At 38.7% G+C, this 60948-nt stretch overlaps 2 protein-coding genes across 6 annotated transcripts; one reads left to right on the forward strand and one right to left on the reverse strand.

Annotated features, from left to right (window-relative positions):
• Positions 1–29107: 29107 nt before the first annotated feature.
• On the reverse strand, positions 29108–37883 carry LOC117596029 (inactive histone-lysine N-methyltransferase 2E-like). 5 transcript variants are annotated; one of them, XR_008302849.1, is made up of 14 exons: positions 37450–37883; positions 36287–36422; positions 35974–36136; positions 35656–35848; positions 35416–35517; positions 35231–35302; positions 34999–35091; positions 34148–34240; positions 33359–33451; positions 32718–32789; positions 32028–32133; positions 31720–31784; positions 30822–31003; positions 29108–30718 (listed from the first exon to the last, which is right to left on the reverse strand). XR_008302849.1 is itself a non-coding variant. In XM_053238405.1 (14 exons), the coding sequence occupies exons 2-14, from the start codon at positions 36572–36574 to the stop codon at positions 30911–30913; spliced, it is 1293 nt and encodes a 430-aa protein (XP_053094380.1). In that variant the 5' UTR covers positions 36575–36637; positions 37450–37528; the 3' UTR covers positions 29108–30910. The 5 variants fall into 5 exon arrangements, 4 of the variants coding, with proteins under 4 accessions (XP_053094380.1, XP_053094378.1, XP_053094377.1 ...); XM_053238405.1 differs by adding an exon at positions 36563–36637 and having other exon boundaries at positions 29108–31003; positions 37450–37528; XM_053238403.1 differs by lacking the exon at positions 30822–31003.
• A 9852-nt stretch (positions 37884–47735) lies between these two features.
• On the forward strand, positions 47736–60100 carry LOC113527241 (legumain-like). Its single transcript, XM_053238413.1, has 14 exons — positions 47736–47771; positions 49037–49118; positions 49260–49357; positions 51511–51592; positions 51685–51770; positions 53558–53633; positions 53875–53937; positions 55677–55740; positions 55840–55958; positions 56110–56223; positions 56506–56715; positions 57218–57373; positions 59662–59729; positions 59848–60100. The coding sequence occupies exons 2-14, from the start codon at positions 49047–49049 to the stop codon at positions 59891–59893; spliced, it is 1254 nt and encodes a 417-aa protein (XP_053094388.1). The 5' UTR covers positions 47736–47771; positions 49037–49046; the 3' UTR covers positions 59894–60100.
• Positions 60101–60948: the final 848 nt, after the last annotated feature.

Consider the following 60948-nt stretch of genomic DNA (forward strand, 5'->3'; position numbering starts at 1 on the left):
GTAATATTTTGGCACATAATGCAAAGCAAATTTTTAAAATAAATTTAAATATTAAAATAATCGTTTCAATGTCTGAATGAAATCATGAATGAACAATGTCATGCTGCTGTGACTTTCCCCTCACAGGTCAGCACTGAAGAGTCAGTAGGGCCTTTCGCACCGCTTTAGTTCCAGAGCTAAATTTACAGAACTAAAGAACTGGTCGATTTTGCGTGAACTATTTCGCAGCACCGTTTAAAGGGCTGCATTCGCACCGACAGTGGGCACTAGGAAGTGACGTAAGCCGGTCGACAGCGACGTCATTTGTGCGCAGCGTTCAACAACGGAAACAAAGAAGAACAACGTAAAGAACCGGAGGATGGAGGACGCTGTGATCGGAGCTGTGTTGCACTTCAGCGTCTGTCCATCTATCGCTGTTCTCCATACTTGTGAAATAAGTCGACACTACAGTATGTTTACACGGCGTTTTAAATCATGGCGGGTGAGGGCGTTTTCGTACGCGTTTGGCCAATCAGCGTCTACTTACGTCACGGATAGTATCAGTCGTGCTGGTTAGATAGATAGATAGATAGATAGATAGATAGCATTTATTGTCATTGTATTTCTACAACGAGATGAATGGAATGACGGGTCACATCTTCCCCCTATAAGGAGAGAAGAGGTCCTTAAAGCAGCCATGCAAGGCGCTAACGTCCTCTCTCATCCGCGATAGAAGAACATTAACAGAACAGTCAAAGCAATAAACAAAGTCACAAACACATACGACATCATACAATGGAGCAGTTACGTGAGGGGTCTTTTTTGTTGGTTACAGTACGGGAGGGTGGGGGGGGGCAAGAGATTAGAAAAAAGAAGAAAATGTGACACTGAGGCAGTCCTTGACAAGGGCAGAGTATTTACGAAAACAGTGTGTACTAGCTGAATTTGATATGGTGTGCTTTCGGGAGCTGTTGTTATCACAGCTGTGTATCTTTGGAGTGTCCGGTGCAGATCAGAGTCAAAACAAAGCATATTCTGCGATGAAGGTCCTCTGGGAGAAAGAAAAATTAGCCGGGGAGGAAAATGCACAAATATAATCAAGCAAATCTAAGAACTCAGGAGATCGTACAATTTAGTCGGGCACCTGGTTCTGCGTGGCCCCCAACTTTATGTCCCCTTGCAGGGCCGTGAGACCCCTAGTCATCTCCTCCTGGCGCGTGACCATGATTGCGGACTGGGTCGCGTTGGATTTACACAGTTCCGAAAACATATTCGTGATGGTATCCAAGCGTCGGGGGATGTCCACGGATTGTAGATGGTACAGTTCCTCAATCCGTGTCACCTTCTGATGTAATGCCCTCACCTGGTCAGCAACGGCTCCACAATGGTGTGAGATGACAGCTGACAGCTTGGGGGATTCTTTATTGGCTGCCTGCTTTCCAATTTGTCGATAGATCAGGAACATCCCCAGGCCAATCATCAGGACACCTGCTATCAAAAATCCAAATATGTAGACATCTTCGACGTCTTCTAGGGACAGAGGTGCCAGACAGACGATGTTCCACTTGTTCCAAGAGTCCATCGTGTATCCAGCAGCAAAAGTCCTGTCCGGACATGTCGGCTCTCCCGAACCAGCATTCCTTCGTGAACGATCAATTGCGTTGAGGGACCAGCTTATCAATTCCATAATTTAGGATTCGAGAAGCTTCACCAGCAGAAGGAAAAATAGAGACGAGACGGGAGAGGCACACAGACACAGCAGAGAGAGGAAAAAATGCGACCGCCTCCAGCGAGAGTCAGAGAGAGAATTAGGTTAGACCCTGCTCCGGAGTAGGAGCTAATTTGGTTCTCGAAAAAGGCAGTCCGGTACTAAAATCACACCCAGTTCCGGAGGTGCGAAAACGCCAAGAAGTGGGTAGTTCCACAATTAGTTCAGGTACTATGAAAAGGTTCCCGCAGTGCAAAAAGCCCTAGTCTTAGACTTTGCTGAAAGTTGCTTTTAGCTTCTTTATAAAAAGCTCCTACTTTTTACTAAAAAAATTTTTTACACTGAAGTCAAAGCTTAAAACTGTTCCTAAGAGCATTTCTGAGAAGTTTTATACTTACAGCCCCAGGTCTGAACATTTTCTCTCATCCTCCTCCTCTAACTCAGTGCCTTAAGGCCTCAACATACTTCTTGCAAAGACAATGTTCAGCTCACATAATTGCAGAGCAAATGGATAATAATTGCGCTGAGGTTTCGCTCGCTGTGTCACGCACATGGCAGCTGGGTGCACTCTGTCTACACTACCTGACCTAGCCTGTGATTGTTTATCATCATTCCATGATGGATGAGCAGTGATCTTCTTCCTGTAGTTATGGAAATTTAATAGCGCCACCTGCAGTACTGGAGAACTCATACACGATGGCCAATACAAAACCAGAGAGATTATGTGACCTTGTAAAAACTACAGCATTCTTCATGTGGAGATGATGTCTGCGAGGGGTGTGTGAAGACCAAACCACCATCACATGCTTACAAGCTTGCGTGCTTCAGTGCTGCAGGTGTCGCTATCAAGTTTTCATAACAGTGTCCACGACTACAGGATGAAGTCATCCATCTTGGAATGAAGGGCTTAGACAAGCATTGTTTATAATGACTAATCACACACTTGGTCACGCAGCGTGTTCGTATACAGAGTTCGTCCAGCTGCCTCTACATTTACTCTGTTACATTTACTTTTTTAAAAAGAAGCTTGGCCAGGGTGTACCTTTTACTCTGTCCACTCTTATTTATGGATATCAGATCTGTCAGGTGAGCTTACAGTATGTTAGCTATATCAGCTATCTATCTAATTAACAGTGAAGATTGCAAACATATTGTATCTTAGACAGAATCTTCTTCCACAGCATGATGTATTTCCAGGTAAATACGAGATATCTGGGTGGATGTGCTTGACTTATGAAACGTGGTTCTTTCCAAAACAAACATGAATCCAATCTAGATGCTATCCTGCAGTTAGTTATAGTAAACTGCTCACTTGCGGTAACACAACTGATGGGAAAAAAATCCCTGCACTTTTTACAGACAAAGTGTCGTTGGAGTGATTAGTACAGCGAAATCGTGCTTAAGGACAGAAGCTAAAAAACATCGAGCTAGTCAAATTTCAAAGCTCATGAAAGTGGTTTCATCTTCCCCCAACACTCGCTGAGTTCTTTAGTCCCTTTTCTATCTCGAAAGTTTGCACCCCCTGTGAGAAGCCTCCACTGGTGGTCTTTCTTCTCCACTCCCACAGACTCTACTTTAAATAAAACACATACTTTTGGCCCTTGTCGAGCTCTCTGACCCCTTCTCTCATAATCACCTCTCTCCTGCTTTCTTTATGCATTTCTCTCTCCATCCTTTGTGCTGTGTTAATGAAGCCTCTCCTGAAGCACTCGAGTGTTTACCACAGCCACGGCTTTGCTATTTGCAGCAGCTGACACTACACCAAGTCAGTAATTTACCCAGAGCTCCCTCTCATATGCGGTGTGGAAGCGTTAACCTCAGCCGACCACACCCAAACACACAGGCACAAACATACAAGCACACACAAACACACACACACACACACACACACATACAGGGGCATCATGAATCTGGGAACAAACGCACTCATTCACCTTTTCAGACTCATACACAGTCACCTTTTCTGTATCTCTTCTTCAAAAGACCTTGGAGTGGCATGAACCTCACCTTAAAACACTTTTAATCAGTAATCTGTGGGCAGGACTGCAGAATATAGACAAATAATTCACTATTAGAAATCTTACTGGTGAAGTGCCAGCCATTTTTAAAAGGACACACACACACACTATTAGCTTCCAAGCCTAAATTCATCTAACAAGCGACGACGCAGCAGGTGATCATTCGTTTTCTACATTCCTCCGTGACACAGATCCATGATTTCAAAGTGACATTTTAATCAAGATTTTCTAAACTATATGGAAATTAGGTTTGATGCTGTAAATAAACGACAAATCCAAACGTTTGGTTCAAACGATTCCTCGGACCAGTCCTGTAGCGTGTGTATTTCGACGTGTCTTCAGTTCCCCGCTCACAACTTTAGTTCTACAATTAGTTCCTGAAAAATTCCTCTTCATTGAAATCTGATTAAATGTGTATAGAGACATTGCGAAGAAAAGTAACACTTGGAATGAAGTAGTAGAGATCGTTGGTGGCTCTGGTGAGTGTATGTAGCTAGTACAGTAATCTTTCTTTGCAAATCTAATCTGAGAATGAAGCTAGTACAAAGCCGAGCACGTAACGTGACAGTAGTCGTTAAGCTATAAGTGACACGAGCGACTTGTCGCATATTAGAATGAATGTAGGGTCAGTTGTGGACTAAAATTAGCTCAGCTGTACACAGCTACACATTGTTCATATTCTGGGCTTAAAATGGCTCTAATATAACTAGCCACTTCTCATATCTACAGTTCTGCTCCATATCCTGCCTGAGATATGGCCTCATTAAGGTGGAGTCGTGATGACGGTGTTTCTGGCAGCCAGATTCGAATGAGTTCATCGTCGTCATTCCACAGCGATATGTCGACCAGATGAAAAAGTTTAGAGTGGGCCTGCAGTGAGACGTCACGGCTATCTGGAGAATATTACAGTGATGATTACAGGACACGTAATGATTACAGAAATTCTTAGACATCTGGAAAGTCTGTATAAAAAGATTAAATTAGAAAGCATTAGAAAGCTGTATTCAGAGTTGAGTTAAGCATGCAGTGGGGATGTAATACTGAAATCACACACATCAGTGTTCAGACTTAAGCGCTATTTATGTCGAGTTATGTGAAAGTTACACGTGAGGGGGCGGAGTTTGTTTACAGCAGAGGCGTGTCTCAGTTACGCTCGATTCTGATCTTGAATTTAAGCGCGTGTTTCTTGCGTGATATCGGCTCGAGTGAGGATAACTACAATATCCCACACTGAAATGTATGTTTTGACTGTAAATACACTCACACACACTGTGGTATTTCACTCGAGGACAAAATTTAAAGTGCATTAATATGACACTAAAAATGTATCAATAATATTATCCATGAAAAGATTTTTTTATTTGGACTGAAGACATCAGAGGAGATGAATATTAATCAGACATCGCTTATGTCGAGGAGTGAATTTTTTTATTGATAAAATGATGAATGAACTTAAAGTTTCTCTGTAAGAGTAGCAGATGAGCGCATATTATGTTTGACAGCAAAGGAAAAAATACATTTCCTTCTTCAATCCTCATTTTCTATCTCCAGTTTAAAGGTGAGTGATTGTGCTTTAGACGCTCGTGAAAAACTCTTGATAGATGTTTCTACTCAAGACAAATCTGGAGGTGATTTTAATTTAATCTGAATGTGGAGCTCAGAAAATCCTCTTAAGCAGCTGCGTAACATGACTCTGAATACCAGGAACTTTCCCCGCATTATTACTGACATAGCTTTTGGACTTTGAACAAGTGGAGATCATGCTAACTAGCCTGAGTATTTTTAGCCATCGCATAGTCATGTTGTTTTAGTAACTTACTCGACATCGGAAAATCACAACATATTGTCTCATATGAAAATTATTATATATATTTAATTAGATAAATCCTCATTTACATAAATGAATGTCAATTTCTGAAGATTACATGATATAACCTGGCAAAGATTAATTTTCATATTTATTGCTTTAAAAAAAATATGCATGAGTTTAAATGCAATAAAAAAAATCACCTATAGTGTTATAAGTGTTCTTAGCTTCCTAAAACATTACATAAAACCTTTTAGAGTCTAGAACCCAGGTTCTAGATTTGACGTTTTTTTTTTTTTTCTCTAATACTGTGTGTGTGTGTGTGTGTGTGTGTGTTTGTGTGTGTATGGTCTACTGCAAATATAGAACATGCTAACCACCTTCTGCAGAGTTTAAACCTCCTTTTTCTTCTCTCGCCAGAGCGCTCGTCTCCACCCGTCCACACTCCACACTGCCACATCATATCATTATACACGCCTACACACACACACAGACACACACAAACACCATTTATTCACTGAGCTTTCATTTCTTTTTATTTCTTTCTTTTTTTTTTTTTTTACAACACACACAGCAGCTTTCTGGTTAATTTTGTGAGCTCTAATTGTTTGTGTGTGTGTGTGTGTGTGTGTGTGTGTGTGTGTGTGGTGGTTTATTTTCCTCGGTATCTGTATGAAGAGTCTGTTGAAGTGTTTTAATGGGATTTGTTAAAGGAGCTGTAAAATGTTCGTCTGAAGTATGTGTGTGTGTGTGTGTGTGTGTGTGTGAATATTGTGGGTTTTTCAGTCCTACACAAAATATAAAATCATTTTTAAAGCAATAGTCTGGGGGTGTACTGTAACTTTTACAGTATTAATAAATAAACACACAAGCTGGTGGTGAAAATTAAAGGAAATTTTATTACAAAATATTTGTGCAAGAGTCTTTTTGTACGTCCTTGTATTTCCCTAATTGGTCTTTCTGCGGGATTAGTTTTCCTGACATGTGTGTGTTCAGTAATGTTAGTAATGGAGGACGTGTGCAGTAATTCTGATCGATTCACACAGGATAAGTGATCTGTGTATAAACCCCATGTGTACTACACACACCTCATTCTAATACACACTGATTGTTCTGATCTTTATTATAAGCGCTTGTTGTAGGGGGCGTGGCCACGCTTTATTATCAGTAGGTCACATGACCATAACATGTCTGTAGGAACTCAGTAACTTCACTAAACCCTCGGAAGCGTCGCTTCTCTGACCTTGTCTATATTTTATTGTTCTCCTTTTTTTAAACTTCTGGTTTCAGATGAAAGAAAAGAGAAAAATAGAGAGCACTTCCTGGAGCGTCTTTATACCGAAGAAAAAACACACAATCTCTTTTCCCACAGGATTTAACACAATCTTTACCCACATGTCCATTCACACGGGATTTATATTCCTCTGGAGTTATTCCTACTGCTCAGTTTATAGAAGGGAAAATAAATCAAATCTTTCCAGCCTCTTACACACACAGTCTGTAGAAAATCCCAGAGATACTCCTGGAATAATTACATTACACAGCTCCACACTGAAAACAAATCCCGTCTGAATAGAGCTCTAGAAAGATATTTTATAAAAGAGATAAAGATATAAAATCTCGTATGTTGTCAGTGTTTATTACATTGTCTTTATAAGCTTGAGGAGAGAGAGTGATAGTGAGGAAAGGCTATGAAAAAAAAACTTTGTAAAGTTATAGTTATTTTGAAAAAGTCACAGTGAGGTAGCTGTATGCTTATACGCCGTGACTAACTCATGACACCTCCATAACGTGTCCCGATAAAATCATCCAAGACATGCTTGGTGTGGGAAATCTGTTTACGCTAATGTATCGAACACGTCAGAAAAGCTTAAAGCCACCAGTTTAGCATCATACAAACTGTTTATGTGCCGTTTACATGCTACAGTGTTTTTTAATCAACTGTTTTATTTTCTCCTTTTTTTCCATTAAACTGGTGGCTATACGTTTCAGTAATCTGTTAGCTACATTAGCCTCTACATTAGCAAAACGTTCTTTTTTTCTATTTTGTTATTCAGTATCTTCCTCAGAGTCACTCTGGTTGCACCAGTGCATGCTGGGTAATCTGGATGACTCCAGAGCTTTAAATAATGGTGCAGTCATAACCACGGTGCGGAAATGTTAAACATATCATTAATTTAAAAAAAAAAAACATCAAAGCAAACAGCTGCTTCAGTGGCGACTTCAAGTGTCTAATTTTCTGTGTTTAGTCTGTGAGCAGGAATATTCCTGATATCTCAGAGCTTAGTCTACGGTGTTATTAACACAGGTGCCAATATTTACGGTACCTTTTATGATTTTTGGCCCCTTGCTATGGTGATATGGGAGATGCTGAAATCTACGCTCAAGTCGAGTTTACGCTGTACGATTTTTATTCCAGATGTTGCTTCGTAAATGACAGTCGCACATCACAAAATCATTCTTTGCTAATAACTAGCGGAGTCAGTTAGCACTGTGAAAATGAGATCATGCTAACTAGCCTAATTTTTTTCTTTTTTACTGATATGTGTTGCTTTAGTAATTTAATTGATGTCATGACATATCTAACCGTGACTCAAATGAGAGATGGAAAAATGTATTATTATAGATTGACTGTAGCATAGATTTTATTGCATGACTGTAAACATTGTTGGGAGAATTGAATTTAACTTTGGCGTCTCATCACAGTTCAGAAAAGGAGGCAGCACAGAAAGAAGTAGAAGAATTACAGCTAATTAGCAAAGCAAGCCTCTGTTTAAAAACATCGCGTTTATTTAGCATGATGACAACGTGAAACTATTTCATGCTTCACACTTCCTAAAATTTGGAGCAAATGACACCAAATGGACATTAGAAACTTTCTGAGATGCTAATCCTTGCCTAGCCAACACTTTTTATATTACAAATCTGGAATTTAAAAAGTGTTGGCTAGGCAAGGATTAGCATCTCAGAAAGTTTCTAATGTCCATTTCTAATGTACACTATATGGCCAAAAGTATGTGCACCCCTGACCGTCACAGCCATATGTGCTTGTTGAACATCTCATTCCAGATTTATTTCCCCTGTGTTTGCTGTTATAATGAGCTCCACTCTTCTGCGAAGTCTTTCCACTAGATGTTGGAGCGTGGTTGTCTGGATTTGTGTTCATTCAGCTACAAGAGCATTAGTGAGATCAGGCGCTGATGTTGGGTAAGGAGTCTCCAGTTCCAGTTCATCCCAACGGTGTTCAGTGGGGTTGAGGTCAGGGCTCTGTGCAGGACACTCGAGTTCTTCCACTCCAACCTTCACACACCATGTCTTCATGGAGCTCGCTTTGTGCACAGGGGCATTGTCATGCTGGAACAGGTTTGAGTCTCTTAGTTCCAGTGAAGGGAAACTGTAATGCTACAGCACACAGAGACATTCTATACAATTGTGTGCTTCTAACTTTGTGGCAACAGTTTGGAGAAGAACCGCATATGGGTGTGATGGTCAGGGGTGCACATACTTTCAGCCATTTTTTTTTTTTGTAGTCTTTATGTAGTCTTCCATGCTGTTCTGTGTTGCACCATGGTTGACTTACTGGTCTAACTGGTCTAAGTGATGTGTTTGAAAGGGCGAGTCTCTTCCCACTCTTAAAGGAATAAGGAATAAAACATGTTGTTATAGGTAAGTAATTCATGCTGGCGAAGCAGAGGGGTCCGGTTTATACTGACCCATGATGAAAAGCGGCGTTATTCACACACTCACTGCGTATTTTATGATGCACATGTGGAGGATTAAAAGCGACATTCAATAGATGGTACGATGGAGTCAAAACACCCCTGTGCTTTAGTGATCTCGTACACAGAGACGTTAAACACACTGTCGAGCTCTGTTTCTCTTTATAACATTCTGCTCTCGTCGTGATTGTTGTCATGAACCACGTCTCAAACAAGCAAAAGTATTTACTAATCTAGAAAATACAGAAGGCTGCTACACAAAACAGAGCTTTCTGTAGGTTTGAAAGTGATGTGAAAGGTTTTTAAAATTCGGCTCACATTAGTACTCAATAGCAGTTTAGAAAAATAGACAAATATGCGATTTGAGACGTAAAAGTAGTTTGTTTATTGGAGGTACATGGAAATTTTTATTGCTGAACTCCTTCACTAGTGTGGCATGTCAGGATAATGAACAGACTAAAAGAACTTGTTTATTTAAATATACTTTGTGTGAACATGTTTGAAGTAACATTTCAAAATATTAGCATATAAAATCATAGTTAGAGTGATATTTCTAATAGTAATATAAAAAATGAATAAAACTAAAGAAGTGATTGTGGGTTTCTCTCTCGACCGCATTTGTAAATCAAGCGACCCATCATGGGGTCATGACCCCTAGATTGAGAGCCTTTGCATTACGTTAAAGGATCTTCATCGTATAATCGGACGTGAAAAACACGTTATCACGCAGTCTGTTACAGAATTCACCCAAGGAGTCGCATATGGGAGCTGTTTTTCTTTCTTTTTTTGGTAAACTCATTTTTGGTTACTCATTCATTCGTCTATCTTCAGTCACCGCTTAAATGTTTCCATGGAAACCTCTGATATCCCAGCTGTTTGTTTGTGTGAATAAGGAGTGACGTGGTTGACTCTCAGCTTGTGTTATGGAGTTATCAGAGTGTGTTATGGAAGTTATCAGGATCAGAGGAAAAAAATATTGCAAAAAATAACAATGAGTCATTTGGGATTCAAAAGAGTCGACTCTTATCAATGAGCTGAGTCACACGATCTGCATCACTGAAAAGAGACGCAATTCCCATCATGAGTAGCGGTTACTTTCACGTCACGCTTTAACTCGGTTTAATTCCTGAGCCTTGAACTTGTGAGCCAATAGAAATCAAGTGGGCGGGACTGCAGACTCCTTGTTTCATAAAAAAAATGGAAGAGTTGCTTATTATTTAGTCGCATCACACTGAACATTTGTTTCATTGTCTTTCTTACTGATGCTTGGTGTGAATCTGGAAACCTCACAGGTTAGCTAATAGCAGGCTTGTGAAAATCAACAGCTAAGTTTATTAGCATGTGTTAGCTCTCACGGTCAGAGATGACAACATGTGCAAATAGTAAAGATTTTTATTTTATCCACCATTTAATAGAAAGGAACAGGAACAACTGAGGAACAAAAAATATACACAGATTGTCCCTTTATCACTGGAGCTCTAAAGCTAATGTAGCTAACAGTCATGGAAGTGTGTAGCCTCCATTTTAGCATCTAACAGTAACTGCAAATAAATTTGTCATGTTTAGATTTGCAGCAGATAATGGACTGAAGTGTGACATAAACATCAGCAGATGTTGGGGATTTTCGCTGTGATGCTGTGCCAGGTCTATAACTCAGCCAGGTCCACTTCCTGTTCCAGAGCTTTTCATTTCCTGTCTCAGTAAGGGAAACTCAGCTCAGTTTAGTGACAGACTTGTGCAATAACAAATTTTCTCGTGTCTGAAGAAATTATACTTGGGAATGTTTTCCTGTTACAGATTGATCTGTAATAACGTTTACATTTACACGTCTCCTCTGAGAGCAAACTCTCGTATCCGGACGGATACAACATCTTCCCGAAGTGTTTCCTTCCTCTAATCCCACAGCAATATTCTAATGATTATTAGTTTTTATTTATTAAAGAACAACGTATGCTTTTTATCCATTTATCGTTACTGTTAATGTTGTGGAACGTCGGTGAAACCAATAATAAGCTTAAAAAAACAGGAAAAACTGCCTTCATACCCTGAGCTGAGTGTGTGTAATGTACACGGGTTAGTGGTGTGTGTGTGTGTGTGTGTGTGTGTGTGTGTGTGTGTGTGCGCGCACTTAGTAAGACTGAGAGAACAAATTGCTTTCATATATTTTTTCCTTCTTGTAAAATGTTTTTTTTTCGATTCTAGATCACTTATTTTGTTTTTATTTATTTTTAAATCAAGACTAAAACATAATTTTACAAATTCATATTTTTAATAATATTATTTAAAAAATATTAATAATTAATTATATGTCATGTATCAGTGTCATATATATTCTTTGTTTTTGTTTATTTATTTTTCTTTTTTCCTGTGTTTTATATGATCGTTTAGCACTTTAGTTAACTTTCTTTGTCTTAAGTGTGCTTAATAAATAAAATTTACTTTCTTACTTACTTTTATTATTGTTTAATCTTTTTTTCTTTTTGTTTTTTCATCATCTTTGTTCTTACCTTATTTTATTTTGTATTATTTTTATTCTCATTCTTATTTTATGTGCTTTTTTTGTCTATGTTCCTTTGTGCAGCTGCCTTGTGACAATTTTAAATTGCACAAAAAAAAAAATTCTATAAAATACTAAAAAAAAAAAAAAATAATAATTTTCCATGCTGGATTTCAAAGCAGTACTCTGTGTTCCAGTGCAATAATTAATTAATAATAATTCTTATACAATCAATATTTCAATATATCTATATATATATATATACTATATTACCAAAAGTATTCGGTCACCTGCCTTGACTCACATATGAACTTAAGTGCCATCCCATTCCTAACCCATAGTGTTCAATATGATGTCGGTCCACCTTTTGCAGCTATTACAGCTTCAACTCTTCTGGGAAGGCTGTCCACAAGGTTGAGGAGTGTGTTTATAGGAATTTTTGACCATTCTTCCAAAAGCGCATTGGTGAGGTCACACACTGATGTTGGTCGAGAAGGCCTGGCTCTCAGTCTCCGCTCTAATTCATCCCAAAGGTGTTCTATCGGGTTCAGGTCAGGACTCTGTGCAGGCCAGTCAAGTTCATCCACACCAGACTCTGTCATCCATGTCTTTATGGACCTTGCTTTGTGCACTGGTGCACAGTCATGTTGGAAGAGGAAGGGGCCCGCTCCAAACTGTTCCCACAAGGTTGGGAGCATGGAATTGTCCAAAATGTTTTGGTATCCTGAAGCATTCAAAGTTCCTTTCACTGGAACTAAGGGGCCCAACTCCTGAAAAACAACCCCATACCATAATTCCTCCTCCACCAAATTTCACACTCGGCACAATGCAGTCCGAAATGTACCGTTCTCCTGGCAACCTCCAAACCCAGATTCGTCCATCAGATTGCCAGATGGAAAAGCGTGATTCATCACTCCAGAGAACGCGTCTCCACTGCTCTAGAGTCCAGTGGCGGCGCTTTACACCACTGCATCCGACGCTTTGCATTGCACTTGGTGATGTGTGGCTTGGATGCAGCTGCTCGGCCATGGAAACCCATTCCATGAAGCTCTCTGCGTACTGTACTTGGACTAATCTGAAGGTCACATGAAGTTTGGAGCTCTGTAGCAATTGACTGTGAAGAAAGTCGACGACCTCTTTGCACTATGCGCTTCAGCATCCGCTGACCCTCTCCGTCAGTTTACGTGGCCTACCACTTCGTGGCTGAGTTGCTGTTGTTCCCAAACTCTTCCATTTTGTTATGATAAAGCTGACAGTTGACTGTGGAATATTTAGGAGTGAGGAAATTTCACGACTGGATTTGTTGCACAGGAGGCATCCTATGACAGTTCCACGCTGGAATTCACTGAGCTCCTGAGAGCGGCCCATTCTTTCACAAATGTTTGTAAAAACAGTCTGCATGCCTAAGTGCTTGATTTTATACACCTGTGGCCAGGCCAAGTGATTAGGACACCTGATTCTGATCATTTGGATGAGTGACCGAATACTTTTGGTAATATAGTGTATATATATATGTATGTATAAATAACAAATAATGTGAAAAATAGCGAGTATGTTTCAGTGATTGTTTGCAATATTATATTTATTTCATACGCAGCACTGTTGAATTCTGGATTGTGATTGGTCAGAAGGTGTTGATTAATTTTCTATAACAGCAGCTCTGACAGTAGTGCAGCTGCACATCACAGGTTTATATTAATGCCCTTGTTCTAATACGTTACGGTTTCTATAGCAACAGCTCATGCACAGCACCATGTATGTTGAACGCTACGCTAATACTAAACAGATTAAATAATAATTGTTATGGTGAAGTTTTCTGTTTTCTGTAACATTGATGGAAGGAGTCTCCAGTGTCAGCGCTTTGTAACAGTCAGAGGTAAAGCTGTAGCTTTAAGTTTTCCGACATCTTCAGGACAGAGGAGTTTACGCTTCTTTGCGACAAGCTGCATTTTTTTTTTTTTTATAGCTGCTATAATGTAAGTGAGAACAGGAACATTACAAAAACATGTGATTCAACTGGAACATTTGTTATGTTGTTATGTTACATTTAAATATACTATATATACTGTGTGTGTGTGTGTGTGTGTGTGTAAAAATGTGCTTTGTGAAAGCCAGTGAAGTTTTCTTTCTTTCATTCTGTCTTTTTCTTTCTTTCTTTCTTTCTTTCTTTCTTTCTCTTTTTGGTGGCTTGGGAAAAAATAAAAAAGTATGTTATATGTTTATAGATATGAGAACATTTTTACGTGACATACTTTATAATGGTGAGTTTTTCAACCTCTTTTAAGACTCTACATCCTGTAATTTAGCTGCACTCAGCTGTGGCCTTGTCTCATTCCACCGCCGTATTTAGCCCTAAGAAGGAGTCGCCGAATCCCTCAAACTGACCCGTGTGGAGGCACGAAGGAGAAAAAAATGAAAAGCAGACCTGAGACTGAGCACACAGTTTTTATTGATTTAGGCCTTTAGCACATTTCTCATTCCTCCACCATCGCTGCTGTTCCAGACGCCGCTGTTTGTGTATGAATCCGCCTTGAACCTTGGCCAGAGGAAATGACACGGGTCAGCCTGTCCACACACACACACACACACACACACACACACACACAGGACGTTTTTACTCAGCTTGGCACATCAGTAGCAGCGTTTTGTCCTGAGTGCTGAAGACGGCGTGCTCCTCCCCCACTCCCTCTACACGCCTGGGGTTTTTTTATAGCTGCCTCTCTTTCAACATAACTCCCTTCTCTCTCTCTCTCTCTCTCTCTCTCTTTCTCTTTCTCTCTCTCAATCACACCAAGGCGTCGTTTTTTTTCTTTTTCTCCAAATAAATCTCACTGGAGACACACCGTGTTCCCCACAGCTGCCTTTAAGACACGACTGTTAGTCACCACGATGACTGATTCATGCAAAGGAATCTCTTTTTTCTTAGCACTTCTCTTCTCTCTAATTTAACCTGAGAGACAAAACGCACCTCCTGGCAGTTTGGAGTGAAATAGCGTACGAGTTATCTGTCTCTCCTCCTCTGAAGTCGAGCTTCAGCAACCTGAAATATTCATTATAATCACCGCTGTTGCCTAACGGCTACCACCACACACGCGGCTATTTTACAAACACGCATTTATTTTCAAATCCTCGTGTTTCCTCCAGGCTTTAATTTTGCATATTAAAGGTATTAAAGTCTAAACTCTGATTAATGGTTTCCATCATTCCTGTAGGTTTCCATTAGAGATTTTCAGGTGACTGGTGTTGAACATCTGCTCCTATAAACAGAGCCTGATGATTAACATTAACATTAGAACAGAATTAGATAAACCATCACGGACCATAAAGAACTATTCATGTTCCATTACAGACCAGTAGAAACACACAGGAGAATCTCTAATGGCTTCCATCACGCGATGCCAATTGATTTAATGACAGTGTGTTAATGTCACGTACTGCAAGTGCGCAGAGAACTTTAATAAAGTGCTACAGAAGATTAAAGAAACTGGACTAAAGAATAAGAATGAGATTACCATGGCAACGTGGCGACTGGGTGTGAACACAACAACAAACAACAACAACAACACTAAAAACATCAACAATAACAACAATAAAAACAACAACAATAACAATAAAAATAACAACACTAAAAACATCAACAACAATAACAGTAAAAACAACAACAACACTAAAAATAACAACAGTAAAAACAACAATAACAACACTAAAAACAACAATAAAAAAAACAGCGATAAAAATAACAACAATAAAAACAACAACAACAACAATAAAAACAACAATAACAATAAAAACAATAAAAACAACAACGATAACAATAAAAACAATAAAAACAACACCACCAACAATAAAAACAACAACAACAACAATAACAATAAAAACAATAAAAACAACACCACCAACAATAAAAACAACAACAACAACAATAAAAACAACAATAACAATAAAAACAATAAAAACAACACCACCAACAATAAAAACAACAACAACAATAAAAACAACAATAACAATAAAAACAATAAAAACAACACCACCAACAATAAAAACAACAACAACAATAAAAAACAACGATAAAAATAACAACAATAAAAACAACAACAACAATACAACAAAAGCTTGACCCTGAGTGCTACACAAGACACGACTCAAATACCATAATTATTTAATTATACATAAACGTGTCATAATCAGGTGCTCATGGTCATGTGATGTGCAGGGGCTGATGGGTATTGTAGTCCTGCGCCGCTATCAGCGCTAACCTAACAATTAATCAGATCTTGTCTTTCTAACAATTTAATCAAAAATACTTTTTTTTCCTATTATTTTTAAAATATTTTTTACTTAATTTAACTTTTTTTTTACTTGTTTTTCTTAAAATGTTTTCCTATTTTTTTTACTCTTTCTTTCTCTCTTTTTTTTTAACTTTTTTATGCTTTTTTACTTTTACTTTCTTCTCTTTTTATTTTATTTTTACTCTTTAACTCTTTTTCTTACAATTTTTTTATTCTTAAATTTTACTCTCTCTCTTTTTTTATTTTTTGCTCATATTCTTTACTTTTACTCTTATCGTTGTAGTCCTCATTTCTGATACTCTTTCTTAATCTTAATTTTTAATCTTTTTTAAATTATTATTTTTTTAAAATTTTACTATTTTCTTTTTTTTAACTCCTGTTTACTCATGTTTTACTCTTTTTACACTATTAACACTTTTTTATTTATAATTTTAAATTTTTTAAAAAACCTATTTACTACTGTCTGTTAGTTTTTAATATATGATGAGATCAGAACAGCTCGACTTCTCGACTGTATGCGTGAGGAGGATAAAAAGTTTTCTTTCTTTTGTTTTATTCTCATAATTGTGAAAAATCAGGGAGAATTTTTTGCCCTGGTTCCCCTGAGGCTGGCGCTGAAAGAGTCTTTTTATCTGGAAGCTGCACCATGTGAATGAACTCGGGCTCAGGCTTTATGCAGAAGTGTGTGTGTGTGTGTGTGTGTGTGTGTGTGTGTGTGAGAGAGAGAGAGAGATTAGTTTACACACCATGGAAACCACACTGCCATCTGAACCCCACTCGCAGCCGCTTTGTGTCTGTCGACACCCCGGCGATTTGAAGATATGCGGTGCGAGAGAGAACATGCTGGTGCTCCCTGAGGAGATGCGGCTGATGTGATTATAGCTGAACAAACGACCTCGATCCATGAGGGACAGCTCCTTGAGGGACAGCTCCATGGGGGACAGCTCCTTGAGTGACAGCTCCATGAGGGACAGCTTCATGAGGGACAGCTTCATGAGGGACAGCTTCATGGGGGACAGCTCCTTGAGGGACAGCTCCATGAGGGACAGCTCCATGGGGGACAGCTCCATTAGGGACAGCTCCATGGGGACAGCTCCATGAGGGACAGCTTCATCGGGGACAGCTCCATGGGGGACAGCTTCATGAGGGACAGCTCCTTGAGGGACAGCTCCTTGAGGGACAGCTCCATGAGGGACAGCTCCTTGAGGGACATCTCCATGAGGGACAGCTCTATGAGGGACAGCTCCTTGAGGGACAGCTCCATGGGGGACAGCTCCATGAGGGACAGCTTCATCGGGGACAGCTCCATGGGGGACAGCTTCATGAGGGACAGCTCCTTGAGGGACAGCTCCATGGGGGACAGCTCCATGAGGGACAGCTCCTTGAGGGACATCTCCATGAGGGACAGCTCTATGAGGGACAGCTCCTTGAGGGACAGCTCCATGGGGGACAGCTCCATGGGGGACAGCTCCATGAGGGACAGCTCCATGGGGGACAGCTCCATGAGGGACAGCTCTATGAGGGACATCTCCATGAGAGACAGATCCATGGGGGACAGCTCCATGAGGGACAGCTCTATGAGGGACATCTCCATGAGAGACAGATCCATGAGGGACAGCTCCATGGGGGACAGCTCCATGAGGGACAGTCCATGGGGGACAGCTCCATGGGGGACAGCTTCATGAGGGACAGCTCCATGAGGGACAGCTTCATGGGGGACAGTGACGCAGGAAGAGACGAAAGGTGTCTCATGTAATCTGTGCTAATTAGCACTTTAGCTAGGTAGCAGCACCAAGGAGCAAAGTGTTAGCTACAAAACATCTCTGAAATCTAAAAATCTAAGACCTTCAACTGAATCAAACATCTCACTGTGCAAGAAAACACACATATACACACACACACACAGACACACACACAGACAAATATCCAAATTACACATTATATATTATATATGGTATATAAATATCAAAGCACCACTTTCTCTTACAAGATGTCAGAATATTTCATATCACAAAACTCGATATTTATGTTTATTTGAGGTTTCGCTAAAAAACGTCCACAACACAGTGAAGCCATATTGTTCAAAACTATATATCCATATATAAAGATTTTTTCCTTCTGCTTTCACTAACAAATTAAGTGTTTAATGAGTTAAACGAGAAAATTAAACAGTTGAATTAAGAACAAAATTTAAACATCTAATGACAGAAAGAAAGATTTAAACATCCAGTGAGTTACGTTTTAAAAGTCCTGACAACTGACGAGATCTGAAATAAGTTTTCCGAGACGGGAAAATCTTCAGCTCAGAAGAATTTATGCTTTGCGTAATTTTTTTTCCACAAGCTGCATTTTTTTTTTTTTGTTTATTTTGTTGAACTTGAAAAAAAAAGAACGTTTACTATCATTGAATGTAACTAAATGAATAAACGTGTCATTCTTTAATAAAAAAACTGTAAACACTGGTGAAGTGCTGTGGTATAAATCACGTCAGGGACGTGCTGTTGGAGGAAAATAATCAGCACCATGATATTGATTATTTTGCTATAACAGCATGTCCCTGAGTGATTTATTCCTCATGTAATGCTGATTAATGCAGTAAATCATGTGAGTTAAAGGGAAACTTCATGTACATTTTCCATCAGGGATCAATTAAGTGCATCTATCTATCTATCTATCTATCTATCTATCTATCTATTATAGTAGACTTTTCTTAATCAGGGTATGATGTAAGTGTGATTATTATATAATCCATCAGGTCCAATCAAGATATAATCAGAAATGATAAGACACATAGTACATTTTACGACATTCTGTTGAGCTACACATGCTACTTCTGAGATGCCAGTGATCCTGATGCACCTTCTGCTCCTCCTCGCTGCTTGACCCATCCTGATGCCATACTTCTGGTTGGAGTTCTCATCGGTTGAGTTCGCTCGCTGCTGCTGGGGCCCCATATGGACGACCTGAAGAACCGTTTGGATGGCTGGGGATGGTTCCACCTGGGGGATGTGGAGATAGTTTGGGGATCACATATGGGGAGCTGTACTGTACTGTACTGTAATGGCTTGGGACTGCGATTGCTGTAGTGGCTTTGGGGCTGCAGTTGCCACGAGCAGCTTCGTGCTCAGGACTCCATCAGTGGACAGTGGATAGATTTTAACCAACCAGACTTCTTGTGAAAACTGTAATGAATTTCCTGGTTACACAACTGCACTATTTGTCCATGTAGTACACAGTTATAGAAGGGAATGATTTATAATCGCACTATCCGTGTCACCCAGATGAGGATGGTTCCCTTTTGAGTCTGGTTCCTCTCAAGGTTTCTTCCTCATATCATCTCAGGGAGTTTTTCCTCACCACCATCACCTCTGACTCACTCATTAGAGATAAATTCACATATTTACAATTTATTTTTTGTGAATCCATTTATTTCTGTAAAGCTGCTTTGTGACAATGTCCATTGTTAAAAGCGCTTTACAAATTAAATTGAATTGAATTTTGATCATGAAGAAAGTGTGACTTTATGTTACAACATATGATTTTACAAGTATATTTTTCAGTGTGAATCAACATTAAGTATGTATCTCTTCACCCCTGTAATCTGTGGCTACGTTTCTGATCTCTTAAACAGTGTATTGTTAAAATATTCATATTAAACATTTGTTAAAAAAATAGACTAGTGGAGCTTGCGCCACAATTAAAGAGAAGGTACAGGGCTATTGAAATAATTGTGGCGAAAGGCCAGGGGAATGTTTAAAAGAAAAAAAATGAGAAAACGCCACCTTATCAGCTCACTGTTTTAGTATTGTATAAAAGCATGGGCCATGAGTGTGTAAATCAGGTGATCTAGACATCTCGGCTTTGTTGGCTGTTTCAGTAAAGTCTGATTTTTGGCATCCAAGACCCCTTGACTTTGGAATATTCTGGATTAAGAATTTTTTTTCCATGACACTATCTATCTATCTATCTATCTATCTATCTATCTATCTATCTATCTATCTATCGGTAGTGTTGCAGATGGTTGTTGGATGAGGTCTGGGAAAGCAGCAGAAGATTAAAAGTAGATTTTGTAAAATCCCAGTCAGCTTTTTTCCTCGAATACCTTCAGTATATTGTCAGAGCTTCGTTTCGCTTCCCGTCCACAGCACTGCTTTTCCTTTAAAGGATATTTCTGAAGTGTATTCACCCGAGGAAGTGCTGGTGGTGACTCCGCAGGAAATGTTTTTTTCCTTAAATGTCAGGTCAATGAGTCAAGACAACTAGACGTGGGTTGTATTGGAGACTTTTTTTTTTTAATTAAAACAAGACACTACAGATGAATCACGCACATTTTTAAAAGGATGATTTTATATACATGATTAAATTTATCATAATTCATCTCATGTTGATTTTATTACAAATATTTTTTGTACTGGATCTTTTTCAAAACCTTGTAATCAAATCTGCATAGTTAATAAAAAACAAAAAAATCTCATCTATGAACGATGTCAGAATTAAAATATTTATTTCGCTGTGAACACTCTCTCCAGAGAGAAATACTTTTACAGAACAATTTGATGGAAAATTCAATTCAATTCAATTTTATTTGTATAGTGCTTTTAACAATGGACATTGTCACAAAGCAGCTTTACAGAAATAAATGGATTCACAAAAATATATTGTAAATATTTGAATTTATCACTGTGAATTTATCCCTAAAAATAATTTATTTATTATTGTTTAATCAAGAAAACACAATACACCGTTATAAAAATGGCTTTTTATTAAGAAATGTCAGGAATAGTGTGTGAACAGGATGAGCAAATAATGCACTCGCTAGTCAAGTGGTTAAAGTCGAGAGAACATGGTTGCTAGGCAACTGAGAAACGGACGCTAAACATGAGCTAGTTTATGATTAAGGCTAACATTTTCACTTTCTAGCACAAAGAGCTAAAAGAGAACGCTATCAGAAAAGTATTTAGTAAGAATTCATCAGGTTTGAAGACTGTAAGATGTACGTTTATAAAAATAATGTTTCTGCAATGTAAAAATAAGGATTTGCTTTAGTTAGGCAAAACCCAGCATAACGGAAATGTAATGACATTGTAGGAGCGTTTATAAAAGATATTTAACAAAGTTCTGAGAAATCATGACAGCTTTGACGTCATCAGAACCTTAAACGTAATGTTCAGAAAATGTTTTGCTAAACTAAAATAGCCAGGAAGTCCTTTTATGGACATTGTAAAGGCTGAATAATGATAGAAACAAGACAATATTGTCAGAAATATCAACATTTACCTCAGATATGTTGATAATTTACTAAAAAAAAGAACTTTTAACAGCTAAAATTAGACTGAGATTAAACATAGCATCAATTGCTAACTTCCACGAGTGCAGCCATTTTGAGAAACATAAACACCTCAGAACTCGCGTATTCTGAGCTCAGAAATTTTATTTAACATTTGCATTCTTAATAAAACTGAAAATTGTCTTTGGATGATGTTAGAATTAAAATGTTCATTCAGGTGTGAAGAAAAGTTTGGTCGAAAATCATTGATTTATTGTTTAATGAAGAAAATACCATGTGTTATTATATATAAACTATTTTAAATCTAATCTACTGTATCATGAATCCAAAGTTTATAAACAGTTTGGGAAATTAATCTTTAATATTCTTCTAATTAGGGATAGGAGTGAATGTGTAAAATTTCATGAATACCAGGAGTTTAGAAACTGAGAGTTTTGTTTCTGAACAAAAAACTGATTTTGAGAAAAAAGGAGTATGTGCTTTCATGTGTTTTCACTCCAGTCAGTGCGGTTTATAAGGTTTATAAAGGAACTTATATTATAATAAAACAGAAATTGACATATATTTATATCAGAAAAGTTTTCAGGAATATATGACTTGACATGATCAAAGTGGGCGGAGCTTAAAGCCACCTTCACCTATGACTTCTAGAGGTCATAACTGGCAATTCAAAACCTTAAACCAGGGAGAAAAAAAAACAAAAACAAACAAACGAAAAAGCCCCTCAAGTCAAAATTCCTACTCATGAACTTGGGACAGTCTCCGGAAATCAGAGCTCAGCAAGTGACGTCAAATCAACATGGCCGCTCACAGCATCTACACAGTAGTATTAAAGTCTTAGCTTTAGCTCGATCAACATACAGACATGTTCACTTGTTAAATCTGTAACACTGAATCTACAGCTCGCTGTTCTGAGGAAAATATACAGCACTCATCACAGTTAGCTGACTAGCTTTATGCTAACACAAGACAAACATGGAGGCGTCCATGTTTTTTTTCCCACTGTAGCTCGAAAGCACAGAGGTTGTAAATGTCATAATTCCGAGCTACGGAGGTAAATTAAATGCAGCAATAAGTTTCAGATAATGTCGTGGTCGGAAAATGAGTGGACAAAAACGTAATAAAAATGTTTCTGTATATTGTTATTACAACAGTTCAAGAGAAGTCGTGTTATAGACGCAATTTATCCAAATATCGTCATTTTTACGTCATGTCTACAGTGTCGAACTGATCACCAGCTGGGAGTCGTCTCTCCTCGCTCTCTCTCTGCCACACACTAATCTGGGACATTCCGATCCTGAAAGCCCGATTTAGCTATCCGACCCCCGGGATTCTTCCGCCCCGCCCGCCCCTCCCCGCCCCCCCACAGGGGCCACAAACTCTGCTGTTAGTTTAAAGATAGGAGCTTGTCCAAGGCAAACACACATCTCCAGGGAAATGTGACCATCCCGCAAACAGAGAGCTGTCTGGAGTGTTTTTTTTTCCCGTGCAGGAACAATAGGAAGCTGTGTCCTGTGTGGTTTACTCAGGCTGTGGGTTTAACCGCTAAATAAACAAACATGAAAGATAAACAGCTGTGAAAGGAAGCTCAGCGGTTACGGGTATGAGTTGTGTTATTGGAGTGTCTGAGCTCAGATCTGTGGTTTAATTAATCATGGTTGAGTTATTTAGTGTACTTCAGTGGGTTTATGGGTTATAAAGATGTCCAAACTGATCCACTGCTACTGGAGTTAAATAAATTTACAACCTCTAGTGTCAGGAAGCTTTCTTCCACATACTGTACACACAACACAAGCTCAGGAGGAATATGTACTTTAGATATAAACATGTTTATTAGCGTTTACACCACAGTGCTGTCCGGCTACTAACTCCACAACATAAAATGTAACTATAAACAGATAAAATTACATTTTTGTACTTTTTTAAATAAATAAAACATTGTTAATTGTCTGTAAATTGCTGTGGAATAAGAGGATTAAAACACAGGGGTGGAGTGGTATGTGTAACTCCGCTTCATCATGTCACTCGGTGGTGGATTGTTTTCCTATAACAGCACGACCCAGCGTGTTCGCTTACTACACCTAATTTCTCCACATTTAGCTCTTCACAAACCTTCCTTTCACATTTTCTTCTATTAGATTTTTATCATTATTAAATGACTTATCTGTGGAATATGACTAAATTATTTTGTGAGCCATGTGTAAATAAATATTGATCTTTATGAATGCCTAAATCCATAAAGTGCAACAATTTAGGATCTCATAAACTGTAGCTCAAGAACTTAACATCTGGTACCTTAATCCCAGAAATTAAGGCGAGGAACTTTGAGACAAGATTTTTTTTTATTCAGTGAAGACATAAGCACCGCAGGTCGTGACTCATGAGCAGCAGCAGAGAGCATTGTTTTTAACGTAAATGTCCATGAAACTGTGTGGTGTGTCTGTGTGTCCACTGTACTGGTGTAAATTCACCTTCATCATCTTCAGTAAGCAGTTTATCCTGACCAGAGTTCCGAGCCCGAATAGGAACGAAGTGAAGTGCCAGGTTTAAGATAAACTTCCTAGAACCAGGTCATACAAAAGAAATCCTGGAAAACGAGTTCTTAAAAAGAGATCTGTGGAAACTCTGACATGCCGAGGAAAATCGGACTCCGAATTTGACTCCATAACACTGTTAGTTTAAACAGGAACTCCTGTTCAGATAAGACACACGAGGCTCGTGCTGAGCCCGCGCTGAGCCAGAACAGCATGTGCTTTTCTCGTCCCCGTGTGAAAAGTGCCAGCAGGTCGGCATGCAGAGCGCATCACCGCCGGCTTTGAGATGTTTCCCTGCTGCTGTGGACACAAAAGCTGCCATTGAGGCTGAATGAGTGCGTCTTTGTGCTCGTCTCGTCCCTCTCGTCACGCTAAGGGAGGAAAAGCTGTTTCAGGCCAGCACACAGACCGCGCCGCTCCCTTCTCTAAGTTACAATTAACCCAGTGCACAAAGAGGTTTGTTTCGTGTGGAAAGCTGTCAGCTTGTGCTGTGTGCTGTGGAATAAGAGTAACATGAACTTCACTAAAACCTGCAAGATAAAGAACGTGTCTCTGTCGGAGTTCATTTAAAATAAAAACTCAAACACATTGTACAAACTTTGTAATAATTATCAGTCACTTTTAAGTCAGGAAGGCGGGGCTAGAGCAGGCTGTGCTTCTGATTGATTAGATTCAACATGGCTACGTAGTGAAAATAGAAAGAGCTTTAAAAAATCACAGATATCTGTAAAATAGTCAGCTCAAGCGTAGATCCCAGAGCACAGCTAAAACTGAGATCATTTAAGATTAAACTTAAAAAAGTGGATTTCCACTTTCACCAACACTATTGCCTTTCTTCTTCTCATTATTTATTTATTTATTTATTGATTGATTGATTGATTGATTGATTAAATGTAATGTGCAAAGTGACTTGAGGGATAAAAGAGGGCAACTAAAATATAGATCACTAGAACATAGACAAACACTTTACTATTGCTGCCTTTATCATAAGACATATCTAGAACATGCATAACCTAGAGAGTAGGAACACTATACATATATACTACACTCACTGTCCAGTTTATTAGGTACATCTGCACATTTATGCAGTTATCCAATCAGCCAATCATGTGGCAGCAGCACAGTGCATAAAGTCCTGCAGATGCAGATCAAGAGCTTCAGTTAATGTTCACATCAAACGTCAGAATAAAGAAAAAATGTGATCTCTGTGACTTTAACCGTTACATGGTTGATGGGTTGATTTGAGTTTTTCAGAAACTGCTGATCTCCTGCATGGATTTTCACACACAACAGTCTCTAGAGTTTACACAGAATGGTGTGAAAACCAAAAAAAACAACACTGAGTGAGCGACAGTTCTGTGGGTGGAAACGCCATGTTGGTAAGAGAGATCAGAGGAAAATGACCAGACTGGTTCGAGATTCCAGGAAGGATATAGTAACTCAAATAATCACTCTTTACAATCACGGTGAGCAGAAAAGCATCTCAGCATGCAAAAAACATCGAACTTTTGTGCTGACAAAACATTTCGTCTTAATAATAGTACACAAAAATGACTTTAAACAAAAACAAACAAAAACTCATTAATTTATTAATTATTTATATTTAACAATAATAATTGACTAACAATTTATTTACTTACTAATAATTGTATAACATCTGCAATCACCTTAGCAGGTCTATGTGACATCAGTGAAGAACTGGATCTGATTTAATGCAGAAATTTACAGACGTCCATTATTGTTTTCATAGTCAAGCTTTCGCTGTAGACACGAATCTCAGTTTCTCCTCCTGTGAGACGCGGCAGGAATTTGAACATGAAGTCAGGAGTCAGAGTTTTAAAAATAACTCGACTGTTAAATCTGTGTTTAGGACCTGAGCCACAGTGAGGTACAGTACTTGTGCAAAGAGACATGGTGTGTTCAGGACGCGATTTCTTCAGGATGTGGTGTGTTCAGGATGTAGTTTGTTCAGGACGAGGTGTGTTCAGGATGTAGTTTGTTCAGGACACGGTTTGTTCAGGATGTGGTGTGTTTAGGACACAGTTTGTTCAGGATGTGGTGTGTTCAGGATGTAGTTTGTTCAGGACAAGGTGTGTTCAGGACGCGGTTTGTTCAGGACGCGGTTTGTTCAGGACGAGGTGTGTTCAGGACGAGGTGTGTTCAGGACGCAGTGTGTTCAGGCGAGGTGTGTTCAGGATGTAGTTTGTTCAGGATGTGGTGTGTTCAGGATGTAGTTTTTTCAGGACGTGGTGTGTTCAGGATGTAGTTTTTTCAGGACGAGGTGTGTTCAGGATGTAGTTTGTTCAGGATGAGGTGTGTTCAGGATGTAGTTTGTTCAGGACACAGTTTGTTCAGGATGTGGTGTGTTCAGGACGCGGTTTGTTCAGGACGAGGTGTGTTCAGGACGCGGTTTGTTCAGGACGAGGTGTGTTCAGGACGCGGTTTGTTCAGGACGAGGTGTGTTCAGGATGTAGTTTGTTCAGGACGCAGTGTGTTCAGGCCGCAGTGTGTTCAGGCGAGGTGTGTTCAGTGGTGTGTTTGCTTTTATTTGATGAGCACAGAGACGCTCCTGTCCCGTTCCTGTCAAAACTTTCAGTGAAATATTTTCCGACCAGGAAACTTTAATGTGCTCGGATTGAATTCTGGATTGTGATTGGTCAGAAGGTGTTGATTAATTTTCCATAACAGCAGCTCCAACAGTAATGTGCTTGTTCTAATACGTTATCATTTCTACAGTAACAGCTCATTCACAGGGACGTGTAAACGGATTTTTAAAAATTGTTGGTACGACGAAGTTTCTCCAGGATAAGGAGATGTTTATTTTAGATTTATGGAAGGAGTCTCCAGTGTCAGCACTTTGTAACAGTCAGAGGTAAAGCTGTAACTAAGATTTCTGACATCTTCAGGACAGAGGAGTTTACGCTTCTTTGTGGTTTCTTAGTAACAAAAGACAACAAGATGCACTTTTTTTTATCTTATTTACTTCAAGAGAGAGAAGAATGTTATCATTGATAAGTTGCTGTTAAACACTTTGTGATTTGTTGGTATTGGAAAATAATCCACTCTAGAGTGGTGACAATAACGTTACAATTTTAAAGACTTAAACATGCTACTGTTTCTTGTTTTTTACTTCACAATTCCAACTCTGAGAATTCAGAGCTCTTCAGGATCTTCTGCTTGGACGAATTAAAAAATAATTTTAAAAATACCTACTTGGAGGATGAAAAGTTCCCAGCTCCCACTTAATGCAGCATCACTGATTATTACAGGTTATAATATCATAATAATTTTAAAATAATATTTACTTTGCCCTGTGACATTTTAACCTGAAAGGACAACTTTACATTTATAACTCTCTGGTGAACTTTAGTGAACAGAATTCTGGGATTGTTTCCTCTGAGAAATGTTATTAGATTCATCCAAAATAAGTACGAGAGCGAAACACAGGGCGTGTGAGATATTTAAATTAGTCTATAATGACGATATTGTGCTGTAAATTGCTGTAAAATGTGAAGAGAACAGACTCTCATGGCATCTCCACTACATTAGCTTGAGCCTGGGATAAGAGGAATAGGTGCTAATAATAATCACTATTCATGACAACAGATGTAGAGCTCAGGTGATCTCTGGTGGACACAGGTGGTATTGCAGGGTGCAGATGTGAGCAGTTTGACTTGTTTAACATTTTAAGACTCTCTGCCTGTTAGACAGTTATTCACCTTAAAGCATGTTATTCAGTAACTACTGCTGGACCAGCCAGTGGCTTCTGGAACGATAATGATGTAAGTTCTTCTGTATGAAAAATAAAACAGTGCACAGAGCCTGCAGTCTCACAGCCAGGTTACACCACAGGAACAGTGCATCATTCAGAGACGGGCATTAACGCATTAACACTGAGCACTCTGGGCTGGCATGGTTAAATGATTTTTTCTGTGCTGTCTAAAACACAAACAACAAACAGCTTGAATAATGTAAGAGTAGCCAGTAAAAGTACGCTTGTGTTTTTAAAGGAATTATTTTCACATCAGACCCAACACACACGTCTACTGTATACACTGAAATGCTGGAACTCTCCAGCTCTGATTCACTGAGAGCACGAAACACGAAAGACTGAAAGATTCACTGATTCAAATCCAAACCCACTAAAGATTCACTGATTCAAACACTGAGCTGCTGAATGAATCTCTGTCATGGCCAGAAAGATTCACTGATTCAAACACTGAGCTGCTGAATGAATCTCTGTCATGACCAAAAAGATTCACTGATTCAAACACTGAGCTGCTGAATGAGTCTATGGTATGACCAAAAAGATTCACTGATTCAAACACTGAGCTGCTGAATGAATCTCTGTCATGGCCAAAGAGATTCACTGATTCAAACACTGAGCTGCTGAATGAATCTCTGTCATGACCAAAAAGATTCACTGATTCAAACACTGAGCTGCTGAATGAATCTCTGTCATGGCTGAAAAGATTCACTGATTCAAACACTGAGCTGCTGAGTGAATCTCTGACATGGCTGAAAAGATTCACTGATTCAAACACTGAGCTGCTGAATGAATCTCTGTCATGGCCAGAAAGATTCACTGATTCAAACACTGAGCTGCTGAATGAATCTCTGACATGGCCAGAAAGATTCACTGATTCAAACACTGAGCTGCTGAGTGAATCTCTGACATGGCCAAAAAGATTCACTGATTCAAACACTGAGCTGCTGAATGAGTCTCTGTCATGGCCAGAAAGATTCACTGATTCAAACACTGAGCTACTGAATGAATCTCAGTTATAACTGAAATGATTCACTGATTCAAATACAAACCTGCTGAACTAATCTTGATCATGACTGAAAAGATTCACTGATTCAAACTCTGATGAATCTCTGTTATGAACAAAAAGATTCACTGATTCATTGATTCAAACTCTGATGCACTGAATGAATCTCAGTTATAACTGAAAAGATTCTCTGATTCAAACACTGAACCGCTGAGTGAATCTTGGTCATGAGTAAACGACTCTTGATCATGACTGAAAGATTAAGTGATTCAAACACTGACTTGTAGAAGAATCTCACAAACAGCTCTTAAACAGGAGCTCAGCTGTTTGGAACAGTGTGTGTGTGTGTGTGTGTGTGTGTGTGTGTTGTCAAAGACAGCTGTTGTGTATTTTAATGAAGCTGAAGTGAAACACAAGAGCTTTCTGTTAGAGACATCATTACAATGTAAACACTCTTGTTATATTCACACTAGTGCAGTGTTTCATTTCCTACACACAAACACACACACACACACACACACACACACACACATACTGGTTTTTAAGTCTTACGAGGACTTTGCCGGCCAAACCAGTTGAAACGTGGTTTAAGGGGACCCACCTTTCCCTTTGTGCTACAGCAATGCCGTAAACATCAAAAAATTTGGTTTTTTTTTAGCAAGACAAATTTCACTTCAGATTTCTTCTACGCAAAATTAAACTCTTAAACACAAGACCTGACATTATGGTTGCATATAAGGACCGTCTGAGAAGCTCCCGCCTCCGACAGAATTGGTACTTATAAGGTCACACCGCTTTATCGGGACATCAGTTTAACAATACACAAAAAAAGACTTTACACTGTATTAGAAGGACAGGCATGTTTTATTGGTACTCGACTTAACACAAACACAAACATGACCACATGGTGATTTACCGGGTCACCTGTGACTTAACAGAACAAGTCCTTCTATACAACAATTACAGAACATTAAGCAACTCAGGTTAGGGATACTACAACTGAGCACTTAAAAAACATAACTGTTAACTGTTAACATAATTTTTAACTCTGTTAAATACAGTCCCCTCTGAAAAGCAAGTTCAATTATATTGTTTTTCCTATACCTAGACATCTGGGTTTAAGATCAAATGACGAATATAAAACGATAGCTCAGAATTTTAGCTTTTTTTCCTGATATTTACATATAGATTTTTTAAACATTTTATTTTCAAGTGATGAAGTATGTTGGAACATGTGACTGGTGTTTCTTGTTGCCCAGGTGTATCCTGTTAAATTGATAGTTTAAAGAATTAGTAGCTATGAACAGCTACTCTTGTTTTGAGCGATGTATATGGGATGTATGTATGCTGGCTTGATACAGTTATTGCAAGTAAGGGATATGAACCAAATATTAAGTGCTGTTTAATTTACTTTAAGAGAATTTGTGCCTATACCAAAAGGTGCCATGTTTTAATCTGTGTAACACAGATATAAAAATCAGGAAATGAAAGCTGAAATTCTAAACCATCATCTCATATTCATCTTTTGACCTCAAACCCAAACGTCTTCAGTGTATAGCAAAAACAGACTAATTGAGCTTGCTGTTCCGTTACTTTCAGAGGAACCTTTATGTAGCATCCCTTGCCCATTTTTCCTGCTTCTAACACATCAACACAGAGAACTGACTGTTATACCAATATATCCCAACCCTCAACAAATGCCATCGTAGAGAAATAATCAATGTTATTCACTTCACCTTTCACTGGTTGTTATGTCTGATTGGTGTATACAACACGTATCAAAAGAATCAATTAGATTGTGATGTTTAAAATTGTGAACCTTATAGCCAGCTTATTGCACATAAAACAGCAGGTGCTCTATGGGACATGGGCAAAGCATCTGTGTTTGAGACTAAACAAACAAGTATATAAATATGCACATCATACAACCATAAAGACTGGGAGATATGATGACATATACTTTTGTTTCAAATTAAAAATAGGTAAAACAAAAATGATAATTATGAGTTATATGACTAAAATAAAAGTCAAAACCACATATATAACTTGGAAAATACAACCAGAACATCCAGCTTTGGCTTCTTTTGGTGGGTGATCCTTCTGCATCCCTGTAAGAAGAGATTACCACATTATTCAGCACACAAACAGTGTGGACTGATCATGACCAAAACAATTGGGCATGTAACACATCAATATGTTAGAAAAACCTACCAATCTGCACTGGTGCACTCATAGACACATTCATATTCTCACTTTCAGTGCCATTCTCAGATTCACTTCCATCAGTTTAGCCAGGAGAACTAAATGAACACCACGGTAGGGTCAGGGTTTTGGGTTTGGCAGCCATGGCAGAGTCTACATTCCCACACCAGATATCTCCTGGGGTTTGGAAGCTTTTAAGTGCAATGAAAGAAGATGACGTTGCCTCTGTAGTACGCAATGACTTTTGTAATTTCTAATCCATCAGTAGTTTTTCTTATTTTCAGTACAAGAAATTACAGATGACTGAAGACACTCCTCAGCTTCATCCACTTTAGCTTTGCCCTCTGCCATTAATGATTCCTCAACATCTCCATGTAAATCACTTCCACCAGCTCCCTCTCTTACTTCCAACAGTTGCTGGCTTGCAGATGTTCCAGTGACTGTTGTTGGCAGCATTAAACTGTCTGATGCACTGCCTAAAACTGCAACTTTTGACGTTCTGTAGGTCTCAGACACTTGCTTACCCTGAACTTTGCTTGAAAGATTATCTGAGGTTTGTGTATAGCTCGCTTCACTGTCATAATCTACATCAGTCAACTGCTCCTCATAAAGTAAACCAACTTCTTCTCTGGCCTTAACACACACGTTTCCCTTGCTTGCACCTTCAGGATTCAACTTGGCAATCTGGGAATAAATAGCCTTTCGTTTCTCCATATTCAAGGGGCATTCTCCTTGTAACTCTACTGAACTCTCAGATTCACTGTCTGACTCTGACTGTGGCACATATTCTTCATCTAGTGATTCATCCTCACCAGTACTTACTCTCTAGTACCAGAAAACAAACGATCACTAGAAATTGCACTTGCAAATGACTAAAATTTATATAATGAATTATAAATGCACTCACCCATGATAGTGACTCATTCTTAATAAGTTTTACAAAGCAGGACTTGTGCCAAAAACAATTGCAGACTGCAAAAGAGAGAGAAGTAAATAAGTAAGAATGTAAGATTTCAATACAAATAAAACTAAAAACACCACAACTGTTGCCTTAACTCAATATAAAAAGATGAAGCTTAGAATTTTATTAATAATTTTCAAACCTTATGAATTTATGAGACCAGGACCACTGTCTGGAAACAATGGGCCAATTGGACAAACCATACCAGTTATAAATTAACTGCCATCTTAAATACTGTAAAGTACATTACTGACCTTTGCATCTCAGACCAATCCATTTGAGTGATGCTACAGGTCCAACACATGCTGCACATTTGTTCATGCTCGAAACAGTTGTGAAGACCATTTCATGTTTACAATTCTGTGAATAGAATTAATAAAACTCATTTGACATCACAACCAAAAATATTTGTCTAAAAGTAACTCTAGTGGAGGAATAACATGGAAAGCAAAATCCATTTATTTGATGTTAGATGATGTGCACTTTGGGCATTTTCACAACTCAAATACAAATACAGACAAAAAGAGCATGCCTGTTAGAGGTTTTACTCTTGACTTTATATAACAAAAGCTGAGGTGACAAAATACTAACAAGTATCTGGATATTCTAGATACTGCATCAGCATTCTCTTTCACACGTCTTCATTTTAATTCTGGATGTGTTTAAGTATGAGGCAATGGTGACAAAAAAAGCAAAATGTATGTTTTTAAAACAAATCAAAAATGATCAAAATAACTGATAAATATAGGTTTTGATAGCAGAACATGTTGCTCACTAATGTGATATTCGACATAGTGTATGAATGGCTTTGGTCATTACACATACAGTAGATATTTGAAATTATGCAACATGAAATAAATTATACAAATAATGAAGGAAATTATTGATGATGTATTCCATAGAAATATCATAAGCCAGAAATAATGTCTATCCAGCAAACTTACTTTTTCTGTTTTCTCACTTGGTGCTATTGTATCTTTTTCCTCAGGCCCAGATTGCTCCTTCACAATGGTAATCTGAAATATTAGACAACAAAATGTTAAGGTTACAGATTAACCAGGCTAGGAGTATTTTCTGGCAAACACCAAACACCATTTTCATGAATTAAAATGTTACACCGAGTGGGTGGTGGGTACAAAAGTTAGTGTCACATTCAAGATCCAAAAGGGCAATACAATTTTTAAACCTATTTTGGTTCAAACATGCATTAGCTTTAACTAATGGTGTTTTCCATGCAAACTACACCATTAAATAGGCAACAGTAGTCTACAACAAATGTGCTATGCATCAGTTCCTTGACACTCACACTATACTATGTCCAGTTACATTTTCTGACATGTCTGACCTCCAACAGCTCTCTGCATGCATGTATCAGGCACACTTTACTCTCGCACTCGACTTTATGACTATTTGATATACAGGAAGTGTATCCAAAAAAAATTGAAGACATCAAAAAAACTCCATTCTCATTCCAAACATCAGACAGGCAGGGCAGCTATAGTGTCTTTCTAACCAGTTTAGTGACATTAGCAGGCAATGGCTATCCTTTTGGACATAATTAATCAGAAGATGATCTCAAAATTACCTTTTCTGTCTCCTTTCTTGGAACCTCAGGCTCCATCTTGTCCTTTATAGTCGTCAGCACTGTTGTAACCTCAGTAATGGTTCCAGCTGTATTCTAAAAACAAAAATAACAAGAGATTTCTATGATGATAAACCAGCACCCAAGTCAGATCAATACACATTTACAGTGCACCACTCCCAGTGACTCTGAAGAGGCAGATAAATACCTAATAATGTATATGGTGTTCATGATATAGCTTCACAAAGTGAAGTCCCTCGAGACCAGGTTTCTGTCAGACGCTTTACACACAGCTGCTGATGTGCATTTACTATCACATGTCTACAAGGTCCCATTAATACCCAGTGTACTGATAAACCAGTGCTGTGCCACACACAAGCTGATGAACACAGAGTCATCATATAAATCAATACTGTCCTCATATACCATGTACTAGTCAAACACACTGACACACACTAATATTCCTCTGGTAGAGGATCCTTATAGCATAGTTCCTAAAGGTTCTCATTAGACACAGTGTTCTCATAAAACAGGTCTCAGCCATACACATCACATACACACACTAACTACATTCTTAATATAGTGCCTACAACTGCAGACACTTCTATCTCTGTGCTCAAGAAATGTTTCCAGTGCGAGGAGCAGCTCACAGACACACTTCACTATTACAGTGCACCAGTCCCAGTGACTTTAAACAGACAGTGTACTGTGATTAAAAACTCCCTCAAACTCCGCAAACTGCACAGAACAATTAGGGAGATAATTAATCAGATGATGATTTCTACAATTTACCTTTTCTGTCTCTCCTCCTGGAACATCAGTCTCCAACTTGTCCATCACAGACGTCAGCTCTGATGTAACCTCAGTGACGGCTCCAGCTATATTCTAAAAACAGACATCACAAAACATTTTTCTCATTTCACAATTGTTACACACACACACAGTATTCCCAAGAAGAATTTGGAATCAGCGATTTTCTGTAACAGTTGTGCTGGAAGTTTCCAACGAGTTTCAATCAACAAATTTTCAGTTCATCCACAGTAGCGCATCAGCTGTCTTCCATCATTGCATCTCTCAAATGCTCTATAGGGTTTAGGTCAGGGCTCTGGGAAGTGTTCATATGTGCACTGTATATACAGTATATTAGGGAAGTGCACTGTATATATGGTATACTATTTATACCCATATAATGAACATCCATCAGTGACAATGATGCCCGTAAAAACAGTGCTGTAGCTGATTAACTCATAACTGCACCCCACACACTGTAACGTGTGTGTCACTGCTGTACTCACGGTAGACCACATATATACTCAGTGCTGCTCCTATAATGGTCCCCTACTACTGAGGGATGAGAATATAACACACTGCACATAGTAAAAGGAATGAACTCTAGTCAGTAACTATACATCTATTAAATGCCAATTTAAGATAATGTATGTGGTGTACATGATATAGCTTCACAAAGTGAAGTCCCTCGAGACCAGGTTTCTGTCAGATGCTTTACACACAGCTGCTGATGTGCATTTACTATCACATGTCTACAAGGTCCCTTTAATACCCAGTGTACTGCTAAACCAGTGCTGTGCCACACACAAGCTGATAGGGGGATCATTAATCAAAACATGATTTCTATAGTTTACCTTTTCTGTCTCTCCACCCGGAACATCAGTCTCCAACTTGTCCATCACAGACGTCAGCTCTGATGTAACCTCAGTGACGGCTCCAGCTATATTCTAAAAACAGACATCATAAAACATTTATTATTAATAAAACCAAATTTTCAATACTTATTATTCAAGCTTGTAAATTGGGTATAGAATTGTATATGTAAAATCAACAGGTTTTAATTCATTATATATTTCTGTAAATGACCTGTTCTGTTTGGTTGATGGCTGCCTGGGTATCTTCGGTCACAGGGGTAAAGGGGTCTGCCTCAGAAACAGCCTACAGAACAGGTTAAAGAGCAAGATGAAAGGCATGTATTAAAACTGGAGCACTGCTTGGTTTCAGCAGACCATGTTAGCCATCTTCCAATTCTTTCACTGACTACAGGATACCTGGTGCTGTGACAGAGACTGATTGTCTTTCACCCTCCTGGCCTCACTCAATGCCATAGTGCTGTTTTCCTCTGGTGGCAGTTGGTGTTCTTCAGCTACAATCTGTGAAGATTTGTTAGGACAGTGTAAAATATTGGGAATATAATTAGATGATTGTAGCATGTAATGATTTGTAAGTTATGTTTGCACCGGCATGTTTAAGCGTGGCCCAATAACACTGAATAGTTCAATCTTCAATACCTTATTTCTCCAAGGCAGCTCAGAATTGCCATAGTCGTATGTGATTTCTTCTCCAGGGTCGATGCTCCTAGTCGCAAATAAACACAGATGAGGCTTTCCCTCTACAGTGATTATTTTCATTTTGCTGTTTGGGCTGATGTGGTCATCATTGACAAGTCTCCCAAGGGAACCATCTTCTCTGGAAGCATCGACACTGAAGCATGATATAAGACAACACATAACATCTTGTGGCTGCACAGAAGACCTTTTCAAAACTTTATGCATTAGCATGATCTTACAGAAAACATTATATGAAGAACAATGCAATGTTATACATACCATAAGAGTCTTCCATTGAAACGGAATTCATACATGAACGCTTTCATGGCATCGTGATATAACTTCTGTCGTCGTTCACATTCAGCTTTGTTTATGAGTTGTCCTCTGTACTCCAAAAGAAAATCTCCCTTATCAAAATGAACACAACTGAATACTCCACGTCCTGTATGAGAAAGCACAACACCTGTTAGTCCAGTGTTTATTCAAGCCGAGCAGCACATCTGCAGTGTTCTCTAACATCCTGATGCTCCTAAATAAGAATAATAATTTTTTAAACAAAAAAAATAACAAAGAATGACATATTAAGACTTACCTATAAATGAATTTATATATTTCACATCAAATCCCTCCTTGTCTTTGGCAGCAGATGTGAAATATTCAGCCTCCTGTTTGGGATTGTCTCTCCTCCTCCTCCTCAGCTTCATCTCACACAGTCTGTACACCGGGCGCTGTGTGTCCACGCACAACTCATCCTTAGTACTTTAGTTCATTTAGTTTATACTTAAGTTTGAAGCCTTAAAACACTTTGGCCTGTATATAGGTTATTGTTATATAAATGTAAAGCAATGTAAATTTCCTGTGAGCCTACCGAGGGCTCCATCAGTGATGCTGAGGGATGTGCAGTTACTCTGCTGTGACGTCACCGCAGCACCAGCACACACAGCTGATAAACAAACCACACCACTCTCATTTATATACTATATATAAAAATATATAATAAACATATATATAATAAATATATATAGTTATTTAAAGGTGCGAACTAGCTTATTTACGAGGCGTGTAGAGACTGTCAGGGGTCAGAGAGAGTAAAACCCGCAGCTGCAGCATGATAAAATGTTAAAGTGTTAAATCGCGCGCCCCCGACGCGCGCTCCCGACACGCACTACAGCGGCGCGAGCTAACAGGAAGTGGTGCAGCCAAACTAAGCAACTGCAGCTAACTAACAGTTAATAGAGTTCGCTCCAGGATTAATAAAATAACACCGAAATAAACACTTCTCCAGTCTCCATGCTGTTTGTTGTTTACCGGTTGTTGCTTGTGTTCAGCTAACGCAGGCCACTCGAAACCATTTGAGCTACAAACCATACACCCGCACTGTGTTCCGGAAGAGATGATTTAAAGATCAGCGATGTCGCACATTAGCATTAAATATCATTAGCAACGCTACCATGCTAATTTACCGATATTTCCCGTTTATATTAATTAAACCAAATTCACATAAACCATAACCTACACTTAAACTCATTCATTAAAAATACATTTGCCAAGTTTTTAAAGTAGAGAATTCTGTGATTATTATGGTAACTAGCAGGATTTTTAAGATATACTCATTAGACTAAACATGTACCCCATTCTCATGAGCATAATCTTTTATTTTTTAATCTGAATATGTATAAACTAAAGTAAACGTGCATTTTGCAATATAATCATATAAAGTACATTTAATAAAGTGTATAAAGTTAATTCTCATACCTGTTTTTTAAAGATTGACGTATTATGAGTTCCGCATGATGACGCGCTGCACATAGAGAAACTCCGCCCACAAACCGAGACACGTGACATGAATGACATCGGCCGCAGCCAATCAGAGCGCGAATTAGGCGAGTCAGCGGTAGCCAATCAGAAGGCTCAAATTTTGTGTGAGTGTGTAAGTTGGTGCAATACCAAGACCAGACTAAAGGGGGCGCTATATTAAATTCCGAGTTAACACTGTGTAAAGTCAGTTTCAGGGGTATGTGGTGTAAGTGGACTTCGACCGAAACTTTGAATTTTAGCTTCTTTTACTTAGATATATATAGATATATTAGAGGAATTATGGGGACACTGTCCCTGTCCTCATAATTCCAAATGTCCCCGTAGTGTCGGTACGTAATCAGGTCAAAAGTCCTCATAAGCCACAAAAACCAACGCACTCACACACACACTTCAACTCACAACAGGAAGAACACTAAAATGGAGGTGATACATCTTCATGTCCTGCTGATGTAAAAAGCTATAAGGCATTAAGAAAAGTTGTGCTAGAACCAGGGTTATGTCTTTAGAGTTTGAGATATTTCTTAAAATATTTGGTGTTTTACTAAGAAAACTAACAAGATATAATTTCTTTTTTCTCTTAAGTTAATAGGAAAAAAACGCAGCTTGTCATGTTACAGAGAAACCGCAAACTCCTCTGTCCTGAAGATGTCGGAAAACTTAAAGGTAGAGCTTAACCTCTGACTGTTACAAAGCGCTGACACTGGAGACTCCTTCCATAAACTATAAAAAACACAAGTTTTTAATCTGTTTATTATTAGTGGAGCGTCCGTTGTACGAGTCCATGTGAATGAGCTGTTACTATAGAAACGATAACGTATTAGAATGAGCACATTAATATAATCCTGCGCTACTGTCAGAGCTGCTGTTATAGAAAATTAATCAACACCTTCTGACCAATCACAATCCAGAATTCAGCAGCGCTGTGGTGGAACTGTTTATAATGTAATGTGGAGAAAATTAAACCGCTCTAGGTCTGGCTTTAACACATCAATAATAAAAAATGTATAATTAAATAATTAAAACTTAAATGCAAATTACAATGTTGTATATGATATTGTACACTATATACCCTACAGTGTGTACTGAAAATGTTCAATATATAAACAATGCCAAATATATAACTTGACATTTTGTTTACATCAATAAAGCTAGACACATAATTCTGTTTTTACCATACTGTTTTTTTTTTTTACCACATAGACCACTCTCTCTCTCTCTCTCTCTCTCTCTCTCTCACACACACACACACACACACACCCTTCCACATATAGCATAACCACAGGTTGTATTATATGGTGGCTTTTATCTTCCCACAGCTGTCTGTCACGATGACATCATACAAATAAACACAAACAAAACACACACACACACACACACACACAGACTTTCATTCATACCCAAGATGAGTTATAGTTTATTTATTTGTCTGTTTATGTTTATTTGTTTGTTTGGTATTTGTGACACTCATCATCCCAATTTTATTAAAGTATTATCTTCTTTCTTTCTTTGTATTTTATGGCATTTCTCATCTTCCACACTTTAAAACATCCCGGATCTTGTGTCTTATATTATTTCTATTAAAAATATAATTTGTTTTATTGTTTATTGATCAAGTTTATGATGGTTTTATTGTGTACCTTATTATTAAAACTATTTGTTTTTAATTTATTTTTATTAATATGAATTATTGGTAGAATATTTATATTGGTAGAAGAATTATTGGTTACATAACAGAATAATTTGCTGTTATGTAAATCAGGGAACTATTTATATTTATTATTTTATTATTATTATTATTCTCTGGACACATGAGAAAAGAGCAGCTGCAGTTCCTCACCTTGTCACTAGAGGGCCATGTGCAACATTAAAAACACACTTATATTTAACATGTGTATCGTTCCCATGTGAAGGTAGTATGACTTTTATGTAAGAGTGGTCAGAATTCCTCTGGGAGCGGCAGGATTGGTTGCAAATCCTTTGGGAGAGGGCAAGAATTTTCAGAAATCCTTCACTGTCAAACAAGATTGGTCAGAATTCCTACTGAAGTGAGATCAGAATTCATTCTGTGACAGGAGAGTGGTCAGAATTCCTTCATGAGAGGGTGGGATCGGGACAGGAATGGTCAGACGTACTATGGGAGCAAGGATAGTGGTCAGAATTGTTTTGGGAGCAGGTGGATTATGGATTCCTTTCAGAGAGGGTGGGACTGGGATGGGATTGGGGGATTGGGCAGAATTCTTTCAGGAGTGAGAGGGATTGGTTGGAATTCCTTTAGGAGCATGCAGGAATGTTTAGAATTCCTTTGGAAACTGCAAATCAAAGATACTGCAAATCAGAAATGTGTGTGCACCACAGTGAACTAATTTCCCATGCACAGACTGAGAATAGGAAGAAAAATTCCTCTCCCTTTTCCAGTGTCTAAACATTTTGGGATAGTTTCAGGTATTTTTGTGCATTTTTTTTTAGATGTGGTTGGGGTGGATGTTTTGCTGAGATCTGGCAACCCTGCCTGTAGTTCATTTTAACAAATGCATTATTTAATGTTAGTCAATACATATCATGAATCTCTATAAATATGAAGCCTTATCACACGTACGGTTATCATACACATGATATTTTAATAGTTTGATAGTTTTAAGAACATTTTAAAAAATAATAAGCTGCATGTTAAACTCCACAAATGCACTAATTATACAGATCACTAAATCACTGTGTGTAATGTATTATCTGTGTAAAAGCTAAATACTGATAAGCACTAAACACTAATCATGAGGGTTGGAGTAAGTGTTAGAATTCATAACTTGAGGAAACAGCTTAGTATTACTCTTACAAAGAAAAAAAAAAACAGTTCTTTTTGAATCCATTCAAAAAATTTTAGTTTAACTTCACTTCCAAAAAGAGAAATTCAGATTACGGTGTAACAGTATGTCACTGTAACAGGTTTCAGACCATAAACAGATAAGATTTCCTGTAAAAACAGGAGAAAGAAGGAGTTGGGCGACAGGTGCTTCCGTTCAGAGCAGCTTCGCTCAGCAAAATCCTTCATATGCCAATATGCAAAATATGTCTGTCTCTCTTTTTTTCTTTTGTTACCTCTTTCTGTATTTTGTTTACCTTATTCCAATGTTATTTTATCAATACAAAAATTCATAATATCAAAAATAAAACAAAATGCATAGGCTAGTTATGATCTCTATTGCTTTCAAAACACACATTTTCCTTTTCTCCATTTACCATTAAAATAGTCCTGAGTCCAATCAGTGTACTACTGCATCAGTGAATCCTCATTCAGTCCATTAACTGAGCTAGTGGTTCCATTTGGTTTACAACTACCTATCAGAAAACATTATTATTAAACTTAGCATTTCTAGGTTCTCACATGTTCCTTTATTTAAACTCACTCATAGTGCAAATATAAAACTAGCACATTGCTACTAATGACTATGTCAGTTCGGTAAGAATAGATGAGCTGAATGCATGAGCTTTTCAAAGTGATAAACTGATACATTTCATAATTGCGAAATTTATTTAACAGGAAAATTTAATGCTAAATAATTTTTTAAAAATGTATACCATTTGAAAAAGAATTTATATCATTAAAGCCCTATTACCGCACACATACTATCTTTGTGGCAAGTCAATTTTTTTTTTTTTTCATGATTAACATCACGTTAACATTTTTTTTGCTGGCAGACAATTTTATCTAAACTGATCAGCCAGAATGTGCTCCAAGCAAAGATCTGTTAAATCTGTTAAATGACAAGATAGAAGTGCAGGACAGTTGTATGAAGAACTTCAGAGCCACAATTAAACATGAGTGATTAAAAAACTGTCAAATTATTAAGATACAATTTAACAAGTAAAAAAACTCAATTATTTATTCATTCATCTTCGGTAACTCTATTTTTATTCTGGTCAAGGTCACAGAGGATTTGAAGCACAATGTGGGAAGTAACTAACAACATGCATTTCCTTGTAAGGTTAATAAAGTTTAAGCTTTATAACTTAAATTTCACAATAACTTTAATTTTAATTCACTTCCAAAAACAGAAATTCCAAGTCCGGCACCAATTGTCAGGCCACAGCCGAAAATCTTTATTTCTGCTTCCAGTGGGCCGATGTGAACACCAGTATCAAGCCCAAGAGCAGCCTTCACTACAACTGGACCAGCTGAAGCTGAGGCACTTGCAAGCTCAGCTCGAGCCATGGCTCCTGCTTCTATAATGTTAGCCTCAGCCTTGGCAGAAGCATTTGGACCTTTAGCTTCAACTGAAAAGATGCTCCACGATGCTCCAGCTCGTCCTACTCCGGCTTCGGCCATGGCTCCAGCTCTAGGTACACGCTTTCCTGTCTTGCCTTCGAAAGCATGTGCGTATGCTTTTGCCTCAGCATAGGTTGCATCAGCGTATGAGCTTCCTTCTCTGTCGAAATTATCAATTACATCAAGCAGACCCAGTCCTGCAGCAGTTTAAAGGACAGAGTTGTAAAAGTAAATGTAAATCATCTAAATTATTATATCAGCACACTGTATAATAATGTTTATATCAGGTTTTGATTAGTTTACAGCTCTGCTACACTCATGTTCTCATCAAACACTTAGTTCTGTATCTCAGAAAGCAAAATGTGAGATTTATTGTGGTGGGCTTACGTATTTGTCTTTTGTTATTCTTCATCTTGAGGAAAGTAAATGACTGAAAAATAATAGAAACTATTTATTATATATGATATAATAAATAAAGTGAAGCACAAAAAGAAACAGAACATTTTGGAACAAAGTCCAGCAATGCTACAGTGGCAACTCAATGTATAAATTAATTACATTTGACCACATGGACAGAACATATTTTGTATTTTGCAAAGACAGTTGTTTAACTTTCATGTCAGTGTTTTATAAAAGTTAGACACTTTTATAAACACTGGGTTATGTGCTGTTATAGGAAAACAATAATAGCAAAACACACATATAGGTACACTATATGGCCAAAAGTATGTGCACCCTGACCATCACACCCATATGTGCTTATTGAACATCCCATTCCAGATTTAGTCCCACTTTGTTGTTATAATGAGCTCCACTCTTCTGGAAAATCATTTTCCACTTAATTTTTGGAGCATGGCTGTGGGGATTTGTGTTCATTCAGCTACAAGAGCATTAGTGAGGACAGGTTCTGATGTTGGGATGTCGAGGAGGTTACGTCATCAACCAAATAACTCATATAAAACACATTTATCGTAAGGAAAAATATTGGAGTAGATATCAAGGTCAACTGAACTTGTAAAAATGACAACACTATTCCTGAGAGTACAGAATTTTTTAAAACGTATATAGTTTACACTATTACATTAGCATATTATTTTATTACACACTTACAATGTTATTTTGTCATTTCTTTCTCAATCAACTGAAAAATCATCATACTCACAATTAGATGAAGTAGAAAGAAGAAGAAAATGTTATCAAGTCTTCTTAAAAAATCAAAGAGAGATGAAAAGCTATTAAAGTTTCTCTTCAGCGGTTAACTCCAACTCTCATCTAAAACAAATCCTGTACATTAAGCTCAGATCACCTGTCTTTATACAGATCACTTCTTCTCGTCATTATCTCCATAACTGGAGTTGTTTCACTTCAACTTAGGAAACCAGTTTCACATTAAATCAGCATCCTCTTTTTTGGTGTACTTGTTTGAGGTATTCCCCGTCCTCAGAATATTCCCTGCTCACTGCTTTTTTCTCATTTACAGTAAATATCAGCCTAAAAGAGTGTAAGATGATGAGTTAATCTTTTCACTGTAGCTTTTCACACTGCTGCTAATGCTACATTACAGGGCAGCTGAATGCACTCAGAGATGAGGCTTTTAAAATATCCATTTGCGTTTTGGCCTGGAAACTGACAAGGTCAACTTCGTTTACTTTTTGTGGTGGTAGCTGAAATTATCCACATCAGTATTCAGACGTAACAGCAGGCTTAAGCGCTATTCAGAAGTTACACAAGAGTTATGTACGGTCATGGGAAAAAGTAATTCAATGTTTTTTATTTATCAGGGCCTAAAGGGCCTAAATAACAATTGTGCGGTCCTCACCAACTTCATAAGATAAACAAACAAATAACTTCAGGTGACAAAAAAAAAAAACACACAACAGATTTCAATATGTAGTCAGTTTTCCCCCAAAATTAAACCAACATTCAGAACCCAGGTGGGCAAAAATTAGTACACCCTATAATTCTGTATCATGTAGAATCATCTTTCACAATAATACCTTGAAGTAAATGTTTTCTGTAGGAGTTTATCAGTCTCTCACATCGTTTTGTATAAATTTTGGCCCACTCTTCTTTACAACATTGCTTCAGTTCATTGATGTTTGAGGTCATTCATTTATGCACAGCTCTATCATGATCCCACCACAGCATCTCAATGGGGTTGAGGTCTGTACTTTGACTTTGCCATTCTAACGCCTTGATTTTTTTTCTTATTTAGCCATTCAGATGTTGATTTCCTGGTGCATTTTGGGAATTGGGATTATTGTCCTGTTGCACGACCCAATTTCAGGCCAGCTTAAGCTGCTGGAAAGAAGACCTCACATTTGTCTCAAGAATATTCTTGGGTAAAGTGTAGTTCATTGTTGTCTCAATAACTGCAAGTTTCCCAGGTCACATGGCTGCAAAACAAGCCCAAATCAGCCCTCCGCCACTTTGCTTCATAGCTGGTATGAAGTGTTTGGTTTTCCCCAAACATAGTGCTCTGCATGATGATCATCTTGGTTTCATCAGTCCAAAGCATATTGGATAAACCTTTGTGGTTTGTTCAGATGCAATTTTGCAAACCTATGTCATGCTACATATTCTATTTGGAGAGAAGGTGCTGAGTTTACATAGTTATCCTTCCATGAAAGCCATACTTATTTGGTCTTTATCTGATTGTGCTGCCATGAACAAACAGATAAAAAACGTTTAATGTGCCTACAGAGGCCTGTAGGTCTCATGATGTAGCTCTTGGGGTTTTCTTTATATCTCTGAGCATTAAATGGACTGGAAACTCTCTTGAAGGCTCTCCATTTGTGAACAATCCTTCTCACTGTAGATTGGTGAATTGCAAATTGTTTGGAGATGGCCTTATAACCCTTCCCAGATTGACGACCAGCAACAATTGCTTCTCTGAGGTCATGGATGATGTCCTTTCTTCTTGGCATGATGCAGACTCACACCTGAGTGCCCCAGAACACCAAATGTAAAAACTTCTACTTTTCTAAAGGTAGTCACACTTCTTGATGATTAACTTATTTTGGGCATTTCATTAGTAACACATAGCTGTGCTAATGACTACAAAAAATGACTAAATATTGAAATCAGTTGTGTTTTTTTTTTATTGTCACCTGAGCTTATCTGTTTGTTCATAGAAGTTAGTGAGCATCACAACTGTTATTGGGTGGTGTTATAGTGTGTACTTTCTTTCTCCCTGTACATGGAGCAGAATTTGAGTAAAACAGAGGCATGTATCAGTTACAAACAATTCTGACCTTGGGGAGCTCAGGATCTCCAGAGTGGGATCAATCATATTCATCTGTGTGTGTGGAAGCATCTCTTATCCTTCACACTCCCTCAAACAAAAAACCCAAAACAAAACTTAAATAGCTGCATAACCTGACCTGAATACGAGTACCTTTGGACGTAAGACTCTGACTCTGAATACAGCCCAGGGTGCACATGTTTAAAATGGAATAAAATACAAAATCACAAAAGCCATGTGTAATATGACAAAGTTACACAAACACAAAATGTTTTTTGGTCAGTTAGACCATCAGTGCATGAATAAAACATAAAACATAATCTTAAAGGCTGTGTTTGATGTGAGTCAGACCCGCATCTGAAAACAATTCGCAAAAGCCTTGGTGTTGGTCTTTAGTATGTTTTTTATGAGTTTGATTTCTGGTTTAACAAAATGCTTACCTATGTTACTGTATAGCTTTATTCTTTTCTGTTGTTTAGTGTTTTTTTTTTTCACTTTTTAGGCACAGTCTAACTTCATACTGGATTGACAGTTTATTGGGCATAAGATTAATAACAATTATCATATAATTAATGCATTACCTGGTAACATAACTTATGTAAATAATGTAATACATAGTGATGGATTGTGGAAATTTGGAGTCATAGTTTCTCTTTCTCTCTGTATACTAAACATCATTTTCACAATGTTGCTGCTTTTTGAGGAACTAAAGAGTTGTGCAATGAGAGAGAGAAAGCTGCAGAATATGACCTGCTTTGGGTCATAACAAATTAAAGTGTTCCTGGAACTATGACACAGGGACTAAAATTCCATTGGGGAGGGGAAATGCCTTTTGTCTATTTGTGTGTAACTGGAACATCTATCTATCATGTCTATCAGTAATTACATTCTACTGTAAATGCAGACTAATGTTGACTCTCAGTCAGCAGTTTGTTAACTTCCTGTTCAGTATGTTAAAGCACACAGACTTTTGGTACTTTTTGTGAAATGTATTTTAAGGTGAAAGAAGCGTTTTCATGCTGTACATCTGTATAAATACTAGTGCTGAAGTAAAAACTAGTGGATTATTAAGTGAACTGAATACCATAAACAACAAAAAAGCAGAAAAATAATTATTTACTTCTTATTTAACGTTGGAATAGGATCTTCCGAACGATTGTAGGAAAAAAAGAAGCCACAACTTCAGCTTCTTTTAGTGCAATAGTTTGTTACATTTAAACCATTACTACACTTACTATAGGCTGTCAGTCAGTCTGTGTGTTACCATGGCAACACGCAATGTCCTGTCCAGCTGTGGCTTCTTTGGGAACTATTTTCATTGACGGAGTTAAACAAATGTTTGGCCATATTGTGTCTGAAATGTCAGTTACTCCATATTATATTTTGTTCATAGAACTGCTGTATAAAAGCAATATCACACTCAAACTACAATCATGCTGTGATCACCTGTCATTACCTGTAGTCTCGTGCCTACAGCCGAATCACAGCCGTGCTGGTATAAATGCTTTTTAAACAGTTTTAGGGGCCTAATTTTTTTTTTTCTTTCAAAATTTTATCCCAACACCACCAAAGGTGTAAGTCTGACTCATACACAGCACAAGGACTAGTCTAACACTGCAACTAGCAACACCCTAGCAACCCCATGCAATACCATAGCAACCACACAGCAATCACCTAGTACCCAACTGGGATATCATTGCAATGAACTAGCAAACACCTGGCATACCATAGCATTGACCTAGCAACCACCTAGCAACACCTTAAAAACCACATGTAGTATGTTATCAACCACCGAGGAACTCCCTCGCAACCACTGTGTATTCTATAGCAACTGCCTAGTAAAACCCTAGCAACCACCTGTGATACTATAGCAATGATCTTGCAACCACCTTGTAACACCCTAGCAACCACCAGCAATGCTCTAACAACCACCATAGATACGGTAACAAACTAGCAAACACTTGTAATACCACAGAAATGACCTGGCAACCACCTGCAATATTATAACATGACCTAGCAACCACCTAGCAACCATCTGGAATGCCAAAGAAATAACTCCGCAACCACTTAGCAACACCCTGGCAAACACCTGCTATTCCATAACATCAACCTATAAACCACCTAGCAACATCCTATTCATTTTTTGTGACATTTGGCCAGTGGTAGGCCTGTTAAGACAATGAGCGAAGGGGAGTTTAATGAAGATCTGATGGCTCATCTGATGTTTTGAGATGTGTAGCAGCAGCAACCTTCGCCTTCGATCAGTCTCAGCACACTTCCTGAAATTTAAACAGGTCATCATTAGTGTTGGAGATGCACTCTTCACTATAACACACACATTACTGTGGGTAATTTTGTAATCAAAATAAAATAAATCATACAGTAAATAACAACAACCTGCTCCTTCTTATTATTATGTGACACATGACTCTTTTTGTGGAAACTGAATCGTACTGAAGAGTGACGCTGGATACTGAACGTGATTAAGAAAGTAAAAGAGTCAAATGAGCTTGAGTTTGAAAATAAATCTTGCCGGGGGATGGGTGGGGGGGGGGGGGGTGTTTGGATATAGATTATATCATTGTCATCACATTTATTACTATGTTTCCAGGTATGTCAAAATCAAAACCTGCTGATAGCTTGGGAGATGAAGCGAAAATGGATTGTTTGCTGGGTATAAAACTCCTGACGCACCTTTTCAGGACTCTCACTCAACCTAACGCTGAGCTGAAGCCATCACAGGAGAGAAAACAGGTAAGAATTAACACATTTCTAATTTTTTTATTCAGCACCAATAATCCAATTCAAAAGAAGTTAAAGAATTTTCAGCTTTACAATTTATTGGAAAAATGCTCTAATTAAATGAAACATAACCAGTTAAGTTTAAGATGAATGGTCACTTGTCCCAAGAACTCATTTACAGTGTATTATATAAGTAATAAACACTGTGTGTATTGGAGTTACAGTAAAATACTGAGGGATGGGGTGGTGTGATTTATTTTCCAATAACAACACATCCCTAAGTGGTTTATTCCTCTTATCCCACTGCAATTTATCAGTGATTACATTTTTTATCTATCAAAGAACAACACACCATACTTTTTTAGAGTTCCATTTAATGTTGTGGAATGTCCATGAAACAGGTTAGTTCCTGTTCTCACTTACATTATAGCAGCTATAAACAGTCCTTCCCTCACCAGCCTCTCTTTTTTCTCTCTTGAATTTGATAATATCACAAAAAAACACAGCTTGACATGTTACCAAGCAACCACAAAGAAGCGTAAACTCCTCTGTCCTGAAGATGTTGTACAACTTAAAGTTTTCACCAGTTCGAATTCACCAGTTGTTGCTGTTGTTCTTCGGCTGCTCCCATTAGGGGTCGCCACAGAGGATCATTGGTCCGCATATTTGATTTGGCAGTTTTTACTCCAGATGCCCTTCCTGACGCAACCCTCCCCCATTTTATCTGAGCGGCACTGGGAGTGCACTGTCTTGTTCAACCCCAGTAGCTGGGGCTGGTTCCCTGGCCGGGGAAGCGAACCAGAGCCGCGGTGGTGAGAGCGCTGAGGCCTAACTATTATTCCTCCAGGGACCACTACAATTCATCAGTAATGTAGTATAATAAAAATAATTTTCACTCACTCACTTTCAGTAAGCGCTTTATCCTGGTCAGGGCCGCGGTGTATCCAGAGTCTATCCTGGGAACTCTGGGAGTGTGGTGTGAGATCACCCGGGATGGGACGCCAGTCCATTACAGAGAACCATGCGCACTCATTCACACACACACACACTTTCACACACGCATTCATACCTAAGGGCAACTTATCTAAACCAGTCCAACTACTGGCATGTTTTTAGGATGTAGGAGGAATCCGGAGAAAAACCCAGACAGATATGAGAAAAACATGCATAGAATCTCTGCTATGATTCTTTGTTATTAATTTGAATTTACAATTTTTAGATTTGTGAATACACTTTCTGGCCCAATGACACCTGATTTTCAGTCTTCTGCTTTGTAGGAACATTGACATGGCCAGCAAGGGCAAACAGTGGGTTCTCCTGGCCGGAGGTTCTAAAGGTTGGGAAGACTATGATGTCCAGGTGTGAATACTAAATGCAGTGGCTTAAATTTAGTGTTAGATGTTGTACACAAGTAATGCCAATATGTTATATGATATTTTTGAATTGTCTTTATGTTTAAGATCAGTAAAATAATTTCATTTAAATGACCATCTGTTACAGGCCAACGTGTGCCACGCTTACCATGTCGCACACCAGAATGGCGTTCCAGATGAGCAGATTGTGGTGATGATGTATGATGATATAGCTTATAATGAACAGTGAGTATAGAGCTCTGCAGTAGAAGTGGGCCTTGCCAAACAGTGCGAAAAAATATTAGACTATGCAAATATATTAAAATTATTTCATTGTGATGATGCAAAATACATTTATTTACAGCGCGGCCTACAAACATGGCCGCCAAAGACTACAACTCACAGCCATCACAGACAATCTCACATACACATTCACCCCACTACTGTTTGCACTCACCTGGACTCAATCACACACACAGTATATAGACACCCTCACTGCACATCCACTTCAAGAAGTATATGCTTTGTTTTCATTTTGTTCCATTTGTTACTGTATTTAGATTGCTATTCTGGTTCTTGATCCTGTTCCAGGTTTTCTCAACTTGCTCTTGCCTGACCTAGTTCATGTTGTTCGTTGATCACCTTGAATCTGCTCCTGAATTACAGACCAGGACAAAGACTCAGCAGTCACTCAGTGGCCAGTCCCCACCACAGTGAAGGAGCTACAACACTTTCTCGGCTTTGCCAATTTTTATCGACGCTTCATCAGAGGATTTAGCATTATAGCATTGCCGTTAACTGTCTTCCTGAAGGAGAGAAACAAACAATTGCAGTGGGTCCCAGCCGGTAGCCTTCACCAAGCTCAAGGAAGCATTCATGTAAGCTCCCATCATAAAGTACCTTCCATCAAAGCCATTCATTGTGGAGGTAGATGCCTCAGAATCAGGTGTTGGAGCCATGCTGTTACAGAGATTTGGAGACAAACACAAACACAATTCACAAGGAAGCTGACCCCCGCCGAGCGTAATTATGACACTGGTAACCGAGAGCTCCTCGCTGTTAAGCTGGCCCTAGAGGAATGGCGACACTGGTTGAAGGGGGCCCGACAACTTTTTCACCATCTATACTGATCACAAAAACCTTGAATACATCAAAACTGCCAAGAGGTTGAACTCGTGTCAAGCACACTATGCACTATTCTTCACACGCTTTGACTTCACCATGTCCTAATGCTCCGGCTCCAAAAACAACAAAGCCAATTCCCTGTCAGAGTTTATCCAGCTCCCCCTTGTGAAGTCTCCTGGGAGTGTATCCTGCCCGAGCCCCACTTTGTGGGGGCCTTGACCTGGGACCTAGACAGAGAGATTGGCAATGCCCCAGAGGTGAAAACCCCCAGACAATTTTGTGCCCCCCAACTTCTGAGACAAATTGGTCACGTGGGCCCATACCTCTACCACCATGGGCCACCCCAGCACTCACAAGAACCAGCAGCTACTACAAGGCAACTGGCAGTACAAGGTACTGGTGGCCTAACATGTTACAGGACATCTACAATTTTGTGTCATCCTGCTTAGTATGCACCCAGGCCAAGGTACACCGCACACTGCTGGTAGCCAAACGTCTGCTCTACCAATGCCACAATGACCATGGTCACACGTGGTATATAGATTGTTTTTTTTTTTAAATCCCTCTGCCTGGTACCTCTCCCTAGGCTACCCACAGCTTTCCATACAGCAGAACTAATTTTCAACTACGTCCTCAGTTACTTTGGAATTTCAGAGTATATCATGAGAGACTGGGGGATCCAGTTTACATCAGGTGTCTGGGGTGGCTTCATGGAGAAACTGGGGGTCTCAGTAAGCCTGACGTCTGGCTACCACCCCCAAGCCAGCGGCCAAGAAGATAGGGAGAATCAGGAGATCGGGTGCTTCCTGCACACTTTCTGCTCCAACAGCCAGGAAGATTTGGCACAATTCCTCCCATGGGTGGAATATGCCCAGAACTCTCTCCAACACTCCGCCACCATGCTTACCCCGTTTCAGTGTGTCCTAGGGTACCAGCCACCCTTGTTCCCCTGGAATGCTAACCCCACCTACTCACCCGCAGTGGACAGCTGGTTCTTGAGAAGTGAACAGGTGTAGAAACAGGCCCATCAACACCTGGAGCAAGCAGCCCACCTCACCAAAAAGTTCACAGACAGACATTGTGGAGAGACAGTATTTTATTGGATTTGAAGTGTAGAGGTTTAAATCCAACAATCTAACACTTGTATTGTAACTCATTTATCCTCAATTCTTTATATTCATAAATACTGTATCTGATGTATAATTTAATTATATGCTGAATAAGTATTAATTAAAGGTAATTATATTACTTGTCTATTTCATATTTTTGCGCAGAAATCCCATTCCTGGAAACATTATCAACGTACCAAATGGCCCAAATGTTTACCCTGGAGTTCTAAAGGACTACACTGGAGAGGTAATGTGTTCTGTAATATTTAATAAATAAATACTCTGATTAGGTTATTTTTATTAAGTGGAATTAATCTTTTTTAAATTGTCCATTATCAGGAGGTATCAGCTGAAAACTTTCTGGCTGTACTGTGTGGAGATTCGGCTGCTGTCAAGAAAACAGGACCAAAAAAAGTAATACAAAGGTAGAAACCATCTCTATTACCTTTATTCACAAATTCCACATCTAATTCAGGTGAACATTTAGTCCATATTTTAAATACACTTTTAGGTCACAGCACTGCTGAATTCTGGATTCTGGTCAGAAGATGTTGATTAATTTTCTATAACAGCAGTTATAGACAGTAGTGAAGCTCCAAATTACAGGTTTATATTAATGCACTCATCATCCTCAAACCAGCCCTCCTGGCACTAACAACCATGTCACAGTCAAAGTCACTGAAATCACATTTTTTCACCATTCTGAAGTTTGATGTTCATGAAGACTTCATTTCTAATACCATTTGAGTAACCAATTTAAATATAGTTGCTATTTGACAAATATAATCTGATGTCGCATTTGCTCACTTTTTTAGATGTTGTACAATCGTCTACTGCCCCACTTAGCTTGATAGAGTTATTATTGCACCTCACCTAGTGGTCATGAAAGGGAACTGCCACACGCACTAATAGAGACCCACTGAGGCAGGAATCACACTGCCCCACGGTCGTAGGAGAAGCAGCAGATAAGAGAGTTATTAACAGATTAGACTGGGTAGGCTAGTTCAAAATCATTCCACTGCTGCAAAGATATTGTTTTAATTATGATTATTTGTTATTTGTTATCATCTCTTATCTGCTGCTTCTCCTACGACCGTGGGGCAGTGTGATTCCTGCCTCAGTGGGTCTCTATTAGTGCGTGTGGCAGTTCCCATTCATGACCACTAGGTGAGGTGCAATAAATAAAATGTAATAAAGTGCATCTAGAACTCTGGTGTGTGAGGGTTTGGAGGAAGACTCAGGAAGCAGGCGTAGTTTTAGCTGAGCTCCGGGCTCGCATTTATTCAGCTTATTGACTGGTTAATATCCACACATCAGAAATGTGTGTTTGTACCATGGTGATCGCTTCCCAACACAAAGACTGTGAAATAAAAAAAAAAAAAAGTGTCTCGTTTTTCTAATGCCCAAAGTTCTGGGCTAGTTTCACAAGCTCTGACTGAAGGAGAAGCAGTGGATAGAGGAGTTATTAACAGAGTTGGCTGGGTGGGCTAGTTCAAAATCTCTCTACTGCTGCAAAGATATTGTTTTATAACAAATAATCAGAATAAAGCACAGACAGTGTGTGTATGATGTACAGAACCTTTTCTATTGTTAGATATATTGTACAGCTTGTGAGAAGGAAAGAGAGATTATTGAGTGGTTCATATCCAAACATCAGAAATGTGTGTGTGTACCATAGTGATCACTTCCCAACACAAAGACTGTGAAAAATAAAGAAAAATGTGTCTCCTTTTTGCAAAATTCTGGGCTAGTTTCAGGCCTTTTGTGCAGATTTTGAGATTTTGTAGTTGGGCTGGAAATGTTGCTGAAATAAGGGCATAAGTGAGTGAGACGTTCCCTGTACTTCATTTTGTTTGAGGCTGTGTAGTTATTAATGTCCTCCTGCAACACCAAAATCTATGGTCACAAGCTGCTGCTGCGCAACTGTTCAACTAGCTCATCTGCTGTTTTTAATCAGGGGAAAAAGATTGCTGTTTGTGAGTATTTTTGAGTGATAACACATTGCAATGTTCTTTGACATTAAAATGTGCAAAATATGTGAAGGTTGTAGGATTGTGTTTTTGTTTGTATCGCTAGTTGTTATGGGAGCAATGAAGGAGAAAGAGCTCATCTACAGTCTCCAAACTTTGAAACCCCATAGAATAAACATCACATTTTGTCAACAATTATTACAAATATCTTTTATTATTTAATTTTTTTTTTTCTCTTTCAGTGGTGAAAATGATTCTATCTTCATCTACTTATCAGACCATGGAAATACAGGAATCTTTCACTTTCCTAATTCCACAGTAAGTTTAAATGTTCTCCTCCTTCTGGGCCATTCTCAGAGCTCTTACATAGTTATAGTACGCTTTGCACATGCGGTTGTACAGTTGTAACATCACCGTGTTAATTTGTTTTGATTTCATATCAGTAACTGAATATTAGAAACTGAATATCAGCAAGCAATTCATTTTCAGAGTACCAGATCTTTATAATCATATACTACTGAGGTCATGAAACATAATGATCTTTTATTTCCTGTTACAGCTTTATGCACACGATCTCATTAACACAGTGAAAGCGATGTCAAAGAGTCACAAATTTTCAAAGGTACATATTTTAACTCCTAATTTACATTTTTGCACATTTCTGTAACCCAGAAAAGGTCTTTACTCTGACAGAACAACAATTTCAGAAGGTGGTCTCATCAAAATCAGAGTGTCAGACAAACGCAAGATCATATACAAAATATCAATCAGGAAATAACACAGCTCAGCTCTCACACCAAAGACGGGCAAACTGTGAGGCTTCATTATAACTGAAGAGTTCATGTGCTTTTTTATAGTGTGCAAACAGGAAATGAGTTGAGTGGAGTAAACAAAGAAGCAGTTCAGAAATTTGGAGAGGGTGCCCTCCGGTGGTCAGGAGGGGAAATGGCCTGTTCTAGATGTTAGAATCTCCTTGTTCAGTCTGTTCTTGTGTCCTGTCTTTCATTTCCAATCTCTCTATTCCGTTAAGAATAAATAAAGCAGATCACAGATTATACCACAGCTCTTGTTGGATTCTGATTGGTCCAACGGTGTTGATTATTTTCATATAACAGCCCTGGCCTTAAGTGTTTTATTCCTCTTGTACCACAGCAATTTACAAAAGAGATTTTTTAAAATTTATTTATTAAAGAGTGATATGTCATACTTATGATAAACTTAGTTACCTTTAATCAGCCATTTTCATTGTCACAATTTTCGCTGTTACGCTGACGACGATCAGATTTATTTTAGCACCACAACTTATACCTCTACAATGACTTGTACCCATTGGCCAAAAATCCACAGTGTCAAAACTGTCCAGGTTTTCATTTAATATAGCCTGTTAAATTTCCTTAGCAGTTTGTAATTTGAGTGTAATCTGTTTCAAAAGCACTTTCTTCCATCTCAGAAACATTGCATATCTTCACCCCATGCTTAACAAGACAGATGCAGATATCTTCAACCATGTCATCATATCTTCCTGCCTCATTACTATTAATGAGTAATACTATCTCTGTATTGACATTCCTGACACAACTATACGTCCTCTACAATACATTCCACACTCTGAGCTAGAACTCTTTCTAATTCAACAAAATCTGCTCAGCAGTTTAACACATCTGAGTGTCTGGTCTCGGTCTTGTCTCGTTCTCCCCCTCCTCCCCATCATACTCAGTCTTGACTTAACATGGAGGGAAACAATTTGTGATAATCATGAAGTAAGGACTATAAATGCAAATGCAGGTAACAGAAGTTTTATATAGAATGCAGGAAGACAAATCCACAGAGTTAGACAAAATCATAGTCAAAAAGCACGCAATGGTCAGGTGATGAATAAACAACATGAACTAGGCGAGACTATGAGCAAAAACCAGAACAGCAAAACAAGATCAATTCCAGAGATAAGCGATAGCAAGCTACAAAAAAGGCTCATTATCAACAGGTACAGGACAGTGATATACTTCACAATGTACCAGTGAAGTGAGAGTCCTTATGTACTGTGTGTAATTCAGTCCATGTGTGTTTAATTAGAATAAACGTGAACATGATAGAATTCAAGATGGCTGGGTGTTGTAGTCCTTGGTGGCCATGTTTGTAGGCTAGATTGTAGTCTGGGAGTTGTAGTTGGGCACGGATTCCAGCATTGATGTGACAAGGACCTGTTTCATATACAGTTTCCCTCCCAATCTCTCTCATTTATAAACCGTGAAAATGTTAATAACCCTAAAACGTTCAAATATTTATATTGTTGTATGTGTATTTACATTTGTTTTTGTGTGTGTTTGCTGATCTTTTGCACAACCTGGACAATGTTTGCAGATGGTCATTTATTTGGAAGCGTGTTGTTCTGGATCGATGCTGGATCAGTTGTCTGACAGCAACGGTGAGTACGATGTCTATTTGCTAAAAAGTCACAGTTCTGCCATGTTTAGGTACATGTGTTCTTCTCATGTGTCTGAAAGGCCTTTTCCTTTTGTTTCAGTGTATGCAGTTTCTTCATGCAAGCCTGATGAATATACCTATGCTTGTTTCTTCGACAAGAAAAGAAACACCTTTCTTTCTGATATCTTCACTTTTAACTGGCTTCATCACATGGACACAGTTAGTGTTTATAGTGTTATTTTGAGAAATTATTACTTTAATAAAGTATTGTTTTTACACCACAAACATGTACTTTTTTTTTTACATATTTATAAAATATTTGAATTAGATGCCAGTCATTTTTTCTGTTCTTCTTCATTTCACTCTAAAGGTAAAACTTACTGTGACTTCGTTTGGAGAGCAGTTTTCCTACCTGTTGAAAAACGTGAGTGAGGATGCAAGGAAGGCAGGAGTGACTGAGACACCATGTAACTATGGAGACAAGGTATGTACAACAAAAATAAATGTAGTATTTTAAATGTTTCTTCCTATCATTTTTAAATCCCAATTAAGGAATAAAGTGAAGTATTACATGTATAAAAAAAAATACAAACAATGGAACAATAATACAAATTCCTTAAAGGTTTTGTTCCATAGCAAAAAAATTTTTAACACTGGAAAATGTTGTATTATTTATGAAAAGTAAGGGTTAATGACAATGTTAAATGCTTAGAGTGTTTACTTTGTGTAATGTCGTATTTATTCTTCCTTACTCTGCGTTATTTAGGGCATGCTGAAGTTAATGTTGAGTGAATTATTTGGAGAATCCCCCGTCTCTGTCAGAGAGGCCTACACGTCCCAGCCCCTGAAAGTTCAAGTGTCCGATGTGGTAGACACTACAGAAGTTCCACTGATAATCCAAGAAAACAGGATTAAAAAGGAAAAGGACCTGGAAAAAAGACAGGCCCTGGAAAAACAATATGAAAATCTTAAATGTGTGAGTAAGCCACTTCCACTGTACTGCATTATTTCCCACTAAAAAGTTGATTATCTTCCTATAACAGCATGTCCCCAAGAGTTTTATTTCTCTTATACCACAACAATCTGCCAATGATTACATTTTTTTATTTAGTAAAGGTTGACATGCCATACTTTTTATCTGTTTATAGTTACATTTCATGTTGTAGAAAGTCATGCTTTTTAAGTAGAGATTATTTTCTTGCAGCAAATTTGAAAAAGTGAATATGAACAGCATTAGTCTGTGTAATATCAGAATTCAGCAGTGTTTATTGTTGGGGGAAACAAGGTTCAGGTGTGTCACATCAGCCATTACTCCTCTGGGTCATGTCTAAACCCCGCCTATTATATGCTAAACCCCACCCCCACATGCTACATACATGTTAGATTTTTATTTCAGTAATGAAATTTGCCATTGTGTCAAAAATGTCACTTTAGATGTCTTTAGAGATTAAATTTGTATATTATGATCACATGTGTAGAAGAGGAAGACAATGGATGAAGCGCTGCAGAAGATTGTTGAACGCGCAAACGCTTCACAAGCTCTGACTGGAAAACGTGAGGTGACTCGCACGTACGAACTCAAAGTCGTCGCTGAGCATTTTAGGAAAAATCTCTTCAACTGGGAAAAGGAACCGGTATGTATATATGTACAGCATGTTTGTGTGTGTGTTTCTTTGAGTAACATGACTTGAAGTGTAATGGAGTACAAATGTTAAAGATTATTTCAGACAACAACAAGAAGAAAGACAAATTAACGTTCAACTGCACAATGTTCCCCTAACATTAACATTAATACATTAGTAATGTTAGCTAACTAATCAACAATTTATTTTGTGATTTTCCAAAACAATGAACTGAATAATCACTAATAACTAAATCAAACAACAAGTATGAATCAACAGCTTAATTCATATGCTTTTGGTGGTAAAATTAATAAAAGAGGCTGAATGATGGAACCAGCTGATCTCCTGCTTTGCTCGCGCCACCTGGCGATACCCTCAGGTCAGGCTTACGGTTACTCCCAGGTTCTCCATGCAGCTCGCCCACATGTGGGAGGTGAACTTAGGGCCCTGGTCATTTATTATGTCCTCTGGGATTCCGAAGTATCAGAACACATGCGTGAAGTGTTGTTCCACCATAGCAAAGGTGGAGGGGAGGTTAGGGAGTGGAATCAGGGGTTAGGACTTTGCAATGTAGTCAATGATCACTTGGACAGCAGTGTTACCTCGCGATTCCAGCAGGTGTGAAAAGGGTCTTTGGGGTGTGGGCAGCAGTAGCTGCTAGCCGGCTGGCAGGGTTCGGGACACCTTCACTTGGGCACAGGATGTACAGGTAGACATGGCAAGGTGCACCTCTGTGAACATGTTCGGCCAGCAGTACTTATTCTGCAGTAGGTGGTAGGTGTGTTGGGTGCCAGGGTGACCAGTAGCTATGGAAGTGTGGGCCCAGGTGATGAGTTTGGCTCTCATCTGATCAGGGACAAAGAGCTTGATCTGAGGGCATGAAGGGGGAATCTGCTGCCTGGGGGTGCGAGAGATGGCCTAGTCCAGTTCCCAGTCAATAGCTCCCAAGACACAGGAGGGAGAAAGGATGAGATCCTCACTGCCTTCTCAGGGGTTGGCTGCATGGATGCGGGACAACGCTTCTGCCTTGGTGTTTTTGGAGCTGGGGCGATATGACGGTGAACTGGATCCGGGCAAAGAAGAGGGACCAGCCATGGGTTCAGGCACTTACCTGAACCCGACCTGAACAGTTGCGAAAGAATGGCAACGTTAAGAGTTGAACGATGGAGCTGAAGCCCCAGATGAAGGGGCAATAAAAATTGGGAAATCTGAGGAACCGTTGCAGGTCCTTGATCATCCAGGGTGTGGGCCAGATGACGATGGCAGCCACTTTGGACTAGTCCATGGAGACCCCATCTAGGCTGGTGTCTAGCACAAGCACAAGACAGTGCATTGATGGAACTCATACATCTCCCCCTTCAAGTATAACTGGTGCTCTAGTGACACTGGAGGACGTGGCAGACATGTCAGACATGAGTGTAGAAAGAGGGGGAGTAGATCAAGATGACATTGATGTAGGTGATGATATACTCAAGACATCATTACTCAAGTCCCTCAAGACATTATTAATCAAGTACTGGAACACTGAGGGGGCAGAAGAGAGCCCATACAACATCACTTAGTACACATAGTGGCCAGAGGTGGTGCTAAAGGCTGTCTTACATTCGTCCCCCTCTCTGATATGCACCAGGTGGTATGCATTATGGAGATCCAGCTTGGTAAAGATCCGAGCAGACCAGAGCTGCTCTAGGGCAGTGAGAACTAAAGGCAGAGGGTACCGTTACTTAACTGTGCACTAATTTAGCCACCGATAGTTGACACAGGGTCTGAGACCACCCCCTTCCTTTTCCACAAAAAGGTATGGCCTGATGTACCCCTGCTGGTGCACCTGTTGGATGTACTCCTCCATCACCTGTTGCTCTGCCACATACAGGGGATAGATCTGGCTGTGAAGGTGAGTGGCCCCAGGTAGCAGCTCATTGGCACAATCATAGGGACAATATGGGGACAGCCCGCTGGCCTTGGCCTTGCTGAAGACCTCCCCAGGTCCAGTTACTTGGGGGAAATCATGAGGGGAGTGTGGTTCTTGGGGCTTTCCACAGAGGTGGAGGCTATGGAGAACTTAGGGTCTTGGAGACAGTGGTAGAAACAATACAAGGACCAGCAAGTGAGCTGCTTATCTGACCAGGAGATTTGGGGGTGTGATGCTGCAACCATGGAAAGCCCAGGATCACAGGATGTTTGGACGTGACTGTGACAAGCAGTGCAAATTTTTCATGGTGGAGCATATATAGTCGTGCAGATCATACTAACTTAATCTCTCTCTCTCTCTCTCTCTCTCTCTCTCTCTCTCTGTGCAGTTTGTTGTCACTCGGCAACACCTGCAGGTTTTAGTGAATCTGTGTGAGTGTGGGTTGGAGGTTGAGAGGTATGTGATGAGTTTCATTTTTTCAATATTTAATCTGGAATTAAACATGTCCAGTCATTTGTAATTTTATTTCTAATTTAATTTCTAATTTAACTTCTCATTTGTTTGTTTCCATCAGCATCACTGAAGCCATCAGTACAGTAAGCCAGGAGATTACGTTCTGAAGAATTCACACACGGCTTCACAATCATCATAATCTCTTTAACAGCAATATTTTAACTTTTCCTGCTTTTTTTTTTAGTTTTGTTATTGGTGAACCAAAAATGATCATGATGTATTTGTGATGGAAAAATTGATCAACCTTTTAAGCTTGTTTACTGCAACTAAAATCACATAATCACAAAGCCTCTCAGAGACCATAATAAAGAACTTGGAAGGAAACAACTGTCTATTTGTCATTTGATGCAAAGATGATTTGAACATATATTATGACTTGAATTTAAAAAAGTTATATTTTAATTCTCAACAATTTAATAGACAGATTTGTAAGCTGGGATAGTAATGTTTCTTATTCTTCATTTGATTTCAGTAAACTGTGACGTGTAGCCAACTATGGTGACCCATACTCGGAATTTGTGCTCTGCATTTAACCCATCCATGCACACACACAGTAGTGAACACACACACACACACCATGAACAAACACTCGGAGCAGTGGGCAGCCTTTTTCAGCTCCGGGGAGCAGTTGGGGGTTCGGTGCCTTGCTCAAGGGTCTCACCTCAGTGGTGGTATTGAGGGTGGGAGAGAGCGCTGGTCATTCACTCCCCACACCTACAATCCCTGCCGGACCTGAGACTCGAACCCACAACCTTCAGGTTCACCTTCGGGTTGCAAGTTCGAGACTCTAACCATTAGGCCACGACTGTTTTAGTTACATACTCATTTAGTTACATACTCATACACACATGTATCTCATTTACTGTGTAGATATAAATGCCATGTACTCATTTACTGATTAGTGTGGAGTATGAAAAGGGTAACATTTCATCAAAAACATGTTTTACTGTTTTGGAATTATTAAAAACACTGTTGACAGCACAGCTTGAATATCTGTAATGTTGCGTTTTTAAAATGAGAAAGAGCACCAACTCCTGTTTTTGACAGCCAATGAACTGGAACATTAGGCATTTAATGGCATTTTACAATAATTCCTATATGCCAAAGTCTCATGCTACAGAGTAATTTATGACGTAAAAACTGACAAACCACTGTTTTTTAC

The sequence above is a fragment of the Pangasianodon hypophthalmus genome, chromosome 12, assembly GCF_027358585.1.
Source record: "Pangasianodon hypophthalmus isolate fPanHyp1 chromosome 12, fPanHyp1.pri, whole genome shotgun sequence".
In the NCBI taxonomy this organism is placed as follows: Eukaryota; Metazoa; Chordata; class Actinopteri; order Siluriformes; family Pangasiidae; genus Pangasianodon; species Pangasianodon hypophthalmus.

What these genes read in the sequence shown, in the direction of transcription:
- LOC117596029 (XM_053238402.1), bottom strand. Translation starts at nt 37,548, where the DNA reads ATGTCATTCATGTCACGTGTCTCGGTTTGTGGGCGGAGTTTCTCTATG. An exon ending in ATATATAAATTCATTTATAG is followed by an intron (nt 36,137 to 36,286) that starts GTAAGTCTTAAT and finishes TTTCTCATACAG; the next exon opens with GACGTGGAGTATTCAGTTGT. An exon ending in AGTCTCTGTCACAGCACCAG is followed by an intron (nt 35,303 to 35,415) that starts GTATCCTGTAGT and finishes CCTGTTCTGTAG; the next exon opens with GCTGTTTCTGAGGCAGACCC.
- LOC113527241 (XM_053238413.1), top strand. Translation starts at nt 49,047, where the DNA reads ATGGCCAGCAAGGGCAAACAGTGGGTTCTCCTGGCCGGAGGTTCTAAA. An exon ending in CCAAAAAAAGTAATACAAAG is followed by an intron (nt 51,771 to 53,557) that starts GTAGAAACCATC and finishes TTTCTCTTTCAG; the next exon opens with TGGTGAAAATGATTCTATCT. An exon ending in TGTGGGTTGGAGGTTGAGAG is followed by an intron (nt 59,730 to 59,847) that starts GTATGTGATGAG and finishes TGTTTCCATCAG; the next exon opens with CATCACTGAAGCCATCAGTA.